The sequence below is a fragment of the Ranitomeya imitator genome, chromosome 1 (genome assembly GCF_032444005.1).
Source record: "Ranitomeya imitator isolate aRanImi1 chromosome 1, aRanImi1.pri, whole genome shotgun sequence".
In the NCBI taxonomy this organism is placed as follows: Eukaryota; Metazoa; Chordata; class Amphibia; order Anura; family Dendrobatidae; genus Ranitomeya; species Ranitomeya imitator.
In genome coordinates this window covers 887,394,177-887,466,265 of record NC_091282.1, presented here as the reverse complement: position 1 = coordinate 887,466,265, position 72,089 = coordinate 887,394,177, and the positions used below count along the sequence as shown (strand labels likewise).

The following is a 72,089-nucleotide window of genomic DNA, read 5'->3' as shown; positions in this document are numbered from 1 at the left end:
CAGAGAAAAACAGACATGTCACTGTGTTTTGCACAGAAACACAGTCCATGTAAAAGCACGGACTTGTGTATAGCATTATAGGTATAATGGGTACGTGTTGTATCTGTGAAAAAAAAAATAGAATAAGTACATGCAGCACAGATGTCTGAATGATATATTATGAAATTAACCAATTATTTGTACTAATTTAAAGAGCCTAAAATGATATGTTGTGATAATGACCCCCTTCTTGTACATTGCATAGAGAACAAAAGAGGGAGAAGCATGTATAGCCTTGAGGTACACGGCAATATATAGATGTAGCAGTTCTCAAGTAAGTAAGGTCCATGGAGAGGAAGGGCTTACTTTTTAAAACATATAACGAGTAAGCCCTTTTACTCTTTGTAAAGAAATGACTAGATGGAAAAAAGCCCAGAATACTTCTATTAAAGGGGTTGTCTTCTATCTTCAGGAGTACCTCTGTAGATTGATGATTTGGACCAGAGGTATGGCCTGAACTGTGTGCTCCCCAGTGCTGCAACCTGAAGAAGCTTTTCCTTTGCAGCATCAGAGGAGCTCAGGGGGACTGATGCTGGCTGGTTCTAGAGATCTGGCCAGCTAAAGAGCGAGGGTTGCAGGATCAATAGCAGGGATGTCAAACACAAACACACAAAGGGCCAAAATGGGCCTCCTAAAATCCTCCATACACAACAATAAGCCCCACATAATTCTCCATACAGAATAATGGGCCCCACATAGTCCTCTATACAGTATTATGGGCCCCACATAGTTCTCCATGCAGTATTATGGGCCCCACGTAGTTCTCCTTCCAGAACAATGGGCCCCACATAGTCCTCTATACAGTATTATGGGCCCCACATAGTTATCCATGCAGATTAATGGGCACCACATAGTTCTCCATGCAGTATCATGGGTCCCACATAGTTCTCCTTCCAGAATAATGGGTCCCACATAGTCTTCCATGCAATATTATGGGCCCCACATAGTCCTCCATACAGTATTATGTGTTATGTAGGCAATCCAGTAACACAGTGTGCCAGCAATCAGAGCACATACAGTGATCTGACAATAACCCAAAAACAATAGAACGAGCTCTGAGACGTGGAATCTCTGTAGACCGCAATACCTGAACCTATCCTAAACACAACTAAAGGCAGCTGTGGATTGCGCCTGTCACTACCTATGCAACTCGGCACAGCCTGAGGAGCTGACTAGCCTGAAAATAGAAAAACAAGCCTGACTTGCCTCAGAGAAATACCCCAAAGGAAAAGGCAGCCCCCCACATATAATGACTGTTAGCAAGATGAAAAGACAAACGCAGGGATGAAATAGATTCAGCAAAGTGAGGCCCGATATTCTAGATAGAGCGAGGATAGCAAAGAGAACTTTGCAGTCTACAAAAAACCCTAAAGCAAAAAACCACGCAAAGGGGGCAAAAAGACCCACCGTGCCGAACTAACGGCACGGCGGTGCACCCTTTGCGTCTCAGAGCTTCCAGCAAAAACGAATAGACAAGCTGGACAGAAAAAGTAGCAACAAAAGCAAAGAAGCACTTATCTAAGCAGAGCAGCAGGCCACAGGAAAGATCCAGAAGCTCAGGTCCAACACTGGAACATTGACAAGGAGCAAGGAAGACAGAATCAGGTGGAGTTAAATAACAAAGCAGCCAACGAGCTCACCAGAACACCTGAGGGAGGAAGCTCAGAAGCTGCAGTACCACTTGTGACCACAGGAGTGAATTCAGCCACAGAATTCACAACAATTATGGGCACAACATAGTCCTAAATACATTATAATGTACCCCACATAGTCCTCCATACAGAATAATGACCCCACATAGCGGCTGTGGTTCGTGTGTCACAGGCTAAAGAAAATCATCATGGGGGCCAGAGTTTGGCATGTATGCTCTATAGTAAAGAGCCAATTCTGGTAGAGTACTAAGGTATCTGGTAACCTAAGTAGTGTACAGTACACAAAAGAATTAAATATTCATTCATACTTGAGAGCTGAGGGGATTTTTAAATCTAAAGTAAATTTTATAATTTTTGCTGGCACTTTGCAATTCTACTCACACAATAAGGTGAGACATCCCTTCTAAAGTGAATCTGACAACTGAGACATGCTGTCTGATCAGACAGAGAAGAACATAGTTTAAAAGCCTCCAGGGACCAAGATTGCGCTGAAGGCTAGTCAGACTGGCGGGTCTCCGATCTGAAGCCAAAAACTGGTTCGTTCTGTACCTGTTATTTCACTAAAGAAGTGACTAAGAACCACACTGGCACTTGGATTCATCTTATTTCCTAACATAGACAGCGCATTGTTTCACTTTACCGCCCAGCCATTTGTACTTACATCGGATCTAGGAATTGATCAGGAAGAAGTAAGGATCAGCAGTCCATTGATAGAAGCGAGTGTGATCCTACTCGGACCATTGTACCTAGAATCCATCCCTAATAAGCTCCACCGCTCATCTTCCTTAATAATCTCTGCTGTGGACACAGATTATGGAAATCTTACCTGTCTTACTAGAGAAAAATTACAACGTTTTTATGATCTTATTAAATAACTTAAAACAGACTACAATCAATAATGCACTTATCTGCTAAATTCTGTCATTTTTGTACCAACGTCTTCATTTCTCTGATACGCCAAAACCTTTCTCAGTTCTGCTAGAGGTTAACAGCCCATAAGGTGAGATATGTCAATCGCCTACAACAGCGCTGGGAAGAGCCAAAAAGGGGCAGTGGCAAACTACTTTGTGGAAACATGAAAAGTTACAGGCTGATCCAACTTCAGTGGAAATGCCTCAAGACAAGGAAATTATGTTCAGTAGAGTGTGTGACCTCCATGTGTCTGTATGACCTCCCTAAAATGCCTGGGCATGCTCCTGATGATTCGGCGGATGGTCTCCTGAGGGATCTCCTCCCAGACCTGGACTAAAGCATCCGCCAACTCCTGGACAGTCTGTGGTGCAACGTGACGTTGGTGGATGGTGCGAGACATGATGTCCCAGATGTGTTCAATCGGATTCAGGTCTGGGGAACGGGCAGCTCAGTCCATAGCTTCAATGCCTTCATCTTGCAGGAACTGCTGACACACTCCAGCCACATGAGGTCTGGAATTGTCCTGCATTAGGAGGAACCCAGGGCCAACCACACCAGCATATGGTCTCACAAGGGGTCTGAGGATCTCATCTCGGTACCTAATGGCAGTCAGGCTACCTCTGGCGAGCACATGGAGGGCTGTGCGGCCCTCCAAAGAAATGCCACCCCACACCATTACTGACCCACTGCCAAACAGGTCATCCTGAAGGACGTTACAGGCAGCATATTGCTCTCCATGGCGTCTCCAGACTCTGTCACGTCTGTCACATGTGCTCAGTGTGAACCTGCTTTCATCTGTGAAGAGCACAGATCGCCAGTGGTGAATTTGCCAATCCTGGTGTTCTGTGGCAAATGCCAAGCATCCTGCATGGTGTTGGGCTGTGAGCACAATCCCCATCCGTGGACGTCGGTTTCTAACCATTTGTGCAGACACATGCACATTTGTGGCCTGCTGGAGGTCATTTTGCAGGGCTCTGGCAGTGCTCCTCCTATTCCTCCTTGCACAAATGCTGAGGTAGCGGTCCTGCTGCGGGGTTGTTGCCCTCCTACGGCCCCTCCATGTCTCCTGGTGTACTGGCCTGTCTCCTGGTAGTGCCTCCAGCCTCTGGACACTACGCTGACAGACACTGTAAACCTTCTTGCCACAGGTCGCATTGATGTGTCATCCTGGATGAGCTGCACTACCTGAGCCACTTGTGTGGGTTGAAGAGTCCGTCTCATGCTACCACGAGTGTGAAAGCACAACCAACATTCAAAAGTGACCAAAACCTCAGCCAGAAAGCATTGGTCCTGAGATGTGGCCTGTGATCCCCAACTACAGAACCACTCCTTTATTGAGTGTGTCTTGATAATTGCCAATAATTTCCATCTGTTGTCTATTCCATTTGCACAACAGCATATGAAATTGATTGTCAAACAGTGTTGCTTCCTAAGTGGACAGTTTGATTTCACAGAAGTTTGATTTACTTGGAGTTATATTCTGTTGTTTAAGTGTTCCCTTTATTTTTTGAGCAGTGTATATTTTATTGAAAACACTGTAGTGTTTTAGAGAACTTATACACTTCTGCAATTTCATAGCTAGTCTTGGATTCATAGTGCCCAAGGTTTAGGCAGCTTTAACCCCTTTGAGACGAAACCTGTTTTCACCTTCGTGACCAGGCCAATTTTTACAATTCTGACCATTGTCACTTTATGAGGATATAACTCTGGAATGCTTCAAAGGATCCCGATGATTCGGACACTGTTTTCTCGTGACATATTGTACTTTATGATAGTGGTAAAATTTCTTCAATATGACTTGCGTAGGAAATTTGGTGAAAATTTTGAAAATTTCGCAATTTTCAAAATTTTAGGTTTTATGTCCTTAATTTAGAGAATCATATCACACAAAATAGTTAATACATAACATTTCCCATATATCTGCTTAACATCAGCACGATTTTGGGAACAATTTTTTTTGGCTAGGACATTATAATGGTTAAAAGTTGGTAAAACCATTTTCTTAGTGACCACCTCACACTTCAAGTGACTTTTGAGGGGCATATATGATAGAAAATGCCCCCCAAAAATTTAAAAAACTGCACCCCTCAAGGTACTCAAAACCACATTTAAGAAGTTTATTAACCCTTCAGGTGCTTAACAGGAATTTTTGGAATGTTTAAAAAAAATTAACATTTAACTTTTTTTGACAAAAAAATTACTTCAGATCCAATTTGTTTTATTTTATTAATGGTAACAGGAGAAATTGGACACCAAAAGTTGTTGTACAATTTGTCCTGAGTACGCTGATACTCCATATGTGGGGGGAACCACTGTTTGGGCGCATGGCAGAGCTCGGAAGGGAAGGAGCGCCGTTTGACTTTTCAATGCAAAATTGGCTGGAATTGAGATCGGATGCGATGTTGCGTTTGGAGAGCCCCTGATGTGCCTAAACAGTGGAAACCCCCACAAATGGCACCATTTTGGAAAGTAGACCCCCTAAGGAACTTATCTAGATGTGTAGTGAGAGCTTTGAACCCCCAAGTGCTTCACAGAAGTTTATAATGTAGAGCTGTAAAAATAAAAAAAATCATTTTTATCCCACAAAAAAGATTTTTCGCTCCCAATTTTTTTATTTTACCAAGGGTAACAAGAGAAATTGGACCCCAAACTTTGTTGTGCAATTTGTTCTGAGTACGCTGATACTCCATATGTGGGGGTAAACCACTGTTTGAGCACATGCCAGAGCCTGGAAGGGAAGGAGCGCAGTTTTGGAATGCAGACTTTGATGGCATGGTCTGCGGGCATCACGTTGCATTTGCAGAGCGCCTGATGCACATAAACAGTAGAAACCCCCCACAAGTGACCCCATTTTGGAAACTAGACCTCCAAGGAACTTATATAGATGTGTTGTGAGAACTTTGAACCCCCAAGTGTTTCACAGAAGTTTATAACGCAGAGCCGTGAAAATACAAAATAATTTTTTCCCACAAAATATGTGGGGGTAAACCACTGTTTGGGCACACAGCAGAGCACAGAAGGGAAGGAGCGCCATTTTACTTTCTCAATGCAGAATTGGCTGGAATGGAGATCGGACGCGATTTCGCATTTTGACAGCCCCTGATGTGACTAAACAGTGGAAACCCCCCAATTCTAACTCCAACCCTAGCCGACCACACCCATAACCCTAATCGCAACCCTAACCACACCCCTAACCCCAACACACCCCTAACCCTATTCTCAACTCTAACCATAACCACATCCCTAACCCTGACACACCCCTAACCCTAATCCCAACCCTCACGGGAAAAAGGAAATAAATACATTTTCTTTTTTATTTTATAATTTTTCCCTAACGAAGGGGGTGGTAAAGGGTTTTTTTTATTTACTATTTATAGCGGATTTTTATGCTTGGCAGCCGTCACACACTAAAAGACGCTTTTTATTGCAAAAAATAGTTTTTGCATCACCACATTTTGAGAGCTATAATTTATCCATATTTTGGCCCACAGAGTCATGTCTTGTTTTATGTGGGACGAGTTGATGTTTTTAGTGGTATCATTTTCGGGCATATGACTTTTTTTATCGCTTTTTTGGGAGGCAGAATGAACAAAAACTAGCAATTCCTGAATTTCTTTTGGGGGTGGAGCGTTTACACCATTCCACGTGTGGTAAAATTGATAAAGTAGTTTTATTCTTTGGGTCAGTACGATTACAGTGATACCTCATTTATAGCTTTTTTTATGTTTTAGTGCTTTTACACAATGAAAACTTTTATAGAAAAAATAATTATTTTTGCATCGCTTTATTCTGAGAGCTATAACTTTTATATTTTTCTGCATGTAAAGAAGCTGCGGAGACGCCATCACGTGTGCCTCGTGTGGTAATGTGTGGAGACGCAGCCTCGTGTGGTAATGTGTGGGGACGCAGCCTCATGTGGTAATGTGTGGGGATGCAGCCTCGTGTGGTAATGTGTGGGGACAGAGCCTCATGTGGTAATGTGTGGGGATGCAGCCTCGTGTGGTAATGTGTGGGGACGGAGCCTCGTGTGGTAATGTGTGGGCACGCAGCCTCGTGTGGTAATGTGTGGGGATGGAGCCTCATATGGTAATGTGTGGGGACAGAGCCTTGTGTGGTAATGTGTGGAGACGCAGCCTCATGTGGCAATGTGTGAGGACGGAGCCTCATGTGGTAATGTGTGGGGACGGAGACTCGTGTGGTAATGTGGGGGGGCAGGATTATGTGAAGGGTGGGATTATGTGTGGTGATGTGGGATTGTGTGTGGTGATGGGTTGGGGGGCGAGATTGTGTGTGGTGATGTGTTGGGGAGTGGGATTGTGTGTGGTGATGGGTTGGGGGCGAGATTGTGTGTGGTGATGTGTTGGGGGCGGGATTGTGTGTGGTGATGGGTTGGGGGGCGAGATTGTGTGTGGGGATATGTTAGGGAGTGGGATTGTGTGTGGTGATGTGGTGGGGGACGAGATTGTGTGTGGTGATGGGTTGGGGGGCGGGATTGTGTGGTGATGGGTTGGGGGGTGAGATTGTGTGTGGTGATGGGTTGGGGGGTGAGATTGTGTGTGGTGATGGGTTGGGGGGGCGTGATTGTGTGTGGTGATGGGTTGGGGGGCGGGATTGTGTGTGGTAATGAGGTGGGGGCCAGGATTGTGTGTAGTGATGTGGTGGGAGGCGGAGCTACTGTGCAGGGGGCGGGATTAGCAAGCAATCACGATGATTATATATATATATATATATATATATATATATATATATATATATATATATACATATACATACAGTATATATATGTGTATACTTATGCTGAGCGCTGCATAAATATACATATATATATATATATATATATATATATATATATATATATATATATACATACATACATATACATATACATATACATATAAATATAATAGTCCCGAAGTCATTATAGTCTAATAATAATACCATGCATACAGTGGCATGTATATGCTAAATAGCATATTTGACAACAGGCAAGAGACGACTCAAAACATAACTAATATAAACAGGAGGACAGTGAGTCAAAGAAATATGCCAATAGTAACAAATGTGAAAAAGCTTTATTAATAGTGAGATAAACAAGAAAAAGAAAAAAAAAAAAAAAACAGAACTGTTTAAAAAGTATCTATAGTTCAAATGAGCAATCAACACAGAATATGGCAATATTAACAACAGGTGTCAAGCGAGATTCCAATTAAAATAATGAACGGTACACCAAACCTAGATAACTGCATAGGATGTAACATGCTCTGTCAAAAAATGTCCATGACTACGGTACTGAAGGTTATATGCACAAGGAATATATCAAAGTGCATCCATAGACCAGACAGAAACGTATGTCCATGAATATGGGCAAAGAGTAAAGCAGTGAAGCAGGGGTGTATATGTGGAAGGAGTTAAACTAGTCCTTAAGGCAGCATAAATAATGTGTCCTCCATTAGTCCATATCTTATCCACCCACAAACAACTCCCAGAGCATAAAGAGTCGGTCTAGACCAACAGTGTATGTCCTCCAGCTAAACCGCAGAGACAAAGAAGTAAAAAATAGCAGCTAGTAGTTACCCATGTGTTAGAAGGCAGGTGAAACCGATCCTATGTCCCCAACGCACGTTTCGGTGCGGGTACACCTTCCTCAGGGGGCGTGGTTTTGAAGGTAACACAAGACCCTCCCTATATATCCGGCCCTAGGTGTCACATGGTGCGGTTTCCACCAATCACAGTGAGATACCAACACTATTACACAGAAATGCACAGCCGCTCATATTAACCCCATATTACCCTGGCTAAATCACATAAAGCAGCGAGTGATGACATCCAGTCCATGCCATCACTGACAAAAGGGAAACCGCCCAGCTTAGAGCAACTGAGCGGCACATGTGGTGTCACACTATAGCGGCTCGCATACACCGCCATCACAATCCCGCAATCTAGATAAAAAGTTCACAAACCGATGATGGTGCACAGACACTCCCCCCTGACAGACGCATCACCGCACGGACCCATAGGACGGACGGCGCCAAGAACCGCCCATAGACCTAGCAGGTGGGGCGGCCGTACTAGGGGAATAGTCGCACACTGGCATACAAAGTGAAATGCAGGGTAATATACAGACAGCAGCACATAAAAAAAAATAAATGATGAAATATTTATGTATATGCACATGAACACAAATCACCATAACTACAAAATATATCAATATAACAGATATATGTACACATGCATATACATATAAATACTACAATATGAAGGGCTCAGCCCAAACTAGGGCAATCATCCATAAGCCACTATATATATATATATATATATATATATATATATATATATATATATATATATATATATATATATATATATATATATATATATATATATATATATATATGTACACCCTGTGAAAAGAAAGATTTTAAAACAATATCTCACTGCATACAAGAATCATGTCCAAAATTTCGAGAAGACAATTTCATAGAACATTTTTTTAACCCATAGCATAAAAATAATGGTAATATAACTTTCATTATAAAATTTTGAGTTTTACTCAAATTAGTTGATGCTAAACTGAATACACTCGACATCAAAAACTACTACATTTAGTGTTTTGTATGACCCCCATGATTTTTAAGTACAGCAATAAGTCTTCAAGGCGCAGAATAAGCAAACAGGTTACATATTGCGACATCTATCTTTTTCCATTCTTCAAGAACAACCTCTTTTAAGGCCTGGATGCAGATAGATGTTCAACTTGTCTCTTCAGAATTTCCCATAGTTGTTCGATTGGGTTCAGATCAAGAGACAAACTTGGCCAATGATTTTCACCCTATTCTTCTTTAGAAATGCAACAGTGGCTTTACATGTATGTTATGGGACATTGTCAGGTTAGAAATGTGCAGGTCTAACAAGGGCACGGAGTGATGGTAGCATCTTCTCTTTCAATATGGAGCAGTACATCTGTGAATTAATGATACCAGCAATGATATGTAGCTTCCCAGCACCAGGAGCACCCATGCAGCCACCATCATGTTTTACTGTAGGTGCCATGCATTTTTTCTTTGTACTTCTCACCTATGCAACACCATACTGTTTTGAAGCCATCAGTTCTAAAAACATTTATATAAGTTTCATCACTACAGAGTAGAGATTCCAAGTACTCTTCATATTTTTCAGCATTGGCTCTGTCAAATTAGATGCTGGCTTTTTTGTGCATGGGTTTTAGGAGAGGCTTTCTTCGTGGGTGACACTCATGCATGCAATTTCTCTGCAGTGTACGCAGTATTGTGTCACGGGAAACACTCACCCCGGTTTGGCTATTTCTTTAATGAACTTATAGGTCGATGTTCTTGTTTAGGTGTTAACGTCTATGGTTGGCTTTAAAGTCTGTGAGATGGATGCAGTTCCATTTTTGTATCAATTTTGTTACAGTATTCTGAATAATAAAGTAAAGCTTTTCTGATCTTCTTGTAACCTTCACCTTTCTTGTGTAAAGAAGCTGTTTTCTTTCTCAGGACTCGAGACATTTCTCTTCCATATGGTGCCATTGCTGACAGCATGAAATTGTAAGGGGTTTCTTAATTAACCCTATTCCGACATACAGCATAATAGTACGCAGATATCGGACTCCCTCCCTTTGATGTGGGCTCCAGCGCTGAACCCACATCTTTGCTGGCACATGTCAGCTGTTTTGAACAGCTCACATGTGCCTTTAACAGCCGCAGGTTGAATTGCGATCCACCCGCAGCTGTTAACTAGTTAAATGCCGCTGTCAATCTCTGAAAGTGGCATTTAAGTCGCGTTTCTGGCAAGCGTGCCAGAAATCCCATCGATCGGTGACCCCGTCACGTGATCGCGGGTCATCGATGGATTGGCATGACAACCAGAGTTCTCCAGCAGATCTCTGTTGTTGCTGGATTTCCATGAGCGCCGCCAGGTGGTCGGTGCTCATAGCAAGTGAGCATTTCAGGCGATCTGATCATGTAACAGAGCCGATCAAAGTACTTCAGCTTCTATTCTCTAACAGAGACTATTGAAGCATGCCAAAAAAAAAAAAAAATTAAAAAAAACAATTGAAGTTCAAATCACCCCCTTTTCGCCCCATTCAAAATAAAACAAAAAAAAAAACCAACACATTTGGCATCGCCGCATTCAGAATCGCCCGATCAATAGAAAAAAAAAAAAAATTAACCCGACGGCTAAACGGCATAATAAGAAAAAGTCAAAACGCCAGAATTAAATTTGTTTGGTCGCCACATTGCATTAAAATGCAATTACAGGTGATCAAAAGATTGTATCTGCCCCAAAATGGTATCATTAAAAACATCAGCTCAGAAAAAAATAAGCCCCCACAACCCGAGAGCATGAAAAATGGAGATGCTATGGATAACAGAAAATGGCGTAATTTTTTTTTTACCACTTAAATAAAAAAAAAAAATAAATAAAAGAACCTAGACATGTTTAGGGTCTGAACTCAATGACCTGGAGAATCATAATGGCAGGTAAGTTTTAGCATTTAGTGAACATGGTAAAAAAAACAAACCCCAAAACAACTGTGGGACTGCACTTTTTTTGCAATTTCACTGCACTTGGAATTTTTCTCCCCGTTTTCCAGTACACGATATGTTAAAACCAATGGTGCCGTTCAAAAGTACAACTCATCCCGCAAAAGACATGTCCTCACATGGCCATTTTGACCAAAAAATGAAAAAAAAAAAAAAAAAAGTTGTGTTTCTGGGAAGAAGGGGAGCAAAAAATGAAAATGCAAAACCAAAAATACCTCGTCGTTAAGGGGTTAAGTAATGCCGTTTTATAGTTAACCGTCTGCTGGACACCTGTATAATGAGTAGTTAGACTTGACTGTAGTTGACTTTGCAATTAGAATTTTCTAGCACATTAGCTTGGCACCCGAAACTCATTGGGATGTACTCACTTTTGCAACATGGTCTTGAATGAAATGGTTTGGAAAGTTACTTGTTGTGGGAGTATTTTGATTATGGTATCCCGTAGGAAAAGTCGATTTTGAGTGTGCTCGTTTCCGTTGAGCACATTAGCTGAATCTGGAATTCAAACATGAATTGTGGCCCTAATGTGTATTCCGGTCATAGAATTCAGCAATGATAAATCTGCTAATTTATCCCCTTTATCTTTTTATGTTAATTGTTCTTTGCAAATAGCTGTTAATAATTGAGCAGTACACGTCCAGATGGACACTCCTATAAACGCTAGCGCCAGAACCACCAAGTGCACTGTATTTGTTCTGCGCTGTGATTCACCAAGGAATTTGTGTAGGAGTGGAAAGATGTGGAAAGGGTGAAATGTGTCCTGTGGAACCACCAAGAGAGCGTACAGCACAATGATAAAACACTTCAGAGAACGTACAAGTAGTTTAGACTCGTCTTTCTACACTTTCAATGACTTTGCATATGTACAATGAACTGGAAGGAAATGTATTCAGCTGTTACTATAGGGCTATTACACCCACGGGAAGCTCATTTCCAGAACTTTCTATCAGCATCCTGCTGTGGTATTCACAGTCCATATTTCCCACAGGATGTAGACAAATAATTTGTCACAAGATAGAATTCCTTATTAGCCGATTAACACTAATAAGCTGGTATTTCAGGAGAGTTCGTGGACAGATATGCTGGTCAAGCTCTTTTGAAGAAGCACAAAAAGTAATGGAGGACACTGGACGCAGTGGTCAGCCTAGGAAATATAATGCAGCTGATATAAATCAAATCATACTTACTTTTCAAATTAGACAATGTCTAGCAGTGCAAGACAGAAACCAATGGAACCTAGCTAGACCCATCTAATATTTAGAGAAATATGGCCAGAAGTGGATGTTATGGAAGTATTTTGGCCAAAAAGCAAATGTCTTTGAAGGTCAAGATACTCTACTGGGGGGACAGAAAAATGGCAGTCAGGTGCTTTGGACTGGAGTCAAAATGTGAATCATTTGGATAGAACAGAAGGCAGTTTGTTTGCTGAAGGGATGGAAAGTGGCACAATAATGAATGTCTGCAAGCACCAGTGAAGCATGGAGGAGGATCTTTAAGTTTCAGGATGAATTTCAGCAAATGCAGTTGATGATTTGAGCAGGATCAATGGTGTCCTCAAAGATGAAAAATACAGGCAGACACTTATCCACCAGGTAGCACCAACATGGATGAGTCTGATTGGCTGTATGTTTGGGGTTATTGTTCTGCTACAAAATTAACTTTAACCAGTCATTAAAAGGGAACCCATCACCCGTTTTTTTTTTTTTTCATGTATGAACCAATGTCACCACCTTCCCCAACACCTGTGCTGCATTCCAAGATGTTGCCCTATGTCATGACTTCCCTGCATGCAAATAGGACTGTCTGGTCCAATGGGTGTCATTGAAACAGCGCCTGTCCCAGCTCTCCCCTACTAAACGCCGTCCTCCCGCTGTGATTGATGAGGATGATGCGTCCTGCGCCATTCACATAGCCAAACAAAATCTGCCTGCACAGGGACATCGCCGACTCGCGCAGAGCCACTTTGCTCTGCCGTACTGGGGGCAGAGCCTAAAACCTAACTGAACAAAAAATATGGGGAAAATGGTTCCAGTAAGCAGGAGTCGGAATGAGGTTTGCCAGCGCATGCACAGATGGGAAAAGCCTAAAACCTGAGGTAGGGCAGAGCAAATTGCACCAATTCACAACCCTACCTATCTAGCATACTGCTACTCTGGCTAATCACTGAAGATTGGATCACTGCCTGTCTGCCATATACCATTTATAATTCTGCTGTGAAGAAGGCACGCGTCACTTTTTCACATCATTATTCACACAACAGTTTGGATTTAACAAGTAGTTTATTTTACAATATTTTAAAAATTAACACATGAACATACAAAACGATTCATCTTCCATATGCGAAAAATGGGATTTGTAAACAGTATTAAAGCACGCAAAAATAAACCATAGCATGTGAAGCTAATAAACCATTGCACTGCAACGTGATTAGGCTTCCACAAAAATGCTTTAAATGATAAATTGTATAGAACAAATGTACATCTATAATACAAAAATGCTGGATCACAACCCAGCGACTTCTACTACTATCTCTTGTTCTTCAAATAGAAGCTATATGTAGCAATCCAGGCTACGTTAGCCTGTGTTATATACATATTTACGAAGATCAGCGTGGCACTCTTGGCATTCAGCAGCCTTTTTAGTGTAGGGGAATGTACAGTCAGTAACAAAAAAACAAGTCAAGTATTTAAAAGTAGTGGTAAGGACATACAGCAACTCAAGTACAAAGTCACCCAAAGGAGCATCAATCTCTTAAAAAAAAAAAAAAAAAAAGTACATTTGAATTAGAATTACCCTATCCTTCGATGGTAAGTGTCTGATCACTGGGGATGTGACTGCTGAACAACCCCCAATCATGAGAACAAGGATCCAAGAGTTCATTGTGTGAATGGAGCAGCACCGAGCATGTGCAACCACTGCTGCTAGAGATAGTTTATGGAGCAGTAGTCACACATGCTCACTACAGCTCCATTAACACAATCTATAGCAGCAGCAGTCACACATGCTTACTACGGCTCCATTCATACAATCTATAGCAGTAGTCACACATGCTCACTAAGGCTCCATTCACACAATCTATATGAGCAGCAGTCACACAATCTATGGCAGTAGTCACATGCTCACTACGGCTCTATTCACACAATCTATATCAGCAGCAGTCACACATGCTCACTACAGCTCCATTAAAACAATCTATAGCAGCAGTAGTCACATGCTCACTACGGCTCCATTCACGCAATCTATAGCAGCAGTCACATGCTCACTACGGCTCCATTCACACAATCTATAGCAGCAGCAGTCACACAATCTATGGCAGTAGTCACACATGCTCACTACAGCTCCATTCACACAATCTATATCAGCAGCAGTCACACAATCTATAGCAGCAGTCACATGCTCACTACGGCTCCATTCACACAATCTATAGCAGTAGTCACACATGCTCACTACGGCTCCATTCACACAATCTATATCAGCAGTAGTCACATGCTCACTACGGCTCCATTCACACAATCTATATCAGCAGTCACATGCTCACTACAGCTCCATTCACACAATCTATAGCAGTAGTCACATGCTCACTACGGCTCCATTCATACAATCTATAGCAGCAGTCACATGCTCACTACGGCTCCATTCACACAATCTATAGCAGCAGTCACATGCTCACTACAGCTCCATTCACACAATCTATAGCAGCAGTCACATGCTCACTACGGCTCCATTCACACAATCTATAGCAGCAGTCACATGCTCACTACGGCTCCATTCACACAATCTATAGCAGCAGTCACATGCTCACTACAGCTCCATTCACACAATCTATAGCAGCAGTCACATGCTCACTACGGCTCCATTCACACAATCTATAGCAGCAGTCACATGCTCACTACGGCTCCATTCACACAATCTATAGCAGTAGTCACATGCTCACTACAGCTCCATTCACACAATCTATATCAGCAGTCACACAATCTATAGCAGTAGTCACACATGCTCACTACGGCTCCATTCACACAATCTATAGCAGCAGTCACATGCTCACTACGGCTCCATTCACACAATCTATATCAGCAGTCACATGCTCACTACGGCTCCATTCACGCAATCTATAGCAGCAGTCACATGCTCACTACGGCTCCATTCACACAATCTATATCAGCAGTCACATGCTCACTACGGCTCCATTCACACAATCTATAGCAGTAGTCACATGCTCACTACAGCTCCATTCACACAATCTATATCAGCAGTCACATGCTCACTACGGCTCCATTCACACAATCTATAGCAGTAGTCACATGCTCACTACAGCTCCATTCACACAATCTATAGCAGCAGCAGTCACACATGCTCACTACAGCTCCATTTACACAACCCTATTAATCAGAATTAGTGGGAGTCGTATTAATTATCCATCTTGTACATAAATGTTATTTATGGCATAATACCTTTAAGCCAGCCATATACTTAAGATTAGCGTTCGATCAGTAGATATTTCTCTAAAATGTTACCAATTTGTTCTTTTTAATGGAGAGAGTAGTCTAGTAGTTGTTTATGTCATGCGATAACGACTAAGGTTCATGATATAGCCCCTGTTTCCCTCTTAAAGTCACCAGGACTCTATACACAACAGTGCATGCTTCTCCTGATGAAATAAAAGAGAAATCTGATGATTTCAAGTGTTGGCTCGCTTTGAGTGTTTTTTTTTTTTGGTTTTTTTTTTTAACACAAATGAAATAAATTTGTACATAAAATGTGGGAGATTTATGGAAAATTTGCTTTCATTTAGCAACCTGTGCTATAAAATGAACATTACCATTCCGGTCAGGACAACACCACCATTCTGTATTTGTCTTAGAAATGATAGATCTCCACAGAGGTGTGTGGTGCCATGCTAAGTGTATACTGGGCAGGTTACGGAGACCACAGCCTTGTTTTACTGCTCAATTTATACAGTACAAATGCAATATTCAAGTATGGATCAGAGTGCTCTGGGAGGGATTTCCTCTAACGCGTAGAACAATAGGTAATGTATATCGGGAACCGCGTAATGGAAAAGTTCCACAAAAAAAAAAATGTCTGTGCTAAAGATAAGACAATTGCCAAGTAATAACATTATTTACTAAATAAGTCACATTTTGGATTTAATATGCAAAGTTCTGTGGTGAACACAATATTGAAAAGGGATAGGAAAAAATTATATCTAGGTTGCTTAATGAGGACCTGTCACCAGGTCAAAAGTGGACAGTTTTCTCTCAAGGTAAACCTGTAAAAAAAATAAAAATGAAAAAAAATTGCTATTAACCAGCAGATGTGTGGTCAATCTGCAGGTTAGTAGCGTTGTGAACCTGCCAGGAGCTTGTACTTAGATCCTTGCTGCCGGGAGGAAATAAACTTTATTCCTCCCGGCAGCGTTCCAGTTTCAGTCATGGGGGAAGCGCTGGCATAGGTTGGTGATCCGGCTGTCAGTCGGTGCCAGAGGTGCTGTTACAGAAACCGCTCTCTATAAACAGAGCGGTGACTGAATGTGCACCGGCGCCGCCCCGGTTACTGAAACCGGAATGCTGCCGGGGGAATAAAGTTTATTTCCTCCTGGCAACATTTTTTTTTTCAATTCCATATACGGTTTCAGAATTATGGGATTTTTTACTATGTGCAAAGTCTTCTGTGCTTTCCAAGCGGACATAGCTCACAGGATTCTTTGGGGGCATGTCTTTTGGCTGATCTGCATAATTACCCTGTGAGTATTGCCTCCTTTGGTAAAGACTATAAAGAGCACCAAGTAAAAAAATGATCTGGAGATCGATTTAGAAAAGCAGGAACAAAATTAGAGAATAAAATGGCAACTTTGGACTTGGTGACAGCTCCACCTGAAAGCCACTGTCATTGAAAACTCTGGCAGTGGATTGTTGCCAAGAGTCAGAAAATGATACTTGCTACAAAAAAATATCTCACTACTAATTTTTATCATTCACAGCATTGGATTAAAGATATATTTAGTGTTCCCAGATGGAAATGAGTAATGAGATAAATCATTGCAGTGTAATGTCACCACAGAAATGTCTATGCTGAAACAGTGGAATCATAGGTCCATTAGGCGTTTCATGCCAGGTAAAAAATGCAACGTCATTGCAATAAACTGCTCTACTATGATTTCAACAGATAGAATGATACACTACAGATCATGTAATAAGTTTGATAAGTTTCAGTGTTTTATAAAGGTAGCATGGATCTGCAGATGCCAAGTATTGGCAGCATAACCAGTCCTCGAGAGAAATGTTATGTTCAGGCTCTAAAGCGCGCTCTGCAAACTTCATCATGAGAAGGGCTCGCTTCATGTCAATCCAGTTCTGAAGGGCACAGTGTAACGCCTCTTCATGGCTAAATGGTTGATCTGTTAAATCTTTCCTCGGGCCCCACAATAGACACTGAAGTATACGCTTTGCCTCAGAAATGCGAATGCGTTTAATTGGATCAGCTTCCAAGAGTAAGTGGGCAAGATGTTGAAGGCCACGAGAATAAACCGACAAGTTACGGAGTGGGGGCAAGTCTTTCTGACTATACTCATGCTCATGAAGACTTGAACGGACCTCAAATGGGTTTGGCTGGTGGAGTAATTCATAAATAAGGATCCCTGTCTGAAACTCATCAAACTTTTTGTACTGGGAAGCAGCCATGATTTCCGGCGCCAGTCTGGTCTTATCTCTCTTGAGTTTAGAGTCCTCAGAACCAGGCCTTTGTTTGGCTTTAGAAAAATTGCTCACTATAAGTCTTGGGACATACTTTCCATCTTTAAGTTTATCAGGTGTGGTATGGCAGTGAACAAGAAGCAGATTTTCCAAGCAGAGGTCTCGATGAATAATGGCATGTTCCTTTAAGTGCTCTAAGCCATTACAGAGTTGGAGAAGAAGGAGGCAGACTTGACGCTCATAGATCTCTGGTTGGGTTTTATGCGTGGATGTGGACTCTCTGACAAAGTCTGCAGTTGTACGGTAGGGCACTTCGCGAGTGATCACCACCACGCAATCTTCCTCAGAGGATAGGCCAACAGCCTGGGACGTCTCATTTGTTGAACTGCCTTTTGATGTATCAGAGGGATGTAACAAGCTTGAAGGGACAGTGGCCAAGAAGTGTCCACAATCTTGCTGTATGTTGAAATGGACAGGTAAAGAGAGGTTGGAATAAAATGGGGCTTTTGTGTCTTCTGTTCTACATAGCTGTAAATAAAAAAGGAGATTCACCATTATGTTATGAATACATTGGTCAATATCATTTCTTACTAGCTAGGATTATATCTTGTTCTGCCGGGTTCACATGAACGTAGGCCACGGCTTATCGTGGATCACCCGACCTGAACTTACAACCTCAGCCTAGACACAGAATGCAAGTTCAGGTCAGGAGACCCGCTGCTAGATCAGGGAATTGCAGTCTGTGTACGGACATGGAATCACGCATGTATGAACTTGGCTTTAGGCCTAGTTACACCAATAATCCCCATTTGAGTTAAAGAGGTTGTCCCTTTTCAGAAAACTTTTGCCTGCCAATAAAAACAAACAACTGCACTTTACTCACCCTCCCTAGGTCCAGCAATTAGTCTCTGGTGCTGCTCGTTTAAATGCATCGGCCACAGCGATGTAAACGGCACAAGCAGAGCAGCTCAGCGATTGGCTGCAGAACTGTCAATATGACGTTACGAGTAGGGTTGAGCGAAACGGGTCGACCACTTTCAGAAGTCGCCGACTTTTGGCAAAGTCGGGTTTCATGAAACCCAACCCGACCCCTGTGTGGGGTCGGCCATGAAGTCGGCGATCTTCTGAATGTGGTATCGGAATTCTGATCCCGATTTCCGATATGTTTGCAATATCGGAAATTGGTATCGGAATCCATATTTAATGTAAAATAAAGAATTAAAATAAAAAATATCGCTATACTTACCCACTGACGCGCCCTGGTACTAACCGGAAACCTTCCTTCGAATCAGCGCTTCCAGGACCTTGCGGTGACGTCGCGGCTTGTGATTGGTCGCGTGACCGCTCGCGCGACCAATCACAAGCCGCGACGTCACGCAAGGTCCTGCAAGCGCTGATTCTTAGGAAGGAAGGCTGCCGGAAAGAAGCAGGGCACGTCCGAGGGCGAGTATATTCCTATTCGGTATATACTCACCCTCGGACGCGCCCTGCTTCTTTCCGGCAGCCTTCCTTCCTAAGAATCAGCGCTTGCAGGACCTTGTGTGACGTCGCGGCTTGTGATTGGTCGCGCGAGCGGTCACATGGGCGGCCGCGCGACCAATCACAAGCCACGACGTCACCGCAAGGTCCTGGAAGCGCTGATTCGAAGGAAGGAAGGTTCCCGGTTAGTACCAGGGCGCGTCAGAGGGTAAGTATAGCGATATTTTTTATTTTAATTCTTTATTTTACACTTAAATATGGATCGCAGGGCCTGAAGGAGAGTTTCCTCTCCTTCAGACCCTGGGAACCATTGGAAACCCAATGCACTGCATTGTGTTTCGAGTTTCGGCCGACCCCAACTTTTTTATAGGATCGGCCGATTTCACTCGACCCGACTTTTGAAAAAGTCGGGTTTCGTGAAACCCGACCCTATAAAAGTAAAGGTCGCTCAACCCCAGTTACGACTGTAGCCAAGCAACAGAGGCTGGGGCATTGCCGGAAACAGCACTGGAACTGGAGAGGGTAACACACACCCGGCAGGCAAACGTTTTCTGAAAGGAGAAACCCATTTAAAAGTCTTAAATATGAGAATTTGTAGCTGCTGCTTATATCATATTACCAAAACTGTGCAGACTGCATGGGCCACATCAGACAGACAATTTCACCTGATCTTAGGGTTAATGTGTTGAAAATTTGCTCCAGATGCCAGTGGAAGAATTATTGGTCACATTTGAGATATTTTCAAGAAATTACCGGTGAAAATCTAACTAAACCAAATTACTTTTAATGGGATCTGTCAGGGTTTCATGGCAAACTATTGTTTTCTTAATATAAACTGTGCTACAACCTTAGCTGCAATCATCTGTCGTTAGGCAGTAATTGCACAAGCCGCTGCACGTTCACCTAAGTAATCAAATTAAGAGGCCAATGTATTAAATGAGGGTGGCGAAAGGTAATTAAAGTTTATTTCCATGAAAGTTTAATGAATGCTGAAGTTCAAACCAGACATTGTTTCAGAGGCTTACAAGGGTGCTTAGATTTTGTATGGTGCCATTATAACTTGCCCTACTATACCTCTATAGGTCTGGAATTTCATTTTGATGCATAGAGATTTTTTTTCTAGCAAATCCTTAAAAAATACATAGTGACATTCTATATGACACCTGACGAATCATACAATGGCACATGTCATCCCTAGGACACATGATCATGTGCACATGGCCTAAAAATAAAGTTCTCCTTTCTGTCAAAGCTATATTTTCTACTACCCCTCTCAAATATAGCTATTTACTCAGAAGGGAGATAAAACAGTTGCCATTGGCAGCAGCTTGTTAAAGAGGACCGATCACCAGGTCAAAAGTGGACCGTTTCTCTTATTTTATTCCCACGGATTATTTCTTTTTTGGAATTATTAAAATCCACCATTTGGTCCCAAAGATATGGGCCTTAAAATTTGCTGCAAATTTTTATGGTCTTTTCACAAGGAGGTGGTGCCCATAGAGTAATTATGTAGAGCAGCCTAAAGACAAGCCCCCAGGGAATCCTGTGAGCCATGCCTCCTTACTAAAGTACTAAATATAAAGGCCCATATCTCTGGAATTATATGGCACATTTAAAAAAATAAAAAAAGCTCCTAATCCTGAGCAGTGGGAAAAAAAATGTGCAAAAAACAGGCCGCTTTAGATCTGGTGATAGGTCCCCTTTAAATGGGACCTTTCACTAGTTTGAGCAGCTACTATGATGTAGCCAGTATAACATGCCCAAACCGGTGAGAGGTCCTCAAACTCAGAATGTCAAGCATCCGTCATAACCGTTAGAATTAAGTTGCTGATCCAATCACAATTGTTGCGTTCGGCCAAAGTTGGTCTTATGAACTTCAATATTACAACTGACCCAATCTGGTCTGAATCCTAAGCAACCCTAAAGTCTGTTCAAATCAAAATCCATGTAGGGGAATAGATGACAAGATGGGCAGCACAACTATTGTTTGGTTAGCAGGAAAACAAAGCATTCTTCCTAGATAACAGGTCTGCAAAAAAAAAAATTTTTTTAAGAGCGGTTTTGGTTATTCCACGTCACGGTTTTTAAGTGCACTGAATCCGAAAATGACCTCCGTTTTGTCATAGGACATCACGTTTTCTGACAATTTAAGTAATTATGAGAATGGAGGAAATGCACTTTCAAACTCATCAGGCAACCTAAAGCTTGAAATGCTTTCAGCATCCGTCCGACGATTTTTTTGTAGTCAGGGTATTCTATATTTTCAATGCATTGATGTGAATTAATTAATAGTAATTTTGACTTTCAAAGCCCTAAGATAAAAAAAAAAATACCAAAAATTTAGAAAAATATACTAAATTTGAAGAGAATTTTGCATTTTGTGGCAAATCCTGACGTCCAGGATTTTTTTCAATATTTGTTTCGTTTTCAGCACACCAAAATACATGGAAATTAGATGAAATTAATCAAACAGCTTTTCAGTAGCAGACCTGTGTAATAGATAATATAGATAACAGATAGAAAAAAAATTGGATCTGAAATTTCATAAAAGAAATCAAATTTACCTTCACTGCATAATTATTTAGAGGGTCCTTAGCACAAGTGGCACAGTAGTAGATTGCATCCCCGGCGTTGCAGCATGGCTTGTTGCTCGTTAGCTTGAAGAGCGACCAGTTATTTTCATTGAAATGCAGTTCCTTCTTTTGGTCCCGCATGAAGTAATCTTCACATTTGTTCATTAAACGTCTTGTTGACTGTGCATAAAGCCCACTGAGCTTGGCATACATGCCCTCTTTGCTGTCTATGTTGCTGAGAAGGTGGTGCAGCTGAAGACTTGATGCTGACGAAGTTTGACTAGAAACACTTAGCTGGGACATTGACAGAGCTGGTGTTCCTCGGCTTTGAAGACAATTTCTGCTCCTCACTTCATTTCTGTGGCCAGGGCCTCTACAGCAGGTTTCCAAGGACTCCGATGAAGAAAACATGGCATGTCTGTCGACTGGACTTAAAGGATGGCTATGCAGCGTGGATTCCTCTCCACAGACATTGTTTTCAGACTGACTAAGATTAGACCTTGGACTATTTGGATTAACTCCAGTTCTCGATGGGAAAGCCCGGCCCCATGCAGAGTTATCTGGTGCCGATACAGCTCTATTCATAGACTTCTTTACAGGCAATGGAGGTGGCTGCCCAAGTCCATTTTGAGCTTCCATTCCAGAGTCCACAGAGAATGAAACTTGGGCAAAATGCTTCTTCTCGGTAGCAGATGAAAGACTTGGAGAAATGACAGCTTCACATGACTGACCTACAAAAACAAAGCACCAATTAAACTGGAGCCTTCATGTTGAAATCATACTTTTTTACATACATTTCTGTAAACTATGGTACCAATCATTTTACATGCATGAAACAGACATTTCGTTCTACACTGAGCATGGTGGCTCAGTGGTTAGCACTGGGTCCAAATCCCATCAAGGACAATATCTGCAAGGAGTTTGTACGCTCTCCCTGTGTTTGTGTAGGTTTCCTTCTAAATGGTATGGGCACGTGTAATCTTTTCAAAATCCATCTGAAAAAGTGCTTACAAAAAAAAAAAAAAAAAGTGTTAAAGGGGTTGTCCACTATTTGAACAATCCCTTTGGAATCTGTTTCCCTCAAGTAATATAATACGTATGCCAACATCCAGTGCCGACGCTGTTCCAGCGGTGTCAGCACTGGCTCTCCCGGATCTAGCGTGACATTATGTCATGTAATCCCTGCGGCCGAGCACTGGCTTCATTCTATTCTCCTATGGATGCAATTGACATCCAGGAGAAGTGAGAGCTGCAGCTGCTTTCTCGCTTCCTTTAGATGTCTTGATTTGTCTGAAGGAGGTGAGCATGAAGTAAGTGCTAACTGGCCGCAGGGACAGCATGGCATAATGTCACGATAGCCCCAGGAGACCTACAGTCGACAGCGCCGAAACGGCGCCGGGATCGGAGGCGAATACAGGCGTTATTTTACTGGGGGAAAACTTAGCAATTCAGAAGGGGTTTTTCCAAGTAGTAGACATCCCCAATAAAAAAAGATTAATACATTTACTAATGTCAAGTTGATCATATGGTCAGACATAGCTTAAAAAAAAAAAAAATAATGATGTGGGAAACAAAAACACCAAGAAGCCAAGGAACGTTCTGCAGGAAAAATACTGCGTTTTCCTAAAGCGTCTTCAGGTTCATAAACTCGTTGGGTAAACTTGCATCTAAAAGACATCATATGGATATTTCTGTATTCTTAAAGGCATACTGAATTATAATGTCTAAGTGCTGTGGAATATGTTGGCACGATACAAGCAAGCAGAATAAAGAAATACATTTTTGGTTGCCATCACCAGTGTGTCCCAATCTGTATTTAGTACAACAGCACAGGTTCCGTATGCCCTGTATGTGTAATAACTGGTAAACCTGCTGCAAACAGATGATTTTGGTGCCAGCAGAGCATATAAAGGTTGTTTGCATTGCTCAGGTGGAAAGAATAAAGCACATTCCATGGCTGCTCTGTGACAAGAGGCTCATAGCAATCGGATTATAAATAGAGACAGGGAGTGGCGCCTTACCGAACACTGATCTGGCAAGCTCATTTTATTTTAAGTACATATTCTGAGCAGAGGGCAGATGTTGAAATATTCTTAAAGGAGGCTTAGGGGAATCTTAAAAAGCAATGATAACTCCTTGCATTACCTAAACCATGTCAGCTTTCCAACGTGCCCTTCTTTATCCAAGCTTCTAAAACCACCAAAGGCCTCATTCACACATCAGTATTTGTATGCCAAAACCATGAGTGTCTCCAAAAGAGAACAGGTGGCCATCTTTGAATTACAGTTTCACTCCTGTAAGTTCCACTCCTGACTTGGCTTTCAAATACTGACGTGTGAATGAGAATGTTGGCATATCTGAATAAATGAGCAGTAGAAGAATAGGTGGGAAGTCTGCGTTCAATACTCACAGAGCAAACAGATGAACCAGCTACATGCAAAAACCAACCAGTCCGTGAAGCAAAAGTCCCTAGAACTAAACTGGATCCAAGATCAGTTTTCTTGAACGAACCGCCACAACCGCTGATAATCCTGCTCCTCTTACATGGTGGTCAAAGAGCAAAAATATTGGTACCAAGTCAATATTGCAATGCTCACTCCGAAGCAAGCGAATAAATTCAGAGTCAGTCCCGGCATATTTGCATACACATATCCACCAGACATTTACACGGGTCACGGTAGAAACTGGAGACCTGGTGGACTTTGCTCCTTCCACAAGAGTTATGCAGATATCTTGGAAGAGAGAATGTTTATAGACGCCCTCACGCTGGTAGAAATATTTCATGGAAAGAAACTTACTGCAAGCAGAAGTGTCATTAGATAGGGCTAGGTTTAGGTCACGGTGACCCCCCTACTACCAAAATTTCTGACTGTAACCTCGCTTATGGGCCGTGGTCGGCACTCGTCAGAAGAACACTGGGCCTCTTCAGCGCTTGCCAATAATCCATCAGCCTTGATATATCTGTTAAGTTCAAAAGGCTCCCTCTATTACTCCGTATGTATACGATACGTCCAAAGTCGGGAAGAGCGAAGAGGCCGCTGATAGGCAGCAGGGATTGCATAACGTAACAATATCAAGCAATCCCCAAGAGAGCCAGTGCCAACATTGCCGGAATGGCGCTGGCAACTGAGGCGAGTATAAGCATTATTATTTTACTGAGGGCAACACAGGTATTGAGAAGGGGTTGTCCAGGAAGGGAACAACCCCTTTAATGGCAGGACCACAAACATTAAAGTGAACCCCTCCATGCATCACATGATTTGTAAGAGTCAGCTCACTACAAGTCTTGCGCATGAGCGTGACTTATGCTTCCTTGCCCAGAAGCAGAGAAGAAGCCTCAAGTCAATGGAGGAGCTGAAGAAGCAGCGTATTCATTCTTTGCTTCCGGACATGTGTGGTGCACCTCAGAAGGAGAGAAGCATACACCCGGCAGAGACACAATGACTTGTATGAAAGAAAGTCGCGGTCATTTTGGGAGAATTGCAGGGAGCTGGCGATGACCCTGGCTCTTACAAATGATGGTATCATGTCCAGAGGGAGTGATAATAGTCTGAGAAAACAAGAGTCACATCGAATAGTTAAAGGGTTAATTTGCATATGATAAATGGACTTTAGAACTACATAAACAGATTTTTTGATAAAGCATCAAGTGTAATAAAGGGTCTGTCAGGCAGGGTGTTTATAATGGAAGCTAGAAATGCTGGTGATATAGGGGACCAGTCAACAGAAAAATTGCTATTAACCTGCAGATGGGGTTAATCTGCATGCTAACAGCATTGCTAATCTGTCTGGTGAGTGCACATAGCTGGACGCAGTGGGGAGAAAAAATAAAACTTTATTTCCCCATGCCGTGTCCGGGTTTCAGTCACAGGGACAGCACCAGATCAGTCACCGCTCTGAGTATACTGAGCTGAAGCTGTAACCGCAACCCTGGCACAGACTGACAGCTAAGCCCCAATGCAGGCGCCAGTCAGGGTGGAGGGCATGGTGAAATGATCTCTTGGACCTGATGAGGCTGGTGAACTAACTTTGAAAATCCATGTCAGAATGGCTGTATGATTCCTATTTGTACGTGAAATTTGGAGATGATACAATTTAAGCTTCTCAAAAAATTATTGAGCCAGATATCTGGCAAAGTTTAATTATAATTGATCTTCTTTGATATCAAAACAACTTGATCAAATTCAGTTTACGGACTATCCTTTATATTGCAATGGGTTTTTTTTCATAGTGAAGTCCTTTAAGTGACAGCTATCAAAAGGATTAAACGAAGTAGATAAACAAAAAGCACTTCAAAGATTTCTAGGAATTTCCCAGCGAGGGTCTCTTTTCTGTAACATGACCTACTCTTCTGCCACAAAGATTGCTTAGAATTTGTATGCTTCATTAAATACTGGTATTTCCCATTTCGGCCACTTACCTAGCGTGCCGACCAATTTTGTATATATACTGTAGTTCAAATCGAAACTCCATTATTAAAGCATATATTCAGTGTATTTATGTATGCATCTATGCTTTTCATGAATTTCATCGTTCTAGAAATATAGAAGTACACATTCACCAATAAAAAGGCAAAACCCCTTTTCCTGTGCCCTATTAGGACATACCGTACATGGGATCCTGCAAAAACTGCCCTGTAATACTACTTATCATCCGCAATACATCTGGTCTGCACTCAAATGATAGCAAGGGCTTAGAGAAAAAAAGATGTTCCAGCTCGCAGGGAACGAAACATCAAGTTTATGGTCACATCACTAAAAATTACATTATTCAAATATGTATATGTTTTTATTACCAGGCACAACTCTCTTATTTAGTAAGGACATCTGATCATAGTGGGTTCCCTGCATCCTGGAACAAACACTATAGAACAGGAGATGAGCTGGCTTTATCGTCAAGGGATTTAGAGAACATGGACGTGTTCAGCCAATTTCCCACTTCTGTTGAAACACAGGTGGTCTTCATGAGATAACCCCCTTTAAATTGGCTATGCCCATCATGGAATGTGATGGCATACACTCATTTAATAAAAAGCTAACATGGTTATCTATGCCATGACTTAAAGGGGTTTTCCCCACAAACATAAGTTCATTTTCATCAATACATCTTTGAATAATAATACATTTCCACAATTGGATGTGTGTAAATGAAATGTTCCTGTGCTGAGATAATCTTATAAATGTGCCCCTGCTGTGTGCCATGTCTGACCATACAGGAACATGATCTGATCATACCACATCTCCTGGGCAGGGGAGGAAGCAAAAGACTATAAAAGGCAGAACAGAAGGAGATCACAGCTGATTGTTTCTGTGAAGTAAAACATTTCACTGCCCGTTTTTAAACAATGTTTTACTTCAAATAAAGAATTAGCTGGGATCCCCTTCTGTCCTGCCTGTATACTCTTTTGCTTCCTCCCCTGCCTAGGAGATGTGGTACGATCAGACCATGTTCCTGTACAGTCAGACACGACCATTACATAGTACACAGCAAGGACACATTTATAAGATTCTCTCAGCACAGGAATATTTTAAATTAAACACATCCAAATTGTGGAAGTTATTATTATTCCAATAATTATTGATTAAACTGAACGTGCGTTTATGGGAAAACCCCTTTAATGAACACTGGAGGTCTGATCTCTGGGAATCCACTAATCCTGAGAATGAAGGAACTGCAAAACTATCCATCTCCATGCTGTATCCTTATAAAGATTTTCTCTGCAGCAGCGCTCCCAGACACCCATCTGTGCAGTTGGCCCCATTCACTTGTATGGAGGTGTGCAGTAGTGAGGACTGAGGAAACACTGTCAAGGTTTAGGTTTTAGGCCTCTTCATGTTAAGGATCACGTAGTCCCCGGAGGTCTGATACCAAGTGATAAAGAAATGCCATCAATTATGTGAATACCCATTTAAATGACTTCAATGGTTATTTCTAGTAAGAAAGTGATATAATGTGCTCATCAGTGGGTTTCCAACTGTTGGCACCACCACTGATCCCGAAAATGCAGCTCTGCAAAGCTCAGTCTGAATGTAGGGATGGCTCGATATCCACACTACCACTCTGTTCATTCTCTATAGGACTGTCACCGAGTATCCTGCTCAGCTTTTTCCACCGGTCCCTTACAGCCCCGCTCTAGGACTTGGAGCGGGTCCCAGCCGTTGGTCATCCCCCGACATATCCTGTAGATAGTGGATAGCGTCAAAACCCTTTACTATACAGTATATACAGAAAAGCGAAACATCAGACTGTCTATGCTCATGGAATAGAGTAAGCCCGGTTAGATGTCTACCTGCCATTAGTGGCTACATTAAATCCTAGTCTAATTTTTTTATGAAGAAACATGCAACTAAAAAGACGAGTAAACAAATGAGCTGCAGAAGCAGCTAGATCTCATTACCTCCTTCACTACACGTCCTGGAGTCCAGGCTGTCCATAGAGTCAGTACTGAAGCTGACGTTAATGTTCACATTTGAGCTGCTGATGTTCGTCGCCTTAAACGATTCTCCGAGACTCTCCACTGAGCCAAGACTCAGTTTCTCCAGTTCACCGCTACTTTTGTTCATTTTCAGATGCCTTGGGACAGCAATAAAGCACAAAAGAGTCATGAGTAACAATTTTATTATTTTTTTCCCTAGAACTTTACTTTGGAAAACGAGCGACTTTAAAAGTTTAGAAATGAGAAGAGTCAGATTCACGTAAAGCATTCCGATGTAAAGTTTTGATGTCATTACTAGGGGGAACGACTTTTTTCCATTTTAAAGTATCGCAAAACACAAATTAGTGCTGGCAGACCAGGATGCACAAAGTGACACGTCCTGTTCTCTATCCTTAACAGATGAATTAGGGAGCAGTAAAACAGGTTTTTCTTTCCACAAAAATGCACTTTTGAAATGGAGCACAACGATCAGTATTGTGCCTCCCTAACACAAGCCAACATTGGAACTACTGTAGTCACACAGGAGCGTATACCGCACCTACACGACAAGAGCCGGACATACGGGGATACTGTTGGCTGCTGTGCACAAGAGACCCCCTTCCCTGGTTCATTTGTACGTTGTACCAGTACTATCTGACCATAAATGTGGAGTCCTTTACAATGGTTGTCCAGAATCATCTGTATTTGCCTGAGATAGGACATGCCCAATCGACATCACCTACATTCAGTTGGTCGGCGTTCTCAAATAGATTAGCGACTCGTCCTAATCCATCAATATCGGAAAATGCGCCTGACATTAATCTAATGTATATGGGAGACTTAAGGCCTAACTCAGACGTTTGTGAAACATGGTCCATGTACAGCTCCATGGTGGTCAGACTTGCGACAGGTCTCCTGGCCCATACTGGACACCCTCATAGGCATATATGAGGCGGTCACATTCAGGTTGGGAAACCCATGGACAGTCCATGCATCGTGGTCCAAACTTGATCAGCGTTTCACAGATGTCTTAATTAGGTTTTATGGCCCCATCATGCAGAGTCAAAGCTCCAGCCCCATCATTGTCAGGGTTTACGAGGACCTCACCATTCACAAAATACATATCCTAGACTTATCCTTTATGAATATTACTTTATGGCATGGGATTAACCCTTTAAAGATCCAGGCGATGGAGGCCAAATTCCAATTGAATCTGGAGTAAAATACATACATATGGAAAGTGTCTGAACAAGTATTCAATGCTATCCCTACTGCCATCCTAACACCATCATACATGGCAGCGTACAGGTGAGGATCAGCAGACACAACACCTTTAATAACCATCAGATCTTCCACTAAACTGAAGCTGTGCTTGGCTAACGATGTACATATTTCTGGGTGATTAGACTTGGAACAGGTACAAAACAAAAAGATAAAAGCTCTGCACAAATATGTGGAAAGGCAACCTAGTCCAGGCATAATTAACAGGAATGTTTCTGAAAGAAGACATTGTGATGGTGAATGTTTGCTCTCCTTGGAACATTAACAATCATTAACCCCATTCTCCTCTTTTCTATATTAATATGTGGGGTATTGAATGCACCAAAATTACTAGAAAACCAGTCAAAGCTTAGTTGTATTTGCACTAGTGTTACCTCGGGGTGTCCTCTTTAGCTTTTGAGCTGTAAAGCTGATGGCTTAGGCTACTTGGACACGTCTTTTTTCCTCTGTCGCAATCTGACGTTATGGGCAAAAAACGGATTCTGCAAATGTGCTGGCAGGATGCGTTTTTTGCCCATAGACTTGTATTAGCGACGGATGGGCACACGTCGCATCCGTCTTGCGACGGATCCGTCATGTTTTGGCAGACGCGACGCACAAAAAAGCATTCAATGTAACTTTTTTTGTGCGACGTGTCCGCCATTTTCGACCACGCATGTGTGGCCGAAACTCCGCCCCCTCCTCCCCGCTTATCACAATGGGCAGCTGATGCGTTGTAAAACTGCATCCGCTGCCCACGTTGTGCTAAATGTAGCACAACGTGGGCAGCGGATGCAGTTTTACAGCATTTGTGACGGCCCCGTACCGACGGAAGTGTGAAAGTAGCCATAGGCATCCATTGGAGCAGACGATGGGCAGCGCAGGATGCGTCGCTGACGGATTTTCCGACGTGCACAAAAAACGTTACAATTAACGTTTTCCCTGCACGACGGACCGCTATTTTGCGACGGATACAGTGCACGACGGATGAAACGGATGGCCATCCGTCACAAGCCGTCGCTAATACAAGTCTATGGGAAAATGCAGAATCCTGCATTCTCAAAAATCAACGGATTGTGGCGGATCTGAAAAGACAGAAGTGTGAAAGTAGCCTTAAGCAGCAAAATCGAATGGCAATCAAAGCGCAGAGTAGATTGCAACTAGGCCAATCTACAAGTCCTTGCCATGGAGGCTGTGGGAAGAGGTGGCCAGCGATGTGCTCATAGAAGGTAGCAGGTCATTGTGAGACTGTCTCCGGATTCAAGGACACAAGGAATTCTTTGCATAACTCCAAGCTCCTCCAAGAGGCTCTGCTACTGGGAATTAGCAAACAAATGCCATGTAAGGCTTTGAAGTCTTCTGGAACAAAAACACAGCCTGAACCCTATAACTGGAACAGGTTCTGCCTTTGATAAATGTTACTCAGTCCGTGCCAGGAAGAGTGTGTACACGACACATACCATCTCCATAGCAGCCCATCGTGTCTCAATACCACTCATATGATTCATGAGTGTGAAACACAAGGCGAAAGGATGCTTAGCCATCTGCAAATTCTTCTGCAAACTGTGGCCCATACAGTGCCAGTCTACCAGGTCCTAATAGTCAACCCCACCAAGTGCCTCAAAGGGGTTGTGCAGTATGGCATATCTTTTAGTGAGTTTAATGATACTTTGTGAATTTATTTTAATTTTTTGTATAACGATCGTGGTCATAGAAGGTGGAGTCAGGGGGCTCTCCAACCTTAGAGTGGTTTCTTTTGACCATGATAGCTATACATGACTCCAGCGAGCCCCTCCGATGGCTATGGAGGAGGAAAAGACACCGCTTGTCATGGGAGAGGGTAGAAGAAGAATATATTTTGAAGAGTGCCATTACTACAAGATAGGTGCCAAGACAGGGGACATTACCAAAGAACAAGTGCCAGGAAGGGAGACATTACAGGTTGGGCGTCTGGACTAAGGACATTATTACAGGGGCCCGTATATATGACCAACATGTTGATGGGGTCCAAGGTCAAAATTTTGCACCTGGGCCCCTAGGACTCTAGCTACGTCACTGTTGAAAGCTTTTTTACTTTTTCCTTTTTCTAATTTAGGATGCGCCATCAGCATAAGGTTATGTGTACACATGTTTTTCAGGCAGGACTGCTCCAAAACCACCTGAAAAAGCACTCGGAATATGCTTGAGGCGCGTATGTAAAGTCTTTGGAGCACCTTAATGGCTTCAGGTTTCCAAAGACTCCAAGCAACTACAAGACGCTAGCTGAAAATTCTTCAGGCATTTTCCGCTCTGATGACAGGTGGTCAAAAACTTTAAACAAGTGCTCAGGAAACGTCCAAAAGAGATTTCAGGAGAAAAAAAAAATGCTGACATGTCCTGAAGAGTCTTTCTATTGGAAAAACAAGGGGGTTTTGCCCACAAGTAAAAGACTGTGTGCAGATACCTCAATATTGGTGGGGATTAGAAGCTCAACACCACTGCTGATCGACAAAGCTGCAACATCAAGCATAGTCACAATCAGAAGTATGGCACTGTGCTGTACGGAGCAATGTATGCCTTAAAGTGGGCACAGTGATCCCTTAAAGGAATTGTCCATCATTGGATAATTCGTTATTAAAGGCCCAGGGTGTTGCAAATAAAAAAGGATCTACTGTATACTTGCCTCAGAAACTGGAACTGCTCCATTGTTTTCAGCCCAGTGTCCTCTGCTAGTTTCACATTTATGTTCAAAAGGAAGGACAGTGTTTCTTCAGCACGGACCCAACTGTGAAGGCTGCAGCCGATCAGCGGCCTCATGACAATGTCAGGAGACCAGTGGGTGACAAACAACTGATCCGGGAAGCAATTATGGATTTCCTGCAGCACCCTAGGGCCATCAATAAGGGGTCCACAGTAGTGGACAACCCCTCTAAGCATCACAGTCCGGATCTCTGGGAGTGCAAAGAGTTGGGGCCACGGAAAGTCTTTCAATGTAATGTACATAACAAATGAGAAAATGTGTGTCCACCATCCCCCATAGGAGTACGTCATTAGCATATAGAGGCACACATGTAAAGGCCCCGTCACACATAGCGACGCTTAAGCGATCCCGACAACGATACGACCTGTCAGGGATCGTTGCTGCGTCGCTATGTGGTCGCTGGTGAGATGTCACACAGTGCGATCTCCCCAACGACGCAGCAGCGATGCGGGGACCTGTAGCGACCTGTAGAACGATGCTATTTCATGATGATTCAATAGGACGTCCTGTCAACAAGGTCGTTGGTAAGGTGTCAAACACAGCGATGTGTGCTACCCAGCGGGACCTCAACGATCAAAAAACGGTCCAGGCCATTCCGACACGACCAGCGATCTCACAGCAGGGGCCTGATCGCTGCTACGTGTCACACATAGCGAGATCGCTACTGAGGTCGCTGTTGCGTCACAAAACTTGTGACTCAGCAGCGATCTCGCTAGCGATCTCGCTATGTGTGACGGGGGCTTTAGAACCCATCTATTAGCCATGACTGGCCACCAGGATTAATGCATCAGTATATATTCTTTGTCCGCCAGCGGCAATGCGTGTACATTAGGCATAATCACATCAAACAAGTGAAAGATCATATAAGTTGAAAGCACGTTTTGTCTTCATATAATGTGATTTTTAAGACAAGCAGTGGAATTTGGAAGGGGGTATCACCATCTTGGCTGGAAGGGACGTGAGAAATGGAGATAATGTTCACAGTCATGTGTTGATCTAACCTAACAGACAACCTTTTGTGTGTCCAGAGTCAATGATCCCATTCATCTTATGGCACAGGTCAGTGACAGGAGCTATCAAGTCACACACTTGTATGTGGTGTGTAGATGGAAAGTCATCTGCTGCACAATGCCTTTAAGGAATGTTGTGATGAGTGCTGGGAGGAGGGTGATGATAATTGCTATCAGACAAAAAGTCAGGCACATCATTACGTGAAGTGACCTTTTCCCAATTACACAGCATTATAGAGTTAAGCGGCATGAAGTTTCTGGCAGAAAGGAAAAGTGGAGTGCGATTAGAAATAAACGGGTTACATAACTGGCATTACATGCTCTCTACTCATCCGACTGCGCTAAGTGCAAAGCTGAAGCTAGAAAGGATTTATGGGCAAATGCCGACTTAACTAACCCATAGATTAAGAGGAAAAATAAATGGACCAAGAACACCATTTGGATGTTTAGGCCTTGGCTACACTGCAACAGCTGCGGTCCACCCAATCGCATACAAATCTTATGTATTGCTTTGGACTAAAGCTGGAGCTAAATAGTTAAAATCAATTAGTAGCGCTACAAAAAGTTGCAATGCAGCCAGGGCCTAAACTTTATCTCCAAAATGGAAGGGCCAGGTCTTAAACAGATAATCTGTTTGTCTGAAAGCCCCTATACACTTAAAAATCATCCAAAATCACCTCCCATACGATGTGCATGATGGGGCTTCCCAGCCAATGATTAAAGGATATAAAGAAAAGAAATTTCTCCATTTTGTGAAAATCGGACTGCACTCAGATGTCATCCAAGTGCAGCTTGATTTTTTTTTCCATGGACCCATTGACTTGTATGGCAAAGTGCGATTCAATTTTTTCCACGGACCTATTGACTTGAACGGCCGAAATCGATCCGAAAATTGGATGTAATTTGTGCATGCTGTATTTTTCTTCTCGGACAGAAAATTGCATATGTGCACAGATCTAAAGACCAACATCGGTTGTGTTGGGATCCGCTGTTTTGTCGGTTGTCTGCATGAGCCCTTAGGGTAAGTTATTAATATCAAATCAAAGGGGAATTCCAAGCCTGGCACCCCTCCTATCGGCTGTCAGTAGCTCTGGCAGCGACAGGAGGTGATACATCAGCACTTACTGAGTGAATAGGAGGTGATAACAGCTGATCAGTGGGGGCGCCGAATGTTGTACCAATGCCGTCTGATATTGATGACCTATCCTAAAGACAGATCTCCAGTATCGTAGGAGCTGAACACTGAAGATTTCAAAACTTGCTTTCCAGACATATGAGGCTTTTATATATAGTGCTGATATTTATGGTCTTTAGGCCGCTTTGCATAATTACCTTAATAATTATCAGCATGGGTTTATGAGAAATCGCTCCTGTCAAACCAATCTAATCAGTTTTTATGAAGAGGTAAGCTGTAGGCTGGACCACGGTGAGTCATTGGACGTGGTATATCTCGATTTTTCCAAAGCGTTTGATACCGTGCCGCACAAGAGGTTGGTACACAAAATGAGAATGCTTGGTCTGGGGGAAAATGTGTGTAAATGGGTTAGTAACTGGCTTAGTGATAGAAAGCAGAGGGTGGTTATAAATGGTATAGTCTCTAACTGGGTCGCTGTGACCAGTGGGGTACCGCAGGGGTCAGTATTGGGACCTATTCTCTTCAACATATTCATTAATGATCTGGTAGAAGGTTTACACAGTAAAATATCGATATTTGCAGATGATACAAAACTATGTAAAGCAGTTAATACAAGAGAAGATAGTATTCTGCTACAGATGGATCTGGATAAGTTGGAAACTTGGGCTGAAAGGTGGCAGATGAGGTTTAACAATGATAAATGTAAGGTTATACACATGGGAAGAGGGAATCAATATCACCATTACACACTGAACGGGAAACCACTGGGTAAATCTGACAGGGAGAAGGACTTGGGGATCCTAGTTAATGATAAACTTACCTGGAGCAGCCAGTGCCAGGCAGCAGCTGCCAAGGCAAACAGGATCATGGGGTGCATTAAAAGAGGTCTGGATACACATGATGAGAGCATTATACTGCCTCTGTACAAATCCCTAGTTAGACCGCACATGGAGTACTGTGTCCAGTTTTGGGCACCGGTGCTCAGGAAAGATATAATGGAACTAGAGAGAGTACAAAGGAGGGCAACAAAATTAATAAAGGGGATGGGAGAACTACAATACCCAGATAGATTAGCGAAATTAGAATTATTTAGTCTAGAAAAAAGACGACTGAGGGGCGATCTAATAACCATGTATAAGTATATAAGGGGACAATACAAATATCTCGCTGAGGATCTGTTTATACCAAGGAAGGTGACGGGCACAAGGGGGCATTCTTTGCGTCTGGAGGAGAGAAGGTTTTTCCACCAACATAGAAGAGGATTCTTTACTGTTAGGGCAGTGAGAATCTGGAATTGCTTGCCTGAGGAGGTGATGATGGCGAACTCAGTCGAGGGGTTCAAGAGAGGCCTGGATGTCTTCCTGGAGCAGAACAATATTGTATCATACAATTATTAGGTTCTGTAGAAGGACATAGATCTGGGGATTTATTATGATGGAATATAGGCTGAACTGGATGGACAAATGTCTTTTTTCGGCCTTACTAACTATGTTACTATATTACCTTGTGATAATCGGCCCCTTTGTAAAGACTAGTGATGAGCGAATATACTCGTTGCTCGGGGGGGGGGGGGGGGGGGGGGTTGTGTCTCCAAGTATTTGTAACTGCTCGGAGATTTAGACTTTGTTGACGCAGCTGCATGATTTACGGCTGCTAGCCAGCCTGAGTACATGTGGGGGTTGCCTGGTTGCTAGGGAATCCCCACGTATATTCAGCCTGTCTAGCAGCCGTAAATCATGCAGCTGAGGCAACGAAAACTAAATCTCCGAGCAGTTACAAATACTCAGAGACCCCCTGAGCAACGAGTACACTCGCTCCTCACTAGTAAAGACTATAAGAATAGTCACTAAATAAAACGGTTCATATCTCAGGAACCGTATGGTGGACTCTATATATAAAAAACAAAAACACAATACTCAAGAGAGCAGCGCAAACTGAATACTTTTAACCCTGTGACAGGCCCCTTCAACTTCCATAAACAGCAATAGAAAACTGAAATATAGATGGCAGCACTGACTACCTGGTTTATGAGGATTCTTCTGCCACAAGGCGTGTGTCAGATATCAGTGCCCCACGGTATGAACAGTATTGGGAACCCCATGTAGGCACACATTTCACAGTGTAGCTTCCAGACTCTTGGCACACCCGGATCTTTACTTAGACTAGTATGTTCTTGTAATTAGGGGGGGGGGGGGAAACACACTAAAGCATCTTCCAACCGCAGGCTATGAGCAAAGCAGAATAGTATAGAGGACATTCCATTGCACTGAACTTTCATCTAAACCACTTACTAGCGAAGACCGGAAAAACCCTTTAGAATTAATAATGTGATGGAAAACAAGAACACACAGATCTCCTGTATATTCTCTACAATTCTGAATGCTAACACTTTAAAAGGGTTTTATGAGCCCACATTATTAAAGGGAATCTGTCAGCAAGGTTTTTCTACCCCATGTGAGACCCAGAGTCAGTGATGAATCACTTAGGGAGCTTCTTGCTGTCATTTTGATAAAATCAGTTGTGTCGGCTGCAGATCTAGCAGTTCTCTGAACACGGAGCGCTATATAACACCGCCCCCATCACTGATTGGCAGCTTTCTGTGTACACTGTGCATGGGCAGAAAGCTGCCAATCAGTGGAGGGGGCGGGGTTATATAGAGCTTCTGAATATGCTTGACTACCTGGCAGCAGGTTTACTAGTCCGGATAAAAATCACTTAGCAGGAGATTATCAAAACTAGAGCAAGCAGCCCAGTATGTGACACATCGCTAGAATTAGGGACCCGGTCTCAGATTAGGTAGCACAAACCCGCTGACAGATTTCCTATAATAATTTTTTTACGTATCAACCAAATACCCTGTTTTTTACATCTTTTACTAGCACTTGCGGATTACTGCAACATTTTTTCAAACTGAGTGTTTTTGGTTTTACTATTCTCTTTTGTGTCTTCAGGTTTCTTGGTGGTGTGTGAACATGATCATACAGACTTGTTCACTGTGCAGGTAGCCCATGTGTTCCTGTTTCCATAATTGTTCTCTTGTGTCTACAAGACTGGGGAGTTCCACCACTCCTCTTGGGCTATCTGCACAAAAGCTGTTCTGCCCTGTATGCACACATGGATTTTTCCTCTCTGAACCCTGTTCACACAGGTAATATACAGATGATCAGGTTTTTAAATACATCAGATAGGGATTGCATACATTAGTTAGGACTGCTCTGATAAGGGTATACCGTGAAGATTGGTAGAGCAGCTTAGTATACATTTTTTGCAAAAAACGTATCAACCAAATACCCTGTTTTTTACATCTTTTACTAGCACTTGCGGATTACTGCAACATTTTTTCAAACTGAGTGTTTTTGGTTTTACTATTCTCTTTTGTGTCTTCAGGTTTCTTGGTGGTGTGTGAACATGATCATACAGACTTGTTCACTGTGCAAGTAGCCCATGTGTTCCTGTTGGCAGCTTTCTGTGTACACTGTGCATGGGCAGAAAGCTGCCAATCAGTGGAGGGGGCGGGGTTATATAGAGCTTCTGAATATGCTTGACTACCTGGCAGCAGGTTTACTAGTCCGGATAAAAATCACTTAGCAGGAGATTATCAAAACTAGAGCAAGCAGCCCAGTATGTGACACATCGCTAGAATTAGGGACCCGGTCTCAGATTAGGTAGCACAAACCCGCTGACAGATTTCCTATAATAATTTTTTTTTTTTTTTTAGGGGTGCAATCACACTGCTCACTACAGTATAAAAGCCGCTCATATACACTTGTCTATACCTTTTTGGTTTCCGTACAGAATAGGATAGTTGGTAAAGCCCCCCATTAAGGCTGGTATATGTGGGTATACGGAGCATGAGCTATTTCGCCAGCAGTGATGCTAATAAAATCTAAGCCAGTGGTAGACCAGGTGAAAGGGTCCTGATATAGTGTAAGGGTGGGGGTGATAGCAAGGCATTTAAATACTACATTTGGACATTTTTATACGTAGGCCATGCATTTGCTCTACTGGGCCACACTGACATACAGATGTGGCAAATGGGTGCTCTATGCCATAAATATACGCTGTTTACATAGCGCGCCATTTATTCCCTATAGTATTAGAGCGGTATCACTGTGTAAAGCATGTGTCGTGCTATGCTAATAGTGTAGCACACAGGCAGACAGTTTAGTGTTTGCTATATTTGTAGCATATGATTTATATTCAAAACCTTTTATTTATGACCACACTATAATTTCCCTTCCTTGCGGAGGCGATTACTTCATCTTAATAATCGCTGTGATCAGGCTGATGAGTATCCTGTGCCAAATCCTGTAAGTATCCCATCTAATGAATGCATCCTGTATTACCCAACAGATTCAGGAATTTTAGAATTAAAGAGTGCAATTAAGCCACAAATAGCTCATACCTGGTCTGTTTCTTTGGCGGCGGAGGCGGCGCCTCAGAAGAGTCTTCAATGTCGGTGCTTGCTTTTAACAGTTCAACCGGACAGGAGACAGATTTGCTCATGCCTCTCTGATCATCTAAGGTGTCCCTTTCCTTAGAAATATAGCTGGGTGCACCAGGCTGTCCATTGCTTATGGCACTTGCACGTGGATGTGATGGAGGAGGCGAGGTCTCCTCCTCCTCTTCTTCATCAATCCTGCACTGCTGGCTCCATGTTGTGTGCGTGATCCTCTGCCTACGGTCTCCAGTCAGCAGACATCTGTCATTCAATTCCAAGGGTTCCTTTTTATGGGACGTTGAGGAAAAGATCCCAGTAGTGTGTGTTGGGGATGAGAACTTGGAAGTAGAAACATTCTCAAGTTTGGTAGTTTTAGCTGGCAGTACCAGACTGGAGCTACACTGGAATTTCTGTGATAATGAAGACTGGTACTTTTTATTGACATCAAAACCTTTTCCGTGGTTCCTTTCAGCCCAGAGAAACGTAGGCGAGAGATTTACATTCTCCACAGAGGATGGACTACCGCATGTCCACTCAACCCCAACTGCAGAGTCAGGGCTGCTCAAATAGATTGTCCTGTTGTCTTCTTCTGTGTGTGCAGCCATGACTGTTATCCTAGCTGCCACATGTGTGGTCGACTCCTGCAACGCGCTCTCAACGCCAACACATTGCTTCTCCTTGGTGCCATTTTCTTCTTGCCTAGAATTCGTTTTCTCTGCTGGCATTACGGTTTTCGTGCCCTTGTTCACACCTTTTCTTTTAGTACTTTCAGCGTAAATTGGTTCATTGTTCCTTCTATCCACTGGTAATACAGACGACGGAAGCGGAGTTGGGGAATCTGTAAAAGTTGGAGATTTAAGAGGGCTGGTCTTCATATTAGCACACGAGAGTGTCTCGGAGACATTATGTGACTCAGAATGAAGAGATACTTTCGTTCTGCTGAAGAACATGCTCTTACTAGATGCAGGTTGTGAGTTATGGCATGGTTTGCGATCATTCGCAGACATTGCTTGATTGCACAATTCTTGACCGGTTTTGACGAATAACTCACTAGCTGAACCTGAATTAGGGCTTCCTTTGGGAGATGATGCAAATCCAGGTTGGAGGACGTTCAGCTTCTTCGTTCCTCCATCTATTTTTTGTTTTGATAACAGGGTACATCCGTCGGAAGGTGACGGCAACTTTTCTTTGAGAAACACAGCTTTGTCAAGCTGACCACCAAAGTGGCTGACGTACGTTAAATTCTGCACTGCATTGAACTCGATCTTGTCAGGATTTGACAATCCATTGAAAACATATTGAGGTGCATTGTTGGACAAGCTGAAATTCTGAGGGAAAGGCTTTGCATATTTATCCAGAAGATCATTTGAAATATCCCCAGACTTCAGGATAGGACTGACTGTTGAGGATTCTTTCCAGCTAACCTGAAAATATAAAGAAAGATACTACATTAAAAGTAAAAATCACATTAAAAAAATATAAAGATAGAAGATCTGTTAAAAGTAATTAAAACAAATTAGATTGGTAACATTTTTGTCCAGTACACAGTCTGGGTAGAATTTGGTCCATGACATTTTCGGGATACTTATCGGAGATCATTCAGTCAATTGGTACTCAAAGTCTTAGTTGGAAGACCACAAGGGAAACAAAAAGTCAAAAAGGGTTAAACAAAACAAGTCATCATAAAGGCCATCAAAAAGAGGACTAAGTATTAATTCTATCGATGGTTATCTAGCCATAGTTTCTCACAGTCTCAGTCAGCTATCAATTCGGAGCTGGCCCAAATTGTTCTTAAGACCTTCCAGAATGTACCACACAGTTGATACGAAAGGTTGTAGAATTTTATTTTTTTTCCTCATTGTAGTATTTTCCAATAAACCGTTTCTATTTTAGTAGAAATTTACCTGCTTGTGATTTTTTATTTGTAATGGTATCACCTTGTTCAATCTCCATGTAATGCTTAAGTTGAGTTATCAGTTCAGGTATAGAGGGGTTTTAACGTTTAAGAATTAATCTCTTCAATAATAATACTATGGTATGTAAAAGTTTTGGAGGAGCTTTGCAGACACTTTATCTAGCTCTGAGTCTTCCCAGTAGTGTAGGAGATAGGGGACGTAATGAGCTATAAAGTGGCTTGCTGAATTTGACACCGATTTCCAAAAAGGAAGTAGTAACGGGGCACAGGAAAATGCCATGATTAAGATCAGAATTAAGCAGTTGGCATTTGGGGAAAGCAGTTAACCTACCTGTTGGGCTCGTTTTAGAAATACTGATTGCGAAAATAGCCCCATGCATATGCTTAAATTGAGTTTCCCTCCAAGCTTCATTGATCATGTTGTTTCAGAATGTGGACCACCTTGTTCCAATTTTAGATGGGATATCAACATAGTGCAAATGTAGCTTCCAATAGTAGGTGTCGGGATCTACTCCCAGTAGATTAAGTGTCATCATGGAATACAGTAGTGATGTTGATGGGGTACCCATTGGGTAAAGAAGAATGTTACCAAGGTCGTTTTGTTTAGATTCAAAAGTAGCATCATGCCAACTGGACATAATTGAGAGCCTACCCTGTTCGTACTGTAAGTAAGGGGAGGGATGGAGGTGGTATTTTTTAAGGCACTTGGCGTTTGTCAGCCATCTAAATTCCATTTTATAGAGAAGATGGGAAACAATAAAAATACCTGCCTTACGCCACATGGAATAGAGCTTATTGTCCAAGCCCTGGGTAAATTCAGGATTTTTCCACAAAGGAAGATATTTTGAGATTCTTAAGGAGAGGCCGGACTTTTTTCTGACCATCTTCCAGGCTGCTCTCGTATCCCTAAAAACTAGTGAGTGCTTAATTGTCATGGGTAGAGCGGCAAGGCATGAATACAATATTTTTATAAGATTAAAGGAATAGGCGACGTCTGGTTCTAGGGTAGAGTCAGTAAGTGTGTCCAATCCACTATATACTGTGCAAGACAGGCTAAATTGTAATTTCTAGTGCTAGGAAGGTTTATACCCCCATCATCCCTAGAAGCCATGAGTTTAGGCAAACAAATTCAGGGAGGTTTCCCTCTCCAAAGTAATTGGCTAAAAGCTTTATTAAGTGAATTAATGTCAGAGTGTTTGAGTAGCAGCGGAAGGAGTTGCAGTTGGTACATCAACTTGGCCATGCTTATTTTAATAAGGTGGGCTCTGCCCATAAATGATAGCGCAATGTCTTGCTGGGATTTTAGTTGAATAATAATTTTTATATAATTCATCCAATTCTAATCCCCAGGTATGTTATGAATGATGGCACAAGGGCTATGCCCCCAAGAGGAGTATTTTGAGGACAGATTTCCCGCTTTCGGTTAAGGGGAGTATTTCACACTTAACATTAATTTTAAATCCCAAATATAAGCCAAAGTCCTTGAGAAGGCTGATAACTGCTGCTAGGTGGGTTTAGCGAGGAACAGAATAATATCATCTGCAAAGAAAGATGCTTGTATCGTCTTCTTATTAATCTTTAGGCTATGTGCACATGTTGCGGATTTTGCTGCGGATCCGCAGCAGCTTTCCATGCGTTTACAGTACAATGTAAACCTATGGAAACTGCAATCCGCAGTGCCCATGCTGCGGAAAAAAACGAGTCGAAATGCTGCGGGTTACATTCCGCAGCGGATTACATTCCGCAGCATGTCAATTCTTTGTGCGGATTCCGCTGCGGTTTACATTGTACTGTAAACGCATGGAAAGCTGCTGCGGACCCGCAGCTGCAGATCCGCTGCGGATCCGCAGCAAAATCCGCAACGTGTGCACATAGGCTTATACCTGAAAAAAAGTGTTTGGGTTCAATAAGATACGTACTAGTGGTTCTATGGCTAGGTTAAAGAGAAAGGGAGATGAGACAAGCCGATGCGTTGTTCCTTTTTCCAAAGGGAAAGGCTTTAACAACAAGCCTGAGGTACAGACTTGTGCCTTTGGGGAGGAATACAAGTTGGGTAAATAACTAAAGAAGGGGCCTGACAGTCAAGTTAGATAGTACCGTATATAGCCAATCCCAATTAATATTGTCAAAGGATTTTTCTGCATCGATAGATACTGTAGCTGGTGCTTCTTTACTACAACTCCGATCTTAACAAGATTGAATTTTGTCTATTACTAGAAACACCTTCCTAATATTAAGAGTCGCTGATGGGCCTTTAAGAAAGCCTGCCTGCGAAAGTGAGATAAGGTTAGGGAGGACACAGGGCAATCTGTTAGCCATTATTTTATGCCCGCATCATTTTTTAAGACACTTCAGGAAAATGCTGGTGGCGCTGTCCCTGAAGTGTCTTCTCAGACGTCTTTTCAGATGTTTTTTGCAACGACTTTGCCATCCTCTTTCCTTTTAGGAGGTGTATATAAAATAGTGGCGGCTTCCAAACAGAAGCCGCTAGTACAGTGTTCCCCAACTCCAGTCCTCAAGAGCCACCAACAGGACATGTTTTCAGGATTTCCTCAGCATTGCCCAGGTGATAATAGCATTACCTGAAAAGGCAAGAATTCCATCACCTGTGCAATGTTAAGGAAATCCTGAATGCCTGAGCTGTTGGTGGCTCTTGAGGACTGGAGTTGAGGAGAACGGCGCTAGAACAATGGACAGGGTACTTCTTTTAGCGGCTTAACAGCTTTTGAAGCCTAAAGAAGTTCAGAAATTACAAGAGACAGAGCATATACACAGCAAGTCATTTTGACATTGCTGTACATATGTTCAATCTTCTTGATGTTTTTTAGTACCATTTCAGGCAGGTTCCAGGCAGAATCCTCCTGAAGATGTTGTGTGGGAAAGTAAAGTAAGCCACAGTCAGACACCACGGATAGTGGCGGCTTATCTTTCCTGGGCTTGGAATAAAAAAGGATGAGGCATGGAAATATAACATGCTGATGTTGGCTGACAATCAGGAGACCACACACACCTGGTCCACCAGGTTGTGTGGAGATTAAAGTTGTAATGATAAATCTGTTCCTCACATCTGTATTTTCATGTCCTGTTTACATAGTTGACTTAGATATATTTAGGATCCAATGTTTGGCAACTATGTGATTCTTTGATATATTAACACCAGGATTCCCATTACCTGAGTGAGCGTCTCGGTGCTGTTTAGCTGTGCCCATTCCTCCGCAGTCTCTGATGTAATCATTGTGGGTTTCACTGCTATAGTTGGCTTTGAATACAGAGCAGCAATTATAATGTCATCATCTTGGTTTGTGTTCTCCTGCTTGATCCTAATCCCATTAAGACTTGGCAGGACTGGCAAGTTGCTGGTTTTCCCACCTGAGGGTGCTTGATGTTTTCGGTGATCACTTTTTGGGTGAAAGCAATTCTTACAGGATCCAGGTTTCCAAATATGTTCAACAAAATCATTGCAGGCAGACATCATCAAGCCTTGACTGGTCATTGGGATGGCTCTGTGCATGTTGGGATCAGAATTGCTGCTCTCATCTTGTGCACACAAATATACAGGGCAAGAATGGAGGCTTCTTTCTGCAAGTAGAAAAAAGACAGCATATTATATTCATTTATAGAACTGCACTGGAATGCAACCTCCATTTTATCATGTAGATGACCCTCAAGAAAAGGGAACCTTTGGAATAATTCCAAAATGTATAGTTAAAGCATACAAATTAGCAACATCACTTCATATAACAGGCACCTTCTTCAATGGTCAGGTAAGCATTTTTTTATGCCTTCTTTGAGCAAAAAGAGGACATCAAGTCTAAAACTGAAAAAGATCCAAGTGGTTTGTTTTTTTTGGAAAACTACTCCACTTTTAGTCTAGATTAGTTTATACATGAGCAGTAGCCTTTCCTTGTTGGACTCTTAAACTGAATCTGTCTGTCCAATATACAGATGTTCTGGTATAGAGAAGGAGAAGCTTAGCAAAATGATATATAGATTTTTAGGAAAAGTTTCAATAGGACTTGTATTTTATTCATAGTGAGACCGCCCACTGGATTCATATGTATACAATCACCTGGGATATCAACCAAGACAAGTTTTGTTGATTTGTTTCCTCAACTAATATATATCTCATCATCTCTTCCTTCTCTATAACATTCTACATGCAGATCTGATACCTTTGCCAACATGACAGGTTCCCCTTAATTCTGCCCAAAGACTTAATTTAGATTAGCAGAAAAGTCAAGCAGATGCACTTGGTAGGGCAAGACTGTTACTGTGGACAGGTGGGTGCCAAATCTCAACCCTCACCCACTTCCAATTTCATAAAAGCCTCTGATCACGTTAAAGCTACTGAAGGCACCTCTCACAGTAATCATACTGGTCCGTTAGTGGTCATGAAGACAGGCTTGAGAACGAGGGTTCGCTTGGGAAAACATGCAAGGTCGAGAATCTCTTCCATCAAAGTAGTTTATGGATTCCACTGACAAAATGGTCAACGTGATTAAGGAGTTGTACAGACCCCTTTGTCGGGTCAAATGGTCTATATACAAAATAAAATTATCAATATTGTATTAAGACAAATGTGGAATCAATGAACTACTTTGAAGGAAAAGGTTATCGACCTAGCGTATTTGATGGAAGCAGCGGGGCCAAGTGAACCTCGTTTTGACAAGCCTGTGTTCTATGCCTCAAATACTATTAAAGGTTATATCCGGCAGTAAATGCCCAAAAGCTTCATCTGATTAAACGTGATTAACTATATCAAGGTGATTCATCAAGCATTGGCTAGAACAAATCCACTTAGGTCAGCACCAATAACTATGTGCTGAATGACATACCATGAATCACCAGTATAACATTCATGTCTTTTGACATGTTACTCAGTATTTTGGCAGGAGCTCGAATCCTCCTTGTGATCACGCCTGCAGTAGTCATGAAAGAGGGATTCTGATACTGTGAGATATCTAGGTTTTCTGCAATTCCTGAATAATCTGGTGACTCCCAACCCCAATATCCAGTTCTAACAGAAAACTCATTCCTCCCTGGTTTGGAATATGCATTTCCTTTCTCAGCTCAATGACAATTGAAAGTGACACCTTAAACCTTTACCATATCAAAAGGCGCTCATTGCCATTTCACAGCTGCCCCAGACTGTTTGATTTTGAGAAGACATCTCCTACCAACTGGTAATGCCTAGTGTTACTTGTTACACCATTGACTGGGGCATCATTATTTCCAGATCCTAGTTTCCTGGCTCAAAATATTAGCATTACTGGAGTTACCATGAACGTCATCGATTTCTCAGGATCGAGAGTAACAACATTTTCTATAGGTATTGTCTGACAACCCTAGCCAACTAATCACGAAGATTACAGCAATACATTACCCCTCTGAAAATAGGATTACTACCATAGAAAAGAGTTTTACTAAATAGAATTGTTTGCTAAATATTAGAATTAAACAAACTCATATTAATTAAAAACAGGTGTACTGATTTATTCTTGGATTTCAGATGTGAGGTAATAAGTCACTTTGTCCCAAACTTATCCTGCAGTTAAACTATTTCAGGCGGACATTTTTTGATCCCATATTATGGATACCACACTTATATAGCCTCCCATGTTTTATTAGAACTAAAATTAGAAAATCATGGAAGCCCAAGATACTATGAAGGCCCCCTATACACATTAGACTAAAGTCTCCTCCCCCATACACTAAATATAAATAGTTACTGGCCCAACAATGGTTCGGCCGATCTTTTGGTTGTCAGCCATCTCTTCCGACTACCATATGAAGGTGGGCTCGCACTGCTGTGTTCTCTACTAGCGAGTGTACGCGTTGCTTGGGTGACCTCCGAGTATTTATGACTGATCGGAAATTTAGCTTTAATCGCCGCAGCTGAATGATTTGCTGCTACTAGCCTGCTTGATTACATGTGGGGATTCCCTAGCAAACAGGCAACCCCCACATGTACTCAGCCTGGCTAGTAGCTGTAAATCATTCAGCTGGTTCGATGAAATCTAAATCTCGGAACACTAACAAATACTCGGAGGTCACCCGAGCGTGCTCGGGAAAACCCCAGCAATGAGTACACTCGCTCATCACTAATAGTGAGCCAACATGAGACATCTCCCAAAGAACAAAAAAAAGGATCAGCAGTCAAAAAAAAAAAAAATCGGATCTTTATCTTCTCCAAATGATGTCACTAGCATGTCCATTTCACATCTTTTTCCATGACCTCCAAGAACCTTCAACCAAGCCAGTTCATGTGTATGAGGTAGTCGGAAGGGATAGTTGATGGTCATTTTAATTCCAGTTCAGATGAAGTAAAAGTTCATGGTGTTGCTAGGTGCAATAAGACCGTCTCATCTTAAAGGGACACTGTCACCTGAATTTGGAGGGAACAATCTTCAGCCATGGAGGCGGGGTTTTGGGGTTTTTGATTCACCCTTTCCTTACCCGCTGGCTGCATGCTGGCTGCAATATTGGATTGAAGTTCATTCTCTATCCTCCACAGTACACGCCTGCGCAAGGGAAGATTTCCTTGTGCAGGCGTGTACTATGGAGGACAAAGAATGAACTTCAATCCAATATTGCAGCCAGCATGCAGCCAGCGGGTAAGGAAAGGGTGAATCAAAAACCCCAAAACCCCGCCTCCATGGCTGAAGATTGTTCCCTCCAAATTCAGGTGACAGTGTCCCTTTAAGGCTTCATAGTCCGAAAACAAAAAAAATTACTTTTCGCAACTCAGTGATGGTATTTGACAGGCAACTCCCTCCCCAGACCCTTCCCCAAAAAAGGGTCTTCAATGGTATTTTCAACAAGGCAGATAATGTTATCCCTGCATCACAAACACATTGCTTATCTTACCAGTCATTAGGGTCATATGTCACGTAAACTATCGCACCTTGGAGACTTTTGCTGAGGAATTGCATGATCCATCCTTCTGTGACAGGTTTAAAACAAATAAATCAGATAACAGAAAGACTTGGATTTCTGTTTGGGATTAGCAACATGACACTTGTGTTCTTGAACATCACTCTCTGGTACTCCCGTCTGTGGGAATAGTTTCCCTGTTTCAAGCGGAGATCACTTTATCATCCTGGGAGAGGTCCCTCTGTCTAGCCACAGGTGGGAATTACAGCGTAACTACCACTGATCTACCATTTATCATCTGCATGTTATCTACTGCTCTTACAAAGGAATCTGTCAATAGGTTTTGCCACCTAATCTAAGAGCAACATACTATAGGGGCAGAGACCCTGATTCCAGCAACATATCACTTACTGGGCTGCTTGCTGTAGTTTTGATAAAAATTGCTTAGATTATCACTAGAGGACTAGTAAACCCACTGCCATGTAGTCCTCCGTATTCATGAACTCTATATTACCCCGCCCCAAACACCGATTGGCAACTTCCTGCCTATGCAAAAATGTACACAGCAAGCTGCCAATTTGTGGTGTGGATGGGGTTTACAGGGTCGAACGTTCAGAGAACTAATAGATCTGCAGCAAACAATTCAGGATTTTATCAAAGTGACAGGAAGCAACCCAGTAAAATCAAGGCATCTGCTGCTACATTATGCTGCTCTCAAATGTGGTAGCACAAACCTGGTGACAGATTCGCTTTAAATAAAAGAACACTGATTTTTAAAGCGGTAATGAGTAAATGAAAATGCATGACGACATTTTGGAAAATATGACTTATGTGGAAAAGTGCTGTCCAATGACTGAAAACTGGCCCAAATCAATTTGAAAAGTTTATGTTGGAGTTGTGCAAAACGTTAGCAATTGTTGGTGTTTTCACGCCAATTTAAAGCAACTCTGCCAAAATGGGTGAAGTTGGGGGTGGGACAGGGAGTGGCCACCCATCAAATTAATAGTGTCAGCATTTTCTACGCAAGAAATGTTACTCCAGTCTGGTGTCTGGTATTGGCTGCAGGGCTGTGGAGTCGATAAGCCAAACCTCAGACTCCTCAAATTCCCTGACTCCGACTCCACAGCACTGGTCACTACTGATCATGTGCATAAAGTGCAGCACAGGTTCATCTCCACAGCACTGGTCACTACTGATCATGTGCATAAAGTGCAGCACAGGTTCATCTCGACAGCTCTGGTCACTACTGAGCATGTACATAAAGTGCAGCACAGGTTCATCTCCGCTAATAGCCGAGATCCTTAGATCAGGAACAGAACAGACCTTTATAGGACATTTCGTAACACCGGCTCCAACTCCACAGCACTGGTCAGTACTGATCATGTACATAAAGTGCAGCACAGGTTCATTTCAACTAATAGCCAAGATCCTTAGATCAGAAACAGAACAGACATTTATAGGACATTTCATAACTTTCACAAATTATTATGAAAATATTTGCATCACATACTGCATTGTACAACTGTACCAAATGCATTATATATTTTAGGAGTCGGTCCATTTTATACCGACTGACTCCACAGCCCTGGTGCTGACGTCAAGATGACAGTGAGGCAGCTGGTGAGCTCAGTGGCTCCGACAGTGTAGATAGAATGCCCCACTCGGAGCTGCTCAACTCAGCGATTAGTTGCAGTGACTTTAATGTGACGTCAGCGCAGCAGCCAATGCCAGACATCACGAGCAAAGTCTTAAACTGGTGGAACCCAGGAAGGCGCATTTCACGCAATATGTTTTTCCCTATAGCAAACTGCGCTAAGGTACAAATATTAACTGAAAGGAGGGTAGTCACTTTAAGATTAATTTACACTGAAAGATTATAGTAAATGAGTGTTCCTAGCAATGGTCGCTTCACAAGAATCCTTTACTGTAAACAGGCTCGTTTATTGGGCGAGATGTCCCGCGCAAACATCAATGTGATGCCAAGAACACTGGCAGTCTATGCACACAGAACGATCGATTACAGATAATTCAGTGCCCATTTTAAAGAGCAGTCTCCTGTGTAAACAGGCTATTAAAGAACCGCTCATTTGGAAATATTTACCGATCAGCAGCCGTTTAGTGCCGCTCGTCGGCCTATGTAAACCAACCTTTAGGTCAGTGATTTAAATTAGTTCGTACTATACATTTTACAGAAGATCAGATTATTCCTTGTAGCTATTGTATGCTAATGAAAAGCCGTTTTACCTACAAAAGGAAAGGAAACAGGCGTAAAAACTCAGGAAATATGTTGAAACTCATCAGTAAAAACCAGGATTTCAGCTTCATGTCCCGAAACTAAAACCTGCCATTCATGTTCCTGTGCTATCCCGTTTCACCCGAGATAAGCCGTTATGCAACATGCTTTGTTTTACTTTCCTGAAAAGCTTGCTATAAAACACACTGGTGAAATGCAATGAATGGTGTTCCACTGCGTTTGTGAGCTCCCTTTTCTATAGTAAGCTTTAAAATTGAGAAAATAACTGAGGCATCAGTAGTTCACACAACAGTCCTTGGACCGACCAGTGGCACCACACGGATTACACTGGAAAAGCAAGCACATAGGCAGCTATGGTTCTCGGCAGCACAAGTCCTGTTTACACAGGACGATGCACTGCTGAGAGTGATGATCTTTTATGCTGTGCAAAAGATCATTTTACCGGATGAATGAGCATTTTGCTTGTCCATCAGGTGATCTGCAGAATGTCTACAGGGCAAGATAATCATGAAATGAGCCTTTTAAAGAAATGCTTGTTCGTCGATCTTAGGGTAAGTTTTCACGATCAGGAATTGCTGCAGTTTTAGTGCTGTGTATTTATGCAGCGTCCAACCCACAGTGGCCAACTGTTACAGCATAGTGAATGGGATTTGTAGAAATCCCATGTCCACTATGTGTGTATGTGCGTCTGCGGATCACCTGTGGAAACTGACATACGGTGCGTCTTTCAGGAACGCAGCATGTCAATTTCTCTTCCGGAGACGCAAATGAAATTTCATTAATAGAATGTATTGAACGCAGCAAAAATACGCTGCGTCCAAAATCGCTGCTACTTCCGGATCGTGGGCACAGACTAAGGCTAAAATACGTTTTATTGGAGTTTTAATCAGCATGGTGGGTTCAGATTATACAACAGGGTATTTGCATTTTTTTGCAAATAATTACCAGCAGTTAGCTATGATATATACGACCTCTTAGGTCATCAGTATCGGATTTTTTAATTTTTTCAATTTTTGCCTCTATAAAATGCAAACTCCACCCCCCAATGGTTCCTAAGGGAAAGAATACCTTCCACCAAAGCCCGTTGGTTATTATGTTTGTATCTGTACGGCAGGTTAAAGAGAACGATAGCTGGGACCTGATCATTAGCAGTTCACTGTACATTCCTAAAGAAGCAGTCCCTCAGGGGGTAAAGTCTGACTCAATTAGTCACCAATATGTTGAAACAACCAGACTTGAAATGACGTGCAATGATGGAAAAACTGAATCCAATAGTAAAAGCAAAATACTCACAGCCCTATCCATTTGGCCTAAGCAGTTTAAATACCCATGAAAAAAAAAATCTGACATAAAATAAATTAAAATTTCAAAGCCATTCTCTATATAATGGGTCAATCAGTGGTAACCCAAGATACCTCCAGATTAGTCCTAATATTGTAATCACAGGCGGTTTATTTCAGACACTGGCTTGCTGTGAAAACAGCCTGGAATTCCTGTGAAGCCCTATCTGCATGGCCTGATCAGTTCACATTCCTGCCTTCTTTATGGACGGCTACCATTGCCTTTGTTATGGAGCGGAGGGGAGATTCCCATTCTAGAGAGATCCTGCATTCCACACCAGAAATAGGCCAAGCCACAATATTCCCAAGCAAAGCTCCAGTAATCTATCTTTGAAGTAAAAGGTTTAACTGAATTCCAGTCAACACGGCAGTTTCATGTCAGGAATTTTAATTAGAATTGCCAAAATGCAAACTTTCATTGATAAAAAACGCTCTGACAATTTTTAATGACCAAATGTTATATGTGGTGAAGAAATGTATAAATATCAATGTTCGCTAGTAAACCTGATCACGCGTTTTATGGTCCATTAGGCACGTGTTCAATATTCGCGGTCCAGGCACGAACCACAATGTCCTAACCTAGACTCAACGTGTGTCCACGAGGCTGTTGAGTTCTGGTCAGGAGACGTGCAGTTGATTCAGACATCCCGTTCCCCACTCTGTTAGGTGAATTCAGCTTCATCTACAAGACCATCAGCACCAGTGTCTTCCTTAGACTAACTTATAATCACAAGTGGATTACAAAAATACAGTAAATGTAGAGCCCACCCATACACATTAGATAGCTGTTGGCCGAACAAAGGCTTGGCCAATCGTTTGAACGGATGCCATCTCGCCCGACTCTCCGGTTCACAGGAGTTCCTCTGACTGCGGCTTACCTCACCAAAAGCAGAAGGATGGGCAGTCCAGTCAGACTTGCCAAATTCCCATCTCCTCTGACATCAGTGCTTCCATACACATTGCACTAGTGACCAAACCTGTCGATATCACCAAGTTCAAACAATGATAGTCTAATGTGCGTGGGGGCCTTAAGACTGCCTTTAAACCTCTATACAAGATATTACACTGTGTATAGTCACCTCAGTATCTTCAAATAACCGGTCTGTAAATATGTCGTCAGCTTTCTTCTAGCAACGCAATACAACCATATAATCTGCTTAAAGTGACTGTCGGCACAGACTGTTCAAACCAAGTACCGCTGAACGAGGAATCACGGCGGGGCCAAATATTTAACTACACCTTCCTACCTGCCTGTTTTCCATCTATCCTTACCCTTCTCTAGCTCTATGAAGTCAAGGCTGTTAAAGGAGAGGGTGGTGGTGGAAATTGAGGGAAAACAAGCAGGTGGAAAAGTGCACTGAACTGTTCGGCCATTTTGCACCGAGCGCCTGTACTTGGTTTGAACAGTCGTTCTGTGTAGACAGTCCCAATAATCATATAGGTCCATTCATTTTAAGTACCGTAACCTCTTTTGATTGGTAGAAGCAATATGGCATCTGTAGTGGCAACAAATAAATGCCATATGAAAGGAAACTGTGTGCCTGCCTCTGATGTCCTCATTACAGCCACATAACAGCATGCTAGTAATAAAGGTGGCCATAATGGTAGGTAATTCCCACAGTGTGGACCAGTCACAGATACCCTACTATCCCCTAATATCTGTAGAATCTTTTGCAGACCATGCTCCTGCATGTTCAGACTCGGCCATTACAAAGTAAACAACAGGGGCACATTATAGAAGATTTTCTCAGCACAGGAACATTTTGTTTTCTCTCATCCAATTGTGAAGTGTATTTTTATTCCAAGATCTATTCATTAAAGTCTACGGTACTTTTTAAGCAAGACAACTCCTTTAAGAAATAGCTGGCTAACTACAGGCCTTGTGGTAATATCACATTAGGTTTGGTGCCCGGCTATAGATTTAAAAGGGATCCGTACCATGTTTGGAAGTTACTCCCTTATCTATACAGTATAGAGATCATCTATCTCTGGCAGTGCAACAAAGAATGAGTGGAGCAGAGTTGCGTATGCCCAACCTCTGCTTCATTCACATAGCCCCATTCTCAAGATCGGTGGGGTCCCAAAAGTCTGATTTGCAGGAGAGCAGGAATTTATACCCTAGCCTATCATTCAAAAAAACCCTTGATACAGCCATTTTAAAGGGAACCTGTCACCAGGTTTTCCCCATATCAAATACTGCCAGGATTTTTAAGCCATCTTAAACAGCATTCTAGTATAGTGCATGTCTATCCTCAATGCACTATGCAAGGCTATATTCACCCACGGGGCGGTCTGGTCCCATGGGCATCTCTGGTCTTGGTCTGACACTGCCTCTCTTCTTGTAATCGCTGTCCTCCTTCCCTGCTTCGTGTGGATGGCACATCTTACAGTGTCCCCCCCATCATGCTCCTGGGCAAACAAATTTCTATCTGCCCTGCCGAGGGCGGAGCAAAGTGCTGCAGTGCGCATGTGCCGGGAAAGGCCAAAGAGCGCCAATGACCGGCAGTTAAGCCCAATACAGTGCTTTGCTCTGCCCTCGGTAGCACAGATTGAAGGGTGGTCGCACAGGAGTGCGATGGTGGACACTGTGTGGATGACGTAAGGCTAGTCATCCACACGAAGCAGGACGGCGATCACGAGATGAGAGGAGGCACCAGATTAAGACCAGTGATGCCCATCGGCCAGACCATGCCATCTGTGAATATAATAAAAGCTCTTTTTGTGCCTCGCCTAGTGGATTGAGGACAGACATACAGCATACTAGAATGATATCCGTACTTTATATGGGGAAAACCGAGTGACAGGTTCCCATTGATAATCATAATAATCTGCTGATCATTGGTTAACCAGTATATTATTATTATACATTTTTATAGCACCATTTATTATATGGCGCTTTACATGTGAACAGGGGGCAAATATAGACAAACAATAAACATGAGCAAAAACAAGGTAAGGAAGGAGCGAGGACCCTGCCCACGAGGGCTCACAGTCTGAGATAAAATGTACACTAATGAGTGTTTGTTCCCAGAAGGGCCACATATGCATTTGCTGGGGAGTTTCTATGATTTTTAGTTTTAGCCAACATCACCCCTTGCTCCAAAAAAAATAAAAAATATACTGTACAGAAATTTAAAAAAAGTAAACACTGCATCAAAAAGCACCAAAAGAAATATAGTTAACGCCAAAAAAGTTGTTAAAAGACTTGCACACAAACTTTTGGTGTATAGGTAGCCAGCCACTCTACTCCTAAGTAAACATATCACTACTGACATTTTCAATATTTTATGTGTTCATAAGCAAAACCAAGCACGGGCCCGATTTATGAGTTGTGATTTTTTTAAGTGACTTTTCGATTTTTCCCTTGTGGCATTCGCTGTCGTTTCTGCACAACGTTCATCAACATTGTGCACATGCTTCATGTATCTTACACAGGACCAAAAATGCTCTTTATTCTTATCTTAAAATCTGTTTTGTGACTTTTTAATTCAGAGTCTTGTGTTCCGTTAAAAAAATCTCAGGCAATCATAAAATAACTCAAGGCAGTAAGGAGGGACTGGAGTACATCTGCAAAAAATGTGGGGACTTTTCTGAAAAGTCGCAAATAATGAATCAAGCGATAACATCTTGAAACTCTAAACTCTACCCAACATGGCAAAAAAGGTGACTTAAAACTTTTCATTTGCTACCTTTTTAATGTGGCTCAGAAAAACAAAAAAAACAAAAAAAAAAAAAAGGCAAAACACTTAAAACAAAGAAAAAAATGGCACAAACGCAATAATGAATCGGGGAATAGAAGTCCAACAATATCAAGAATGATGTTGCATTCTGCACCATCACCTGTGTGCAAACTATTGAGCAATTATACAGCACCTTGGGAGATATGAAGCAATTGAGCTACAGATGAATTGGTGCCCCCTGGCTTCTGGTACGTCTTCTGTACATACTGTAGGTCTCAAAGCAAAGTAGCCGAGTGACAATAGCTGGAATTATTGCCCCTTCTCAAGCACCCTTAAACCTGCCATACACATTAGGTGGCTGTCGGCTGTCCCATACACAGTCGGCTCTTTCGGTCGAGCACTCGTGTGTCCTCTATGAGCGAGCCGCTGCCAGCCATCTCTGACAGTGGCTCATCTCAGGGAGATTGAGTATTGCACAGTCCATAAATTGGAAATTGGACATGCCCGATCGACAACTCCAATGATCAGTTGTCCGGGGCCTCTATATACATTCAGGCTCGAACTGTCCCATAGGGTAACAGGGGAATCCCCTGGTGGGCCCCTGTGCAGATCTTGGCCCCCAACCCCACTGTATGGGCTCTTCATGGCATAATTCAATTGATTCACTCTGTACAGAAAAAAGTAGCATCTCATCATTCATTAACCAAACTACCCAGTTTATTATTTCGCACACAGCCCACGCAGTATATAGCAGTGTGGGAACCATTTTCCTGTTAAAAAAAAAAAAAAATGTAAATAAAAAAAGTTATATACTCACCCTCCGGCGTCCACCCAAGCTGTCCCGATGCATTGGTGGATGGCGGAAGGCGAGAATAGCAACGTTTTTTTTCTTTTATTATTTTTAACATTCTATCTTTTTACTATTGATGGAAAAGTTGACGGAAAATTTGGTCCAGGATGGGGCGACACACTGGCACTGACTGGAGGAGAGTAGGGAGGGGCCAATTCGCAGCCGGACTAAGCCTGTCGTTGATTGGTCACCGGGTGCGACCAATCAGTGATGCGGGATTTCCGTTATGAAAGTTAGTTACAGACAGACAGACAGACAGACGGAAGTACCCTTAGGCTATGTGCACACGTCTGGAAAGTATGCAGAAAGTTCCTGAGAAAATCCTGAGGTTTTCCGCAGGAATTCTGCACGCGTTTGTCACGTATTTTGTGCGTTTTTGGAGCAGATTTTTCGCGTTTTTTTCCGGAGGTTTCCAATGCAATAATATAGTGGGAAATCCGCTTAAAATCTGCAAAATTAATGAACATGCTGTGTTTTTCTCCGCATGCGTTTTTTGTGTGGAAAAAAACACATGTGCACAAAAATTGCGGAAATCATGGGATGCTTAATGTATGCGTTTTTCACGTGGAAAGCTGCAGAAAATACGTGCAAAAAACGCGAAAAATCCGCGAATAATCCGGAACGTGTGGAGATAGAGAGATAGATAGAGAGATAGACCGACCGTAGGTAAATTTGTGAACGAGGGTAGTGTAATATTTGTATGCAGGTGAAAAGTGGGCCCCCGAATGTCAGTTAATGGTGGGCCCTTAGCCCCCCAGTCCGACACTGTATACATTAGACTATCAGCTGAAACCTCTTACTATTGGTGACAAAAGTCTAATGTGTATGGGAGCCGTTAGGTTACATTCACACAACCGTGTTTTCAGGCCGAATACGGTCCATGGGAAAATCTGATATCACACAGACAGCACTAGGACCAACGTCATTCCATTGGACTGTTCAGATGATGGCTTTTTACATGGACTGACTGTCAACATGAAAATAATTGAAGCACGCACTAGTATCTTCCTTATTTCGGATCAGATTCATCTATTCAAGACTATGAGTGCGCAAAGAGAAAAAAAATTGACTTCCAGACGATCAATCATGCAGCAATCAAATTTTATGGATGCATTGCCAAGTAATAATGTAAGAAACCATTTTAGGTCTTGTAAATTTTATTCCTTGTGGATTTATAAAAAAAAAAAAAAACAAACAACATGCGTAGGACAATACGGGACAAAGGAAAAAAAAAATTATGGATAAAAATTGGATGACTTTATACACTTGTGTGAACTTAGCCACACAGTCAGACTCCAACAACCTGAGCAACCTACAACTACCTATTTAGCCATCCTGTGAAATTTGCAATCCATTGACAACCAGGACAGATTCCCATGGAATTCCCATGAATCTGGAACAGTAGGAACATATATTACAACAATAAAACCATTAAAAAAAAAAAAAATGGTTGATTTGCACACAAAATAGGAAAAGCACACATTCCATAATCACTTCGGGAAAGTACACGTCGCCTCCATGATAGTGGCAAGGCTTTCAATCTTGAAAACAAGATAAGTGTCAAGGTCGCCCTTGGTGAACATTCGATACGTTATTAATAAATGACTGTTCCAAGTTCACAGGTCAGGTCCTTTGGCGATAAAAGTCCAGCACCCATCAATTTCAAAGACATACTGATAGGGAATCTAGATTGTGAGCCCCATCGAGGACAGTGATGATAATGTGTGCAAACTGTAAAGCGCTGCGGAATATGTTAGCGCTATATAAAAATAAAGATGATGATGATAAAGATGAATTTCCCATACCATAGCAATTGTCATTCCGCGATCCATCAACATTTATGGCAGAATTCCTATTTTTTAACCATTCCTATATGGACAGGTGAGCAAACACCTCCCCAATCAATGAGTTGACATCCACACAGCTCGGCGTAGGTCTAAGTGCACTTTTCATCGTAAAAACCTTCCGTAGACGCCTTCTTCTCATTATCAGGATCTCGTCCGCTCTGAACTATAGTCCTCCCAGCTAAGATTTCTACAAATGTACCTGTTGAGTAAACCGGGACCCCGAGTATAAAGCACTTCCCCACCTCTACAGTCACAGAGATCCCTTTACAAAAGTGCTCATTGACAGAAAAGTCTGATTTGGGCTGAAATGCAATACACTCTCCCCCCCCCAAAAAAAAAGGCTCTACCATGGCTTGTGTTTCTCCTATCCCTTGGGATAGATGGCAAACATGCCCTGTAACCCTGCTCTGTCAGAAGCCTGGAGGAGGAAGGGGTGGGTAGCACTATACAAAAGTGGGAAAGTAAACTTTGCCCAGGCAAGTCCTCAATGCTCCATAAAACAAAGCCTGAAAACAACATGAAAACTTTTTTTGAATCCATTGTAAAGGGAAACCAGTATGGAACAGACATGCTATTATATATATACACACATTGTAACGTGTTTGGTTACTTACTATGGAGTTTTCCCATTACCTGAGTCTGCAGCTCCTTGAGGTTTCTTGCAGCATATAGTAATCCTACAATGATCAGGATGCCAGGGTAGATGGTGGTGCCAGTCACACAGGCAGCAGGATGCCAGTCTCCCAGTGAGGGCTCGGTGCACACAGGCAGCAGGCTTACTACTGGAGTGAGGGGAGAGGATCAGCACAGAGGTGGAGGCGCTGGGTGGAGCTGTGTGTGTTGTAGTCCTCCACACTCTCCACCCACAGGGCATGGATTGTTACTTTTGTTCTCCTTAACTATTTCAGTACTTGAGGAGACACCTATTAACAGGAAAATGACAGATTCAGGATACGTCCCCCACCTCTAGAATCACATTACACCTTGTAAAACTTGGGCTAGATGTTTGTCACCGAGTGTGAGACTTCAGCTGTTTGTTAAAGAAATAAATGGCAGCCTCCTTATATGAAGGTGTTATCCAAATTGGACATGTTCACACATTCAGTATTTGGTCAGTTTTTACCTCAGTATTTTGGTCAGTTTTTTACCTCAGTATTTCTAAGCCAAAACCAGGAGTGGGTGATAAATACAGCAGTGGTGATGTGTTTCTATTATACCTTGATTTTATTATTTTGAGACATGCCTATGAAAGCAGAAAATATATCAGAAATTTCGCTAAGGGCTCGTTCACACAAGCGAATATATTGGACGCGTGCTATCCAGTTTTTATCACATCGCACTCAGTCCAATGTTATTCGATGGGACAGGGCTGATGACTGATTTATTTCACTGACGCAAATCTGTGTGCGAAAAAAAATAGCAGTAGCAGCGATTTCACTGACAAATGAGGAAAAATCGCCCCACTTGTCTGGATGAAAATCGGACTGATTTTTTTATACACTTGTGTGACCCTGGTCTTAGGCTGCGTTCAGACTTTCTGACGTACGAGGAAAACGGACCGAGTTTCATCAGTGTCATCAGATCAGAGTTTGGTCAGAGTTTCATCAGTTTCATTAGTTTCTCCATCTTCTCTAATCAGTTATTGAAAAATGGACACCACACGGGCCACATCCGAACGCTGTCAGATTTTTTAACAGACCCATGGACTTGCATTGTCAATTTTGAACTGACACTTGGATCAAAATCAGATATGTCTCCATGACTCTATGACTTTGCACTGACCACTTGGTCCGAGGAAAAAATCTGACATGTGAACAGCCCCATAAACTGTTAGGGTATGTGCACACGTCCGGATTTTTTGCGTTTTTTTTGCGGATTTTCGCTATAAAAACGCTATAAATCCGCATAAAAAACGCTAAAATTATGCATCCTATCATTTAGAACATGGGTCCCCAAAGCCAGGCCTCGAGGGCCGCCAACAGTGCAGGTTTTCAGGATTTCTTTAGTATTGCATCGGTGGTAATGTGATCATCTGCACAGGTGATGATTCCAAATCCTGTGCAATACTAAGGAAATCCTGAAAACCTGCACTGTTGGCGGCCCTCGAGGCCTGGAGTTGGGGACCACTGATTTAGAATGCATTCCGCATTTTTTTGTGCAGATGTATGCGTTTTTTTCCGCAAAAAAAACGCAATCCGCAAAAAGAATGGACATGCTCATTCTTTTTGCGGATTTTTTGCGAATTTAATAGCAAAACTGACCTTCAGGAAAAAAAAAAAAAAAACTCAAAAAATCAGCTCAAAAACCGCGCAAAAAACGTGCAAATTCCGCGAGAAATCCGCGCGGAAAAAAACGCGAATTTCTGGCAGAATTCTCAGGATTTTGTCAGGAAAAAAACCTGACGTGTGCACATACCCTTATAGGTACAAATGCCATTGTACCCGTAAAACACAGATCTTATATGGTTGATTCGTATAAGATTCCATTTTATTTGAATCCTATACGATGAGTCTCATATGAAATACGGAAAGCACTAGCAGTGTTCCCCAAGTCCGGTCCTTAAGAGCCACCAACAGGTCATGTTTTGAGGATTTCCTTAGTATTGCACAGGTGATAATTGCATCACCAGGACAAGCAAGCATTCAATCACCTGTGCAATACTAAGGAAATCCTCAAAACGTGACCTGTTGGTGGCTCTTGAGGACCGGACTTGGGGAACACTGCACTAGAGCATGTTGCAATTTTTGTCACGCAGGCATTCGGTCTGGGCAAAAAAAAAATCAGCGGTCATCTCTCTGAAAAGCCCTATTGAATAACATTGGTCCGAATGCTGTATGTTTTTTCCACGGACAGCAATCGGACCAAATCCACAGTCAGGTGAATGTAGCCTTACCATCTGATTTTTTTTTTCTTTTTTTTTTTTTTTCAAAGAAGCAGGTGGACAGCCTGAACTTGTTTGATTCATTGACTCCATTTATAAACGGATGAAACACAGAAGTAACTGTAAGGCCGGGTCACACTTGCGAGTTCACTGTGAGAAACTAGTGCGAGTCTCTCATATCAATTCCCGGCACTGCCGGCGGCGGTTGGACTTGAGCGTTCACCTGCATAGAAATATTGATGTCAGAGACTCTCACTAGTTTCTCGCATTGAACTCGAAAGTGTGACCCGGCCTGAAAGACAATGCATGTCTTCTGTGCTTCATCCTTTTATTACAGATCCCCAGAGACTTTCCTTGTCCATTCTTATCCACAAAATGGATGATTACAGGACATGCTCTGAGATTTACTAATCACACACATAGATCCGTGTTTAAAAATGATGTGTGTATGGATCAGTGATACAATATGGGTCAGTGTGCAGTCTGAAAAAATAATGGACAGCGTTAGGAAGTGTCACACAGATGTGTGAAAAGTCCTAGCTTGCATTCACACATCCGTGAGTGTTACCATCCCATAGAAACAGAACAATGTTTTTTCAGATGTCATCCTAGTAGTTGTATCCTAGTTGTGAGACAAGGACACAAACTGGAAGCGTTCTGTGTCTCATGGATCCCCATAGACTTCAATGGCTGATTCTGATCAGCACAAATAGATCAGACTAGGATTTGCTCTTAATTACACGGATCTCACTCTTGAAGTTAACAGATATGTGAATACATCCATTCCACTCTATGGGTCTAAGTGATGTCCGAGAAAAAAAACAGACAGCACTCAGAGATTTCACACGGATGTGATTGCAGCCTTAGGGCACAGTCAGATGGCTGTATAAATCGGACAGAGATCGGAACACAATGCACGGACCGGCCAGCGGCTGTCCTGACCTGAGCATGGCAGGCCGAACATTGTGTTCAGATCTCAGTCTGGTTTATATGGCCATAAAAAAGTAATGGAATACATAGCCCGTCTTATATTATCAGAGTTCTCATATTATAAATTGTTTTAGCCAATGTAATGGTAAGACAGGACAGGACCGTAATGAACAAACTGCAGTTTCACTAAGAATAAATGAACACCAAGAAAGCAGTCATGACATCCAAAATATACAAACGTGCAAATTCTTTATTTTCTAACTAGATGGTGGCCCGATTCTAACGCATCGGGTATTCTAGAACAGGGGTCCCCAACTCCAGTCCTCAAGGCCCACCAACATGTCATGTTTTCAGGATTTCCTTAGTCTTGCCCAGGTAATAATTGCATCACCTGTGCAATGCAAAGGAAATCCTGAAAACATGACCTGTTGGTGGGCCTTGAGGACTGGAGTTGGGGACCCCTGTTCTAGAATATGCATGTCCACGTAGTATATTGCACAGCCCACGTAGTATATTGCCCTGCCACGTAATATATTGCCCAGCCGTGTAGTACAGGTCCTTCTCAAAAAATTAGCATATAGTGTTAAATTTCATTATTTACCATAATGTAATGATTACAATTAAACTTTCATATATTATAGATTCATTATCCACCAACTGAAATTTGTCAGGTCTTTTATTGTTTTAATACTGATGATTTTGGCATACAACTCCTGATAACCCAAAAAACCTGTCTCAATAAATTAGCATATTTCACCCATCCAATCAAATAAAAGTGTTTTTTAATAACAAACAAAAAAACCAACAAATAATAATGTTCAGTTATGCACTCAATACTTGGTCGGGAATCCTTTGGCAGAAATGACTGCTTCAATGCGGCGTGGCATGGAGGCAATCAGCCTGTGACACTGCTGAGATGTTATGGAGGCCCAGGATGCTTCAATAGCGGCCTTAAGCTCATCCAGAGTGTTGGGTCTTGCGTCTCTCAACTTTCTCTTCACAATATCCCACAGATTCTCTATGGGGTTCAGGTCAGGAGAGTTGGCAGGCCAATTGAGCACAGTAATACCATGGTCAGTAAACCATTTACCAGTGGTTTTGGCACTGTGAGCAGGTGCCAGGTCGTGCTGAAAAATGAAATCTTCATCTCCATAAAGCATTTCAGCCGATGGAAGCATGAAGTGCTCCAAAGTCTCCTGATAGCTAGCTGCATTGACCCTGCCCTTGATGAAACACAGTGGACCAACACCAGCAGCTGACATGGCACCCCACACCATCACTGACTGTGGGTACTTGACACTGGACTTCAGGCATTTTGGCATTTCCTTCTCCCCAGTCTTCCTCCAGACTCTGGCACCTTGATTTCCGAATGACATGCAAAATTTGCTTTCATCAGAAACTTGGGACCACTTAGCAACAGTCCAGTGCTGCTTCTCTGTAGCCCAGGTCAGGCGCCTCTGCCGCTGTTTATGGTTCAAAAGTGGCTTTACCTGGGGAATGCGGCACCTGTAGCCCATTTCCTGCACACGCCTGTGCACGGTGGCTCTGGATGTTTCCACACCAGACTCAGTCCACTGCTTCCTCAGGTTCCCCAAGGTCTGGAATCGGTCCTTCTCCACAATCTTCCTCAGGGTCCGGTCTCCTCTTCTCGTTGTACAGCGTTTTCTGCCACATTGTTTCCTTCCAACAGACTTACCATTGAGGTGCCTTGATACAGCACTCTGGGAACAGCCTATTTGTTGAGAAATTTCTTTCTGGGTCTTACCCTCTTGCTTGAGGGTGTCAATGATGGCCTTCTTGACATCTGTCAGGTCGCTAGTCTTACCCATGATGGGGGTTTTGAGTAATGAACCAGGCAGGGAGTTTATAAAAGCCTCAGGTATCTTTTGCATGTGTTTAGAGTTAATTAGTTGATTCAGAAGATTAGGGTAATAGGTCGTTTAGAGAACCTTTTCTTGATATGCTAATTTATTGAGACAGGTTTTTTGGGTTATCAGGAGTTGTATGCCAAAATCATCAGTATTAAAACAATAAAAGACCTGACAAATTTCAGTTGGTGGATAATGAATCTATAATATATGAAAGTTTAATTGTAATCATTACATTATGGTAAATAATGAAATTTAACACTATATGCTAATTTTTTGAGAAGGACCTGTATATTGCCCAGCCACGTAGTATATTGCCCAGTGAGGTAGTATATTACCCAGCCACATAGTATATTGCCCAGCCGTTTGGTATATTGCCCAGCCAAGTAATATATTGCCCAGTCACGTAATATATTGCCCAGCCACGTAGTATATTGCCCAGCCACGTAGTATATTGCCCAGTCACGTACTATATTGCCCAGCCACGTAATATATTGCCCAGTCACGTACTATATTGCCCAGCTACGTAGTATATTGCCCAGTGACGTAGTATATTGCCCAGCCACATAGTATATTGCCCAGTCACGTAGTATATTGCCCAGCCACGTAGTATATTGCCCAGCCACGTAGTATATTGTCCAGCCACGTAGTATATTGCCCAGTCACGTAGTATATTGCCCAGCCACCTAGTATATTGTCCAGCCACGTAGTATATTGCCCAGTCACGTAGTATATTGCCCAGCCACGTAGTATATTGTCCAGCCACGTAGTATATTGCCCAGTCACGTAGTATATTGCCCAGCCACCTAGTATATTGCCCAGTCACGTAGTATATTGCACAGCGACGTAGTATATTGCACAGCGACGTAGTATATAGCACAGAGCCACGTAGTATACAGCACAGACACGTAGTATATTGCCCAGTGACGTAGTATATTGGCCAGTTATGTAGTATATTGCCCAGTGACGTAGTATATTGCCCAGCCACGTATGTAACAGGTTAAAAAAGACTTAAAATAAAAAATAAACATATACTCACCATCCGAGGGCCCCTTGTATTCCTGGCGCCTGTGAGTGGTGCACGCAGCAGCTTCCGGTCCCAGGGTTGGTATGAGCGCAGGACCTGTGATGACATCGCGGTCACATGACCGTGACGTCATGGAAGGTCCTTCGCGTATAGCATCCTTGGCACTGGACCTGCTGATTGCACTGCCGAGGACAGCGCTACGTCGAAGAGTGAGAATAACCTTTTTTTAATATTATTATTTGTAACATTAGATTTTTTGAAAAAGCCACTTAGGCGAAACGTACATTGGAGTCGGAGTCCTTGAGGGTCACAGATCATCTTCACACTGGTACTAGTATTTTTCCAGAGTTTTATGCACTTGTTTGGTCTAGGTTAGACTACTTATTATGTATGCATATGCACTTTACTGAGATAGATGGCCTATTTTGTGTCTTCTATCTTTGCACTTTGGAGGGTCATATATTTTTCTAGTATCTTTTATATTATATGGATCTGGTCTCCTCATTCAATATATTCTTTGTAATTTGGTGTAGTACTGTTGGTTGTTTTCCTTTGTGTATTTTGTATTTTTTATTTTTATTTTTCAATAAAATTATACTTTTTTACTATTTGATAAAATGTTATTGATATAGTTATGTATATTCCTGCGGATTTTCTTCATCTTAGCAAGCGGCCAATCCGCTGCGGATCTGCAGCAGTTTTCCATCAGGTTTACGGTACAATGTAAACCTATGGAAAACCAAATCCTCAGTGCACATGGTGCGGAAAATACCGCACGGAAACGCTGTGTTGTTTTTTCCATAGCATGTCAATTCTTTGTGCGGATTCCGCAGCGGTTTTCACCTGTTCCTGTATAGGAATCCACAGGTCGTAAAACGCAGGTGAAATCCGCACAAAAAACGCTGGAAATCCGCAGGTAAAACGCAGTGCGTGGATTTTTCAAAAACAGTGCGGAATAATCCACACACAAATCCGCAACGTGTGCACATAGCCTAAAAGCACTGTCATCTCCTATCTTGGGAATATCTGTCTTCACTGAATACTGATTTTACAGATCTGCATTGAGAGTGAATGATCAGTTCAGGAGGAGAAAGAAGCAGATTTCTCTGATAATATACTGTACGTTACAAAGTTTCTTATTTTCATGTGCATTTTAAATTTATGACATAAAGATTAAAACTCTTCAATAAATGTGTCCTCTCATCTTGGGTCGTGAAATAGAGTGACTTCTATCAGAGTGCGATGTCTATGTGTGTGTAAAGCCTGGAGAGAAGATAACTATATTGTCTGGCCTGATTATTTTAGGTGCTTTTATGCAAACCATGCCCTTCAACAAAGCAACCATCATTTTTGCTGAGACCTGCTGCTCATGATCACCCTGTGAAGAGCTCTCCCAGGTTGACATCTCTAATACTGGAGAATGTGTGTCAAGTATGACCTATTATACATGCACAACACTTTCTTAAAGGGGTTGTCTACTATGAGGACAAACCCTTCTCATTCTGCATTTTTGCCCCTGGTAAAAAAAACAAACACCTATACTCAACTTCTGTGCCAGCGCCGTTCCATTCCAATGTCAGCACTGAGTTTCCGGGGGTCATGTGAGATTGAGGACTTCAGCTGGCATCAGGCCCAGGGGTTAGTAAAGGAGAGGCATCCATTAGACAACCCCATTACTAACCCGTTAATAAATTAAAAACACACACACACAGAAAAAAATACTTTATTTGATTAAAGACTCCCCCACACTATCCCTTGCTCACCAATTTATAAAAGTTCCAACAAAGTTCCTCCGTGGACACCATCAAAATCCTTGGACTACTTTGAACCAGCAAGGCTTTTTTTTATGTTAATAAATTGGTGAACCAGGGAGTGTTTTTTACAATAAAATATTTTGTGTTGTGTTTTTTTCCTTTTAACTAACTGGGTTAGTAATTGGGGTGTCTGGTAGGCGCCTCTACATTAGTAGGTGCTGACTTTGTCGGCTTCCAGGCAGCTTGTGCGAGGGCCGTCCCGGCCGGTGATGGACGTTCGTACGGCCTGTACTTGAAGATCCTTGCGCGATGCTGTGCAGGACCTACGATGACGTTCGGGTCACGTGATCGTCAATCACGTGGTGCCCCTGGGAGTGCTACGGAACGCTGTGGGAGCCAGAGACCTACGCGTTTTGGAATTGCTACGGATTCCTTCATCAGGGTTGGCTCCCCATGCGCTAAACAGCTTTAGATACCTATGGCCTCATCCCCCATAGGCTTAATTAAATGCAAACAGTTCCACTTCATTATTTAGGCCCCTGGGTTTCAATATGTCCATTTCAAAGCTGTACTTTGTTTCTTCACGGGACATTTACCTTATAAAGTCCCCATTTCGCCAGTCACGTTGGACTACTGTAATACCTGTAACTTTAATTCCCTGTGTAGATCCCTTGTGATGAATCAAAAAATGTTTAGATAATGGATGTGCATCATATTTATTACGTATATTTCGAAGATGCTCATTAATCCTTTTGCATAGGGGACGATTGGCACGCCCCACATATTGTTTCCCACATGGGCATTCCATAACGTAAATTACCCCTTGCGTTGTACATGTTATAAAATCTAACCAAGAAAAATGGTCCGCAAGGACCAAGAAAAAACGACCAAACAGTCAGTATAGATAAATGTAGAAAAACTTTATTAACACTAAGATAATAAAAATGTGAGACAACAAAGAGACAGGTGGGAGAGAGTACCGCATGGTGTGCACATCTGCCTCACCGATGCGTGAACCACCACAGGCACCCGGCACCAGGGAAGGGAAGCATCTGCATACAAATATAGACCAGTAACTACAAGAGAGCTGGAAACCACCGCGGCCACATATGGCTCATATATATAGTAGTAATGCCAAGCAGTGCTTAGGGTAGACAGAGATCACATAGAAAATGAGTAAACTACCCCAACTAGCATGTACACTGAAACTCTGCTAACCAAATATCAGCACCGCAACTGAAGCAGTATGTAAATAAAGGCCATGGCGCAGCGCTTACCTCAAATGTGCAGAGCAGAGCAACCTTCCCTGGGACCGTGCGCCCTCCCCGACGCGCATTTTGGCAACACACCTTCTTCAGGGGGCTCAGCATATAATTTGTTTTACCATCTGGCATATTCTATTATATATATGACTATATAATGCTGAGATCTGTCGTGCTTTCTGTTTACTATGTTATAAAATCTGTAATGGGGATTTCTTTACCATTCTTTGATGACACACATTTTTGTTTGTAAACATAAGGATGAATGACCTCGGGGAGATCAAAACATCCAACACCGTGGAGACACCATCACGTGTTTCTCAACGCAGTGATCCAGAACACTGCCCCCATCCCTTATGGGAAATATGCAAATGCATGTAGAAAAGCCGTGGAGACACCATCACGTGTTTCTCAACGCAAGCAATAAATAGCCAGGTCTTTCACCGGGAAGGAACAACCACGGGAAGGGCAGCATCCAAAAAGGAAAACCACCTATTGCAAAACATGGTATCCATCCACAGACAGCTGTTTCGGGGTATTTGCCCCTCATCAGTGTGGAGTAGGAAACTGGCTATTAGGAGCAGTGCCTAGTAAAAGGACTATAAACATAAGGATGAATGACCATTCTTTGATGACACACATTTTTGTTTGGTCGGTTTCAATAATTTACACATTTGGAGTAGTTTCTCCACTAATATGTCCGAAGAAGTTTTCTCCATACATCTGACACCAGATGCCAGTAATGCACCAGCTCAATTGGAGCATTGAGAGGTTTTTGTAACGGTAGAAACTACCAATACGGACCAAACCATTACTCCAACTTTAACCCAAAACCGTTTTGAAGTCCTAGACACAGTAGTGGAACAATCACCAGCAAATAAGGACACATTAGAACCACAGACAAGTACAGTAGCTAAATCGCAAAGTAGAGCTACTACCAAAAATCAATCAGGGGGACGCAAAACCACAAACCCGTTTTTTCAATTAGGTCCCCCAAAAAACGTTACAGAGGCTGTAAAGGAAGGGGGGGGGGGGAACTCACCCCAAAAAAGAAGACCCCAAAAGAAATAAACAATGAAAATCAAAAAATCTTCAATTTAAGCACATACGCACTGAAGGAAAACGAAATAACCCTATTACAAAAAGGATTGAAATTTGCACTGGCAGCCAGATTTAATAAATTTCAAGCATTTATAGGGATCAAACAGTTCATGCGTAAATTGGCCATAAAAAAGCATTTCTTGAAGAAGAATCCAAATCTAAATTTAAATTTAAATTCAGCAACTGAACTGAATGAGACACAACCCAATGGCTCTGCAAATCTAAGGGCCAAGTCAAAATGTAATCCATTAAATGAATATTCGGAATCATTTGAAGCCTTCCAAAAGAACGTAGTTCATGATATAAAAAAAGTCGGTGATAAAAAATGCTCAAAGATCAGATATAATCTTTCAAACAGAGAAAGGGACGCTATCCGTGCATTATAATAAAGGGAAGACATTATTATCCGCCCCACGGACAAAGGGGGTGGGGGGGGGGTATTGTGATTTTAGATCAATCTCAGTATGAAAAAGAAGCACAACGCCTCCTAGGGGATACAAGAACTTACATAAAATTATCTAGTGACCCCTCCGTTAAATTCACTGATGACCTAAGGAATATATTGATTAAAGGCTTGGATGGTGGGTATATTAATAAACACGAGTTTGAATACATATATACACCGCATCCAAGATTGGCAGTATTCTACCATCTTCCCAAAATCCAAAAGGACCTTAAAAATCCACCAGGCCGTCCCATCATCTCGGGAATCGGAAATTTAACCTCCAACTTGTCACACTACGTGGATTTTTTTCTACAAAAAATAGTTCCTTCTTTACCTGCCTATCTGAAAGATAGTAAGCATATTCTACAGATATTGGGGAACTTTCAATGGCAAAGTCATTATGTTTTAGGTACGTTAGACATTGCATCACTGTACACAGTGATACAACATGACAAAGGACGGAAGCAATGGCACACTTCCTTAATATGTCACAAAATCTATCACTAGACAAGGTGAATTTTATTAAAGAATGTGCCACGTTTATTCTTACTCATAATTATTTTAAACATGAGAAGAACTACTATACCCAGCAATGGGGTACAGCCATGGGGACCAGATTTGCGCCCAGCTATGCTAACCTCTACGTGGGTAGATGGGAGGACCTCCACATCTACCAGGGGGGTGTGCTGCGCCCTGTGGCTTCGTTTTATAGATGATATTTTCTTCATTTGGGAGGGAAGGGAGGATGAGCTTGAGGAATTTTTAATAGATTTGAATAAAAACGAGTTTTATTTACAATTTACTGCTAGTACTAGTAAGGAGAGTGTACAATTTTTAGACCTCAACATTCCAATTAGCGAGGGAAAATTGCAGACTTGCACATACACAAAACCCATGGATTCTAGGGTTGAGCGAAACGGGTCGTTCATTTTCAAAAGTCGCCGACTTTTGGCAAAGTCGGGTTTCATGAAACCCGATCCGACCCCTGTGCGGGGTCGGCCATGCGGTACGCGACTTTCGCGCCAAAGTCGCGTTTCAATGACGCGAAAAGCGCCATTTCTCAGCCAATGAAGGTAAACGCAGAGTGTGGGCAGCGTGATGACATAGGTCCTGGTCCCCACCATCTTAGAGAAGGGCATTGCAGTGATTGGCTTGCTGTCTGCGGCGTCACAGGGGCTATAAAGGGGCGTTCCCGCCGACCGCCATGTTACTGCTGCTGATCTGAGCTTAGGGAGAGGTTGCTGCCGCTTCGTCAGAAGCAGGGATAGCGTTAGGCAGGGTCCATTAACCACCAAACCGCTTGTGCTGTAGCGATTTCCACTGCCCAACACCACCTTCGGTGTGCAGGGACAGTGGAAGCTACATTTTTTTTTTTTCCCTCAGCGCTGTAGCTCATTGGGCTGCCCTAGAAGGCTCCCTGATAGCTGCATTGCTGTGTGTACGCCGCTGTGCAAACCAACTGCTTTTTTCAAAGCACAAATCCTCTTGTTCCTTCCTTTCTGCACAGCTATCTTTTTGGTTTGTACACACTTTTTATTTAATTTGTGCATCAGTCCACTCCTTATTGCTGCCTGCCATACCTGGCTGAGATTACTGCAGGGAGATAGTAATTGAAGGACACTCCCTGTTTTTTTTTTTTTGGGGGGGAGATTAAGATTGACATTTCTGCTAGAGTGCCATCCCTGTCTGTGTCATCTCTCACTCAGTGGGCCATAGAAAGCCTATTTATTTTTTTGCTTGATTTGGGTTATAAAATCTACCTGAAAAAATCACTACATCAATCAGTGGGAGAAAAATATTGGCCTCAGGGCTTGTGTGCCACTCTTGACTCCTGTGTGCATCATCACTCACTCAGTGGGCCATAGAAAGCCTATTTATTTTTTTGCTTGATTTTGGTTCTAAAATCTACCTGAAAAAATCACTACATCAATCAGTGGGAGAAAAATATTGGCCTCAGGGCTTGTGTGCCACTCCTGACTCCTGTGTGCATCATCACTCACTCAGTGGGCCATAGAAAGCCCATTTTTTTTTTTTTTGCTTTATTTGGGTTCTAAATTCTACCTGAAAAAATCAATAAATCAATCAGTGGGAGATTAATATTGGCCTTTGGGCTTGTGTGCCAGTCCTAAGCGTGCCATCTCTCTCTCTCAGATAGTGGGCCATAGAAAGCCTATTTATTATTTTTTTTATTGGGTTTATAAATTTTCCCTGGAAAAAAAAAAAAAAAGTGGGAGATTAATATTGGCCTCTGGGCTTGTGTGCCAGTCCTGAGCGTGCCATCTCTCTCACAAATAGTGGGCCATAGAAAGCCTATTTATTTATTTTTTTTTGGTTTTATAAATTCTCCCTTAAAAAAAAAAGGGAGATTAATATTGGCCTTTGGGCTTGTGTGCCAGTCCTAAGCGTGCCATCTCTCTCTGTCTCTCAGATAGTGGGCCATAGAAAGCCTATTTATTATTTTTTTTATTGGGTTTATAAATTTTCCCTGGAACAAAAAAAAAAAAGTGGGAGATAAATATTGGCCTCTGGGCTTGTGTGCCACTCCTGACTCCTGTGTGCGTCATCTCTCACTCAGTGGGCCATAGAAAGCCTTTTTTTGTTTTATTTGTTTTCTAAATTCTCCCTGAAAAAATCATTTTATTTTCGTTGGTTTCTAAATTCTTCCTGAAAAAATCATTTTATTCTATTTTTTTTTTCCTAAAGTCTCCCTGAAAAAAACAAAAAAAACAAACAAATCAGTGGGAGATTAATATTGCCCTTTCTGCTTGTGTGCCAGTCTTGACTCCTGGGTGTGCCATCTCTCTCTCTCTCTCCAATTGTGGGCCATAGAAAGCCTATTATTTTTTTAGCTTGATTTGGGTTCCAAAATCTACCTGAAAAAATCACTACATCAATCAGTGGGAGATAAATATTGGCCTGTGGGCTTGTGTGCCACTCCTGACTCCTGTGTGCGTCATCTCTCACTCAGTGGGCCATAGAAAGCCTTTTTTTGTTTTATTTGTTTTCTAAATTCTCCCTGAAAAAATCATTTTATTTTATTTGGTTTCTAAATTCTTCCTCAAAAAATCATTTTATTCTATTTTTTTTTCCTAAAGTCTCCCTGAAAAAAAAAAAAAAAAAACAAATCAGTGGGAGATTAATATTGCCCTT

At 42.2% G+C, this 72,089-nt stretch overlaps 1 protein-coding gene across 1 annotated transcript; it reads right to left on the bottom strand.

Annotated features, from left to right (window-relative positions):
• Window positions 1-13,427: 13,427 nt before the first annotated feature.
• Window positions 13,428-58,449, bottom strand: PRAG1 (PEAK1 related, kinase-activating pseudokinase 1). The gene is made up of 6 exons (XM_069743130.1): window positions 58,305-58,449; window positions 44,000-44,406; window positions 38,877-40,336; window positions 28,309-28,484; window positions 21,903-22,642; window positions 13,428-18,387 (listed from the first exon to the last, which is right to left on the bottom strand). Exons 2-6 carry the CDS (start codon window positions 44,336-44,338, stop codon window positions 17,353-17,355), a joined length of 3,750 nt encoding a protein of 1,249 aa, XP_069599231.1. The 5' UTR covers window positions 44,339-44,406; window positions 58,305-58,449; the 3' UTR covers window positions 13,428-17,352.
• Window positions 58,450-72,089: the final 13,640 nt, after the last annotated feature.

Bases quoted from the DNA above. Each gene is read 5' to 3' on its own strand.
- PRAG1 (XM_069743130.1), bottom strand. From the start codon at position 44,338: ATGCACAGAGCCATCCCAATGACCAGTCAAGGCTTGATGATGTCTGCC. The intron at 40,337-43,999 runs GTAATGGGAATC...TTATATTTTCAG, and splicing joins GCACCGAGACGCTCACTCAG to GTTAGCTGGAAAGAATCCTC. The intron at 28,485-38,876 runs GTATGAGCTATT...TGCTGTCCCAAG, and splicing joins CCGCCAAAGAAACAGACCAG to GCATCTGAAAATGAACAAAA.